Genomic DNA, 72,089 nt, shown 5'->3' on the forward strand with positions numbered 1-72,089 from the left:
AAAATAAATACGTTTTTAAAAAGAAAATCTTAAAAAAAAAAAGAAACTGATTTTAAAGAACGCTCTCTCCCATAGGACAGATAGGAGCGCTGCGTTAGTCTCCAGGGCTTCCGTAAGAAATCGCACAGATGGCATGGCTTAAACTACAGAAATCCACCCTCTTGTGGTTCTGCAGGCGGGCCTTCCTCCATCCTGAGTCGGCAGGCTTGGTTCCCCCGAGGCCTCTCTGCTGGGCTGCTCCCTCTCATCTGCCCTCTGTGCTTGTCTGTGCCCTGATCAGTCTTTTTCTGAAATTTATTTGTTTGGGGCTGTGCTGTGTTTTCGTTGCTGGGAGGGCATTTCTTTAGCTGTGCCTAGCGGGCGTTTCTCTCCAGTTGCGGTGACTTCTGTTGCGGAGCCAGGCTTCAGGGGCTTGGACTGCAGCAGTCTCTGCTTGGGCTCTAGAGCTCCAGCTCAGTAGCTGTGGCTCAGCTGCTCCTCAGCATGTGACCTCCTCCCAGAGCAGGGATCGAACTCACTTCTGCGTTGGCCGGGTGATTCTTCACACTGAGCCTCGACGGAAGCCTCCTCCTCTTATCCTTATAAGGAGGTGCACCCATTGAATCAGGGCCCACCCATCGTACCTTGTTCTAAGTGAATCACCTCGTTAAAAACCTGTCCCTGGGCTGACGCATTGGAAAACACCCTGATGCTGGGGAAGACTGAAGGCAGGAGAAGAGGGTGGCAGAGGATGAGATGGTTGGATGGCATCACCGACTTGATGGACAGGAGTTTAAGGAAACTCCGGGAGATGGTGATGGACAGGGAGGCCTGGCATGCTGCAGTCCCTGGGGTCGCGAAGAGTCGGACACGACTGAGCGACTGAACAAGTCCTAATACAGCTTCCTTCTGAAGCACCGGATGGGGTGTACGATTGTGACGTGTGGATGGGGGGGGCGGGGGCGGGGGAGGGCAGGGGCGCCCCTAACCAGTACAGAGTGGCCTTGCCTTCTGTGATCACTGCTGTTGACACCTCCGCCTCTTCCTGGCACAACCGCCCGGGACTCGAGGGGCCCGCGGAGCGAGCGGGTGAGCGATGAGAACAGGCAGCGCTGGTGTGGGGGCGCCGGCGGGTTGTGAGTTCTGAGCACGTGCAGGCGCCCGCGCAGGCCCGCCGATGCCCCCCCGAAGGTGTGGTTCCAGGGAGCGCTCCCGCGTGCCGCCCCCTCAGCGGCGGTGTCTGCTCTGTGCTCCCCCATCCCACCCAGCATCCCACCCAGCGGGGACCGCGGAGACGCTGGGGCTGTTGCCATGGAGCCCGCAGAAGGGGGAGGCGGGTCCCAGGGGAGCCCGGGCCTGGAACTTTCGGAAATCTGAGGTTCCCACTGTCAGCGCCCCCGGCACACACAGAGTCTCTGAGACACACTCTTTGGGAGGAGAAACGGGCTCCTCATGTCAAGCCAGGCAGCGCGCGGAGCGGGGATTAGCTGCGCTCAGATGCCAGGCCGGGCTGAGGAGCGGACACTGTTCTCATGTCTTCTCGTCTGTGGGAATGTGTTGGCCCAACTAGGACTTGAAAATCTCAGAGCGGAGCGCTCTGAGCCTTGACTGGGTGCCAGGCAGCTGTTGAAGCCCGCATGCCTGTGTCCCGCCCGTTCCCACAGCAGCAGGGCTGTGTCCTGCACAGCTGCGGTCGAAGCTTCCAAACACGCTAAGCAGGGCTCCCCGGACACATGGGCGAGCAGCCCCGGAGGTCCGCCGTCCCACACCGAGCCCGTACCGAGCCGTTCCGTGCCTGCTGCCCACAGCCCTGCTAGGCTCCTTCACACCTGCCCAGGCAGCAGCGTTCCCGCCAAGTGCTCTCCATACATAGATAACCAGACTGATGAAGGCAGGAGGAAGACTGGGGTGGTGGAGTGGCCGCGTTGATGACCTGGGTTTCATGACGGTGCTGGGTTCCGGCCGCTGTGCTGCCGCCGCCAAGTGCTTGGTCCTGTCTGACTCTCTGTGACTGCAGGGACAGCAGCCCGCCAGGCTCCTCTGTCCATGGGATGCTCCATGCAGAAATACTGCGGTGGGTTGCCATGCCCTCCTCCAGGGGATCTTCCCAGCCCAGGGATGGAACCCAGGTCTGTTGCATTGACAGGAGGACTGTTTGCCACTGAGTCACCCGGGAAGTCCCTGCATGGCCTTGTGAAAGTAAGTGGAAGTGCTAGTCACTCAGTTGTGTCTGACTTTTTGTGACTCCATGTGCTGTAGCCGGCCAGGCTCCTCTGACCAGGGGATTTTCCAGGCAGGAATACTGGAGTGGGTAGCCATGTCCCTGCTCTTCACATGTGGGAAGAAAGAGAATGCAGGTGACAGAGACAGGCCCGCCTCCTAGGTCAGGGCCCCACCTGCCCCCTCCTCCCCAGCACCCTCACCTCTCCCAGCATCGCCACCTTGGATGCAGACAACGACGCCGAGCGGCCCGGCTCACCCAGTTTGGGGAAAGAGGCAACGAATTCACACACGTTGGCGAAGACACTTAGGGTCGTGCGGACACCTCCATCTTATTGTGGCCCATCTTCACCCACATTCCCATGTGCTTTTTCAGAAGAGCCGCCCAAACCTGGAGACCATCCCCCTCCCCTCTGTCCCTCCCGGCCCTTCCTGCGAACTGCCCAGCCTCCCGCACTGAGAGTGATTCAGGCCAGACATTCCAAGGCACAAAGACCCCCGCTTCCTCCCGAGGCGGCCTCGTCAGCTGCCGCCACCTGGCCCAGAGCAGAGAGGCAGATCCAAGGCCCCACCCTGGGGCCCAGAGCAGAAGGGCGGTGAATTCCACCCTGTGCAGACTGAGTTTCTTGTGACCAAACAGCTTTCTCTAAGACCCGAGATCCTGGGATGGGGTCTGGACGGATGGCTTCCCACACTGGGCTTATCCGCAGGACTCTGCCTGGAGGTGCTGTGTGGAGTGTCAGCCGAGCGCTGGGCCCGCTCTCAGAGGATCAGGGGAGCAGGGGTCTGTCCGAGGCTCTTTGACATCCTCAGCAGCCTTGGTTCAAGCTCTGCCACGGAGTCAGTGTCACTGAACAGTGTCTGAAGGAGAGGATGGGTGAGGAAGATGTGTGGAAAGCTGACTCTGCGGACAGTCTCCCAGCCCCTGGGGGCAAAGGGGGGGCTCTTTTATCTTTTCTGTGGGTCATGATTTTATTCCCCACACGCGAGCACAGGCCAGTCCTGGTGGGGGGGATGGGGGGCTCGGTTGATGTTTCTGACCGATCGATATTTGGAAAGTGTGAACTGCTGGCGCACTGCAGAGAAGACACTCAGGGTTTCCAGCCACGTCCGCAGAGGCTCCTGACGTTGGTCCTCCCCTCAGCAGACGCGCTGCAGAGGGTGACTCACAGCTGTGCCCTCAAAATGAGCATTGACCCCCGGAGGCGAAGGCCTGGGCCCCCTCCCTCGGCCCTCCACACCGGGCTCATCTGGCGTTGGCCCCCTCCTCACTGGGGCGCCCACCTGCCCCTGAAGGATGCACAGCTCGGGCTGTTGCTATGGAAACCGCAGCTGGGTGTCAGGGAGGCGGGGGAGCCTGGGGACAGCACCCCGGGAGCTGCAGAGCGGAATTTTCCAGGCTCTGCGGCGAGTGTGGCTTCAGTCCTCCGGCCTCATCCGACCCAAAGCCTCGCCCTGGGCCCATCACAGCCTTCCCTTTTCCTTCGGCTGTCTGGTGTGCTGGATCCATCTGTGTTCGTCCCCTCACCCACCTTCCATCACACCTCTTTCCTACTCCGTAGGCAAAACACCAGGTCTGGACCACTCCACCTCCCAGCCTCCCAGCCCCCTCGGGTCTTCCCTGTCTGCAGAGTACTCTCGCCCTCCTAAGGACACGTCTTTGACTGGGATGTGATTGCCGTACGGTGCTGCGTGGTTTCTGCACTGCCCCCCGCATCCCACCCTCTCCTCATCAAGGAGCCGAGCGCAGGTGCCTGGGCTATGCAGCAGCTTCCCGCACCCTCTGTTTTACGCACTCTGGGGAACATGCTCAGTACCACTCTGTCAAGTCCCCCTCTTCCCTCACTCTCATGTCCATACGTCTGTGCTCTTATTTTTAATGCTTTATGGATTTAACGTGTGTGTGTGCTTAGTCGCTCAGTCGTGTCCGACTCTGCGACCCCCTGGACTGTAGCCCGCCAGGCTCCTCTGTCCATGGGATTGATTCTTCAGGCGAGAACACTGGAGTGGGTTGCCATGCTCTTCTCCAGGGGATCTTCCCAACCCAGGGATCAAACCCGCGTCTCTTAGATCTCTGCACTGGCAGGTGGGTTCTTTACCAGCAGCGCCAACAGAAGCCCCATATACTTATGGACAATCCCTTAAATATATTTTTGAAGATAAGTGTTATAAAACTGAACCCATAGCATTAGAGTTACCAACTCAGGGAAGTCCCCTTAACTAGTTTAAATCGTGGCTGTCATATACCTCAAAGAAACCTTACTCTTATTTAATTCTGCTGTTTGCACGGTAGCTGCGTGATTCACTCACCCGTTCTTTACGTCTGGTCTCCGTTCCTGCCCTGCAAATAGTTTCATCCGCACGGCTTTTCTAGATCCCACGTGCACGCGTTAATGTGCAATGTTTATTTCCCCCTTTCTGACTTCCTTCACTCTGTATGACAGACGCTAGGTCCATCCACGTCTCTGCAAATGTCCCAGCTTCGTTCCTTTCGCTCTTTGACATAAATCACAGCAGTATCTTTTTGGACTCACCTCCTAGACTAATGAAAATAAAAACAAAAATAAATGAGACCTGATTAAACTAAGGACATTTTTAGGGGTCCGGTCGAGTGGTGGTGAACACATTCACTCTGCTGTGCGAGCGTGCTATCCATGTTCAGAGCTCTTCATCTCGTAAACCTGAAACTCTGCCACTCAAACACTCACTCCGCACCAGGAGCGCCGCCCTGCTTTCTACCTCTCTGAGTGTGACATCTTAAGGACTTCATGGAAGTGGCATCAGATGGCAGTCATCAGTCTCTCAACGAAGTCATCTCACTTACCCTAATGCCCTCGAGGCTCAGCCATGTGGTCGCAGGTGCCAGAATTTCCTTCGTTTCTAAGATTGAGTCATATTCCATCGTGTGGATACACCACGTGTTTATCCACTCATTCATCAGCAGACACTAGAGTTGCTTCTGCCTTTCAGCTGCTGTGATTAGAGCTACTCTGAACGTGGGTGTACAGGTATTGTTTGGAGACCCTCCTTTTAATTCCTCTGGGTATATATTTTGAAGCTCCAATACTTTGGCCACCTGCTGTGAAGAGCCAACTCATTGGGAAAGACCCTGATGCTGGGAAAGACTGAGGGCAGGAGGAGAAAGGGACGACAGAGGATGAGATGGTTGGATGGCATCACTGACTCAATGGACGTGAGTTTGAGCAAGCTCTAGGAGTTAGTGATGACAGGGAAGCCTGGCGTGCTGCAATCCATGGGGTCGCAAAGAGCTGGACACAACTGAGCGACTGAACAACAGATATACCCAGAAGTGGAATTGCTAGATCAAATGGTGAGTCTGTTTTTAATCTTCTGAGGCATGACCATACTGTTTTCCCTGGTGGCTGTCCTCCCCAGCCCCTCATTTTTAACCACAATAACCAACTTGACTAAGATGAGTTTCTAGCTCGGCCATTTATTGTAGGAGGATTAATGCTTTTGGTGACTCTTGAGGGAAACTTTCCCGCCAGCCTGGCCCTGTTCCCAACATTTCCCAATGTAGAAACCACTCAATAATCATAGAAATTATGTGTTATGTTTGGTTTAATAAGCAACACAGTAGCACTCATGCTACGCTATTCAGTCCTCTGAATTCTTTTTAAAAAAATTTTATTTATTTTTGGCTGCTCTGGGTCTTTGAGCTGCATGTGGATGGTCTCTAGCTGTGGGGATCAGGGGCTCCTCTCCGGTTGGGGTGCCAGGCTTCTCACTGCGGTGGCCTCTCTCGTTGCGGAGCACAGGCTCTGGGTGTGGTCAGTAGTGGCACACGAGCTTAGTTGGCCTCTGGCGTGTGGAGTCTTCATGGACCAGGGATTGAAACCATGTCCCCTGCATTAGCAGGCAGATTCTTAACCACTGGGACACCAGGGAAGTCCTCTCTGCATTCTTTCTGGATCTTTGCTGTCTGAGCCACTGCAGAAGCCCACGGTCTTCACAGGCGAGTGATGTCGACTTCTAGAATTCAGAATTGGCCCTTGGAGAAGGGAAATGTTGTCTGTTTTACTTGTGGCATCCACCCAATCAACCATTCATTTATCTAAATATCCATCCATCTGTCTACCCATCCATCCTATTGAGTGTAGGACTCAATAGTCCCTACACTACCCACCCATTAATCCTTCCATCATTCTATATAGTCATTCATTTATGCATTATTCTAGTGATCATCCATCCATCCATTAGTCTAACCATCCATCTCTTCAATCATTCATTCATTTAAATATCCACTCAGCCATCCATCCACCTAACCATCATCCATCCATCCATCCGTCTAACCATCATACCAACCATCCGTCCATCCACCTTACCATCATCCATCCACCTAACCATCATACCAACTATCCACCCATCCATCTAACCATCATCCAACCATCCATCCACCTAACCATCATCCATCCATCCACCTAACCATCATACCATCCTTTCATCTAACCATCATCCAACAATCCATCCATCTAACCATCATCCATCATCCATCCATCTAACCGTCATCCATCCATCCATCTAACCATCATCCAACTATCCATCCAACCACCTAAACCATCATCCATCCATCCATCCATCTAAGCATCATACCAACCATCCATCCATCCATCTGACCATCATCCATCCATCCATCTAACCATCATCCATCCATCCACCTAACCATCATCCATCCATCCATCCAACCACCTAAACCATCATCCATCCATCCATCTAACCATCATCCATCCATCATCTATCCATCCACCTAACCATCATCCATCCATCCAACCATCCATCCATCCATCTAACCATCATCCATCCATCCATCCACCTAACCATCGTACCAACTATCCATCCATCCATCCAACCATTATCCAGCCAGCCAGCCATCCACCTAACCATCATCCATCCATCCACATAACCATCATCCATCCATCCATCCATCCACCTAACCATCATCCATCCATCTAACCATCATACCATCCATCTAACTATCATCTATCCATCCAACAATGGAAATATATCTCAAAGAAACAAAAATGTGAACACCTTAATGATATATTTGCCTATGTGTTTATTCATTAAATGTGAGCCAGATTGCACTGTGTGATTCTTCACAGCTCCCCATCTGAATCCACCTCCTTCCACCTTCTTTCTCACTCACTCTATCATACGCCTTGGCCTCCCTGCTCTTCTTCAAGCACGACAAACTTAACCCCCACCTCGGATGTTTCCAGGTGCCCTTCTCTATGCACAGAGGGGTTGTTTCCCTAACAACTTGAAGGCTTGTACCCTCCCTTCATTCACGTCTGCTCAAATACCTCCACCTCCAGGAAGACCTCCTTGATCAGCTCAAAGATCCCCCTCCTTCACTCTCCATCTCCTCACCCTTGTGTTTTACAGAACTTACCACCGTCTGGTATTTAGGTTAGATTTATGGGCTGATGCTCTCCCATAAAATGAAAGATTCAGGAGAGGGGAATCTGTCTACATTTCTACTTTATACACCACATTTAACTCGGTGCTGACCGATCTCAGGAAATATTTTCAGAGTAAACACGCAGTTTGGGGGAGGTGAAGAAAGGAATGAATGGGCATCCGGTGGTCACACACTGGGCCTTCTGTCTTGCCCTTTCATTTCCTAGATCTAGAATAAAGCATAGAAAACAGGCAGCAGCTCCATGAATACACACGGGTACGTGTATCTCATTATCTCGGTTCACATGCAGTGTGACTATATACTAAATAAATGCAGGGTGAAAGCATGAACTCATCAACTGCTGTGTAATTTCTTCAAGATTCGTAATTTCTCTCAGAGCTGGTGGAGGCTCTGGCAGCCGTTTTTTTTTCCCCCCCTCTCTTTCTGCAAAGATGGTACCACTGACGCATTCCAACGTGTGCAAAGTGTGCAGACTAGGGAGAGGCTGATGCGCGCCCCTCCCTCCACTCACAGCGCGGGGGTGGGGTGGGGGGGCGGGGCGGGGGGCCCACGTCGGCAGTGACGCAGGTGGGCTCAGGCTGTTGCCATGGAAACCAGAGCTGCAGTGAGGAGTGGGGGAAGAGGGCACAGGGACCCCGGATGCCTCAACCTCTGCAGGCAGTCTGTGTGCGTGGGATCCAGACCCCCACTGGGCACACAGTAGGCCCTCAAGGCAGGTCTCGAAGGCCGACGGCTGAGCCCCCAGAAACCCGAGGATTCCAGCCTCCGCCTTGACTCGTTTCTGACAAGTTTCTGTCTGCTGTGTGTGGACGTGAGGGTGGTGGGAATCGTCCGGTCCTTTCCCTCATGAGTTCTCCTCCAGGAATTGAGACAGGGTCCACCCCTGGACACCGGGGAAGAGCACTAACCGCCCTCCGCCGCCCCGCGCTGTGGGCGCATCACCTCCTCACAGGCCCTCCACCGCGCGGCAGGGACAAAGGGCTCTTACCCACCTCTCGGGGTGGCTGAGGACGGACCCCCGCCCAGGGAGTCGGGCCCAGGCGGCTGGGCTCCGCGACAGTGGGGGATCCAGTCAGCCTCCTTAGGACCCCCGGGTGAGGCTGATCCAGGCAGAGGGAACAGCCAGTGCGGAGCAGAGCAGCAGCCCCCCACCACCCGCCTCTGTAAGATCAGACAGAGGCCAGGGTGTCTGGGGACCGGTGGGCAGGGGGCTGAAGACCGCGCAACCGGGCCCGCCTTAGGGGTCCCTGTGCTGGAGGGTTAATGCTCTGAGGACACCATTCTGAAATTCTTTTTCTTTTTTAATTATGAAAGTATGATAACACATTTAGAGGAGACTTGGAAAAATACAGCACAAAGTTACATAGAGTGCTACTATATATTACAATTATCTTTCTACGTAGATAGATGAAGATTTTTAGTTGGAGTTTCAATATCAAATTCTCAAAAATTAACAGAATGAATATACACAGAAGTAGAAGGATATAGAGACCTGGAAAGCACTATGAACCAATTCAACTTAATTAAGCTTTACACAATCTTCACACAATAGCAGGGTCTGAATTCTGTTAAGTTCCCATAGATTGTAAACCAGGAGACACTGGGACATATCCAGGGGCGTTAAACAAGGGGCAAACATTTCACGCATCGTGCAGGCCTTAATATTAGCTCTGAAGTGGTGTTTTGGAAGCGAGGTCCAGCTGTGCACCCCCACCTAGTCCCACTTGGCGTCCTCACCAAGTCTCGTCTGACTCTGCGTGGCCCCGTGCACTGTAGCCTGCCAGGCTCATCTGTGCATGGGATTTCTCAGGCAAACGCACTGGAGTGGGTTGCCAGTTCCTTCTCCAGGGGACCTTACTGACCCAGGGATCAACCCCAGATCTCTGACTCCGCAGGCAGTTTCTGCAGAAGCCTTGGGGCAGGTTTGGGGCAGTTCAGAACCTCCCTCCCCCCGAGGAGCCGTGCTGCCCTCTGCCCCCCAGAGAGGGGGCGATGGGCACAGGCCTGGGGACGATTAATGTCCGATGGGCCCCGGCGCCTCTGAGGGTCCACACTCACCCACCGGTGACCCCCCACCTCCCTGCCACAAGCCCGAGGGAGCCTAACACTGAACAGTTAGGCTCGACCTGTGAGTGGTCGAGGGTGAGACTGTGGAAGAAAGCAGAGAGCCTCTTCCGGCTTTTTTGCACCAAGAGGCCTGCATTTTCCTTTTGTACTTCACCCTGTAAATTGTGCAGCCAGTCCTGGCCGGATGGGTCAGCCCCAAGGCCAGATGGCCGGGACCCATGGAGGCCGTGCACAGGGAGAGTGTTTAATTGCGGGAATCCTCATGGTCACAGGGGGCTGCTGCTGTTTAAAATATCTATTTGCTGCCAAGGGGACAGGAGGCACTGGGGGAGGGAGGAATAGACAGATAGGAGGAGGTGGAGGCTGGGGGAGGGGACGGGGGGCGGAGAGGAGGGTGAGCCATGGACTCCGAGACGAGTCAGGGAGGAAACAGGGACAGGGGGCTGGCCTGGCTGCATCTCCCGCTGCCTGAAGGAAAGCAGATGTGGAGCCTGACCTTGACCCTGTGACCTCCTGAGGCCCCCGCCCCCAGGCAGCAAGCAACCGCCACCCCCCCAGGTTGAACCCCTCTGACCAGGGAAGTGGTGGGTCTTGCTGCAACCACCGCTGTGGTCAGAGAGCTGGAGAGGCCCACCTCCTAACTGCGGTTGTGCTTGAAGCAGCCCCGGTCTGTGAGGCTGTGGGCTCACTCTTGAGAGTGTGCCGTCTGTGGGTTTGGACAAATGGATTAGTACAATGACATGTGTCCATCCTATGGGCTTCCCAGGTGGCTTAGTTGGTAAAGAATCTGCCTGCAATGCAGGAGACTTAGGTTAAATCCCTGGGTCTGGAAAATTCACTGAAGGAGGATATGGCAACCCCCTCCAGTGTTCTTGCCTGGAGAATCCCATGGACAGAGGAGCCTGGTGGGTATAGTCCAGGGGGTCGCAGAGAGTGGGGCACGCCCGAGTGACTCAGCACACAGTCAGGAACTCCCACCCTGCGTGGGTGGCCACCTTTGGCTCAGGTTTCTCGCCCTCCTCCCCACGCTCATCCCTGGTGATGGACAGTCACTCCTGGCTTCAGCGGGAACTGGGAGACTCCCGTCAGAGCGCGCAACCCTCCAGCTAGAAGATGAGCAGGTTCTGGGATCTAAGGTACAGCATGCTGGCTGGAACAGTATCGTCTTGTGTACTTGAAAGAGATTGCAGTTGTTGTCGTCCATTCGCTCCGTCGTGTGCAACTCTCTGTGCCCCATGGGCTGCAGCATGCCAGGCCTCCGTGTCCTCCACTCTCGCAGAGTTTGCTCAAACTTGTCTCCATTGAGTCTGTGATGCCATCCAACCGTCTTCTCCTCTGACCTTGAAAAATATTACATCTTTTTTCCCCAAAAATTTTAAATGCTTTATTAAAGGCTCTTAATATAAAATATTTAATATTATAACTAAGTTACAAGTTGTCAGAATTTTTCACTTTTGAAAACATTTATCAAAGAACGAAGGGCTGACACCTCCCAGGGTGTGGTGGGGTGCAGCTCCCTGCTGTTTCTGTTCCCAAGCCGGGAGGGGGCAGGAAAGGGATTGAAGGGGAGGGAACTGAGGCTGGTTTCTAACTCCTGCTGGAGATTTTCCAGTTGCAGTCACCCAAAGCGAGACCCTGAATCCTTGAGCTAAACCCCCTGAGGGGCAGAGAACAGGATGGGGGAGGGGAAGGGGTGCAAACCCTCCATCAGGCATCGGCTGCCAAGTGTGTATTTTTAAAATAATAAACGTGGACTTCTGGTTTCAGAAATGCCATCCGGTACACAGTGGTACTCAGTCCAGGGTTTAAAGTCACCTAGAGGCACGGCCTCCTGAGATGAATGTAAAGTCACGACTGGGGAAATCCTCGAGGGCTTTTGGAAATGATGTCGCTCTGTTTTCGGGAGTAATGAGGCGAGAAGGGGAGATGAGCGCCGTGCTCGAAGGTCTCCATGCTGCCGGACCTGCCCGGCTCCTCTCCCCCGGAGGGCCGGGAAGTGACTCCTTTCACAGCCCCCTGGGAACCTGTGTTTGCTGTGTCCCCGTGAGGGAAAAATGAACTCATGTTTGCCACCTTTTTGCCAGGTATCAAAACGGCCTTCCTGAGACCAGAAGAGACTGGATTGTAAATGTTCTTGCCACCAAAGAGAAACGATCAGAGTTCCTCATCCATAGTGTGTAGCAACCTAAATGGGCAAAGAATTTCAAAGAGAATAGATACATGCATACAAATATACGTACTTCCCAGACTGCTCAGGGGTAAAGAACTCGCCTGCCGATGCAAGAGATGCAGGAGACATGGGTTCGATCCCTGGGTGGGGAAAATCTCCTGGAGAAGGAAATGGCAACCCACTCCAGTATTCTTGCCTGGAGAATCCCATGGACAGAGGAGCCTGGCAGGCTACAGTCCATGGGGTCGCAGAGTCGGACACGACTGAAGCAAGGGAGCATCAGTGGGTGTACCTAACTTCGTGCGGGAGGGCATGAGCTTTCTGGTAGGAAAGCTGATGATTCTGGGAAGATACATGGACCCCTGCTTTGGGGAATGGGTGGGAGGCAGGGTGTGGGTGAGGTGTCTGGGCGTCTCTCTGGAATGGTTTCAACTCCACGTCTACCCGGACAGGGAGTTGCTCCCAGCAGGGGATTAATGACACTGGAGGCTCTGCTTTGGAGCAGATAAGGGATTCCAAGAACTCAGATGCCCTGAGCTTGGGACAATTCACGTGTCAAAGTGCCGTCTTTGCAGAGGCATTTCCTGGCCCTCGTAAACAAGCATGTGACTGAGCACCTTCCGTGCGCCACGCACGATGCTGGGCCCTGAGTTACTCCAGGAACAGGGTCTCTGCCTCTGGGGCCCCTGGGTTGTTGGAACAGACAGGCGGGCGTTCCTCAGGAGCTCACACAAGCACCTGTTGCAAGAAGGAAAATGTGTTTATCCAGCGCCCCCTCCCCACCTGCAGTGAGACGTGCCCTCCTGGGTGGGAGTCCGCAAAGTGACGTAGGCATGGGTGAGCCATGGACTGAGGGGTGAACGCAGAGACGGAGAGAGGAGGGCGTTCGTTTTGGTTGTGGCTGAGCCCAGCCTTGCAGGTCTCGGCCTCTGTGAGACCAGGGAGGGGTAGGGTTGCCGGGGCCCCTCAGTTCCCCTGCGGGCTGGGGAGCCGGGGGCAGCCATGCAGGGCTGTGCTGAGCACCAGGAGTCCGCACACACTGCAGAGGCGGGGGGCACGGCTGCCCTCTCTTTACACACTGGCCGAGTATTCTGGGGGTTCCCAGGCCGACCAACTGGGAATCCCAGGCTGACCCAGTGGCTGCAAATTCAGGACTCCTCAATTCCTATCATCAACCCCTCCAGTTCTGTTACTCACTAGACGGGCTCGCAGAATTCAGGAAAGCGCCGTGCTCACAGTGTGATGTTATATATATGGATATATACATTAATAGCTATTTTCATTCATTTTGCTGCGCCCAGTCTAAGTGGCAGCATGTGGGATCTAGTTCCCTGACCGGGGATGGAACCCAGGCCCCCTGCACTGGGAGCGGGGAGGCCCAGCCCTGGCACCACCAGGGAAGTCGCTGCGATGCTCAAATGCAGAGAGGCACTGGGCTTTGGGGTCCTCGGGGCGCCTCCCCTTCCTGCACATCCAGGAGTGTCCCCAGGGAGGCTCATTTGAGCACTGAGGGTCCCGGGTCTTTGTTAGTGTTCCATCATGGGGGTCCCGTGTCTTTGTTAGCGTTCCATCATGCAGGCTGGGTTGATTTCATCATTTGCCACATGATGGAATTCCATCTCCTGTGCCTCCTCCGCCCCGGAGGTCAGGGTGATGTTTATCGGCCGCTCAACATTCTCCATCACTCGGCTCACGGCCCTTCAGATGTGGTGCGTGTTTGCGTCTGTGCTCGGGCTCATAAATGTTCAAAGATATGCAGGAGATAGATCACACTGTACAAAAACACATTCTTCACATCGCTCTGGACACTGTTTCTCAGCTGGGAGTGGTTGTCTGTCCCCAGAGGGTGCCTGGCAGCATTTTATCACAGTTTGAGGACAGGGGATTAGTGGGTAGAAGCGGAAGACAGGCTGCTTCCAACAGCCTGTGATGCACAGGATGGCCCCCCAGTCATCCAGGCCCCAGTGAGCAACGCTCTGAGGTTAAGGAGCCCTGAACTAGGCTGAGTGGGATATGTTATAAAATTCACTTGAACATTCCGCTTTTCTATGGATTTGGGTATTTATTAGATCTTAGGGATACTAATTTTAAAGAGACAACATAGTAAATTATATAAAGTGTGAAATATCATATACAATAAAAGTTGGACACAGTACAGTGCAACATTAGGCATTGAAAAGAATGAAATAATGCTATTTTCAGCAACGTGGATGGATCTAGAGATTGTCAATACTGAGAGACGTTAACTCAGAAAGAGAAGGAGAGATAGTTATGACATCCCTCATATGTAGACTCCAAAAAGAAATGACACAAAGGACTTACAAAACAGAAAGAGACTCACAGATTTAAGAGAACGAACTTATGGTTGCCAGGGGGGAAGGGATCATCAGGGAGTCTGGGATGGACATGCAGACACGGCTGTATTTAAAATAGCAACCAACAAGGACCTACTGTAAGCGCAGGGAACTCTGCTCAGGGTTACGTGGCAGCCTGGATGGAGGGGAGTTTGCTTGTGTATGTATGACTGACTCCCTTCATTGTCCACCTGAAACTATTAACACCGTTGTTAATCAGCTATACCCCAATCCAAAATTTTTATTTAAAAAATCTTTTTAGTTAAAAAAAAGTTGTATAAAGATATGATGACTAAAATATTTGCACGAGAGCAAGAACCACGAGGGTAATATCATTTTCAGAGGATGTTTTTCCTTTTTGTTTTAATACTTTCTTTCAGCAAATAAAAATCAAGAGTAAAACATCTATAAGTTGTTTTTAGCTGATTACATATTGTGACATCTTCAATATGTATGAACATATAACCCCTTTATCTCCTCGTGCTGCTCTGATTTTAATATAAGGAGTTAGAAAAGCATTTAAGACAATGTAACCTCCTAGGTATCACCTCTCCTGAGGAGCTGCTGATAAATTGAATGTAAAGCTTTTTGTTAGGTTTTTCATTTTGCATGGGGATATAGCTGATTAATAATGTTGTGATGGTTTCAAGTGGACAGCAAAGGGACTCAGCCATAGTTATACATGTATCCGTTCTCCCCCAAACCCCCCTCCCATCCAGGCTGCCACATAGCACTACGCAGAGTTCCCTGTGCTCTACAGTGGGTCCTTGTTGGTTCTCCATTTTAAATACAGCAGTGTGCGCGTGTCCATCCTGCACTCCCTAACCACCCCTTCTCCCCATCTTTCCCCTCAACGAGCATAAGCGGAACATGCAGGTTTTTAACACTGACTCTGTGTCATGCCCTTGGCAGTTACCCCAGTCAAGACCCCCATACATAAGAAAATATACTTGAGTTACTTTCAGCCTAGAAAATAAGAAAAAGGGGGGGAAACAAGATCCAGAACAAGATATGAACTTCCAAGACGTTGACGTGCACTTGAGACGTGTGTGTGACTTAGCGGTGGGAGTCTCCTGACCTCTGGATGTTTCATGTGGATTCTGAGAAAAATGTCTGCTTCTTTAATTAGATGGAAATGTACACAACAGAGAGCTTTGCATCAAGTCTGGCATTTAGTGCATGACTCCCGGGGACATTCCAAGCTGGGTTGCTGACCCGTTTTCCTCTGGACCCCGAGCCTTGTGTTAACTCCTCAGTGACTTCTTGTCAGGAACCCGGCGATCCCTGTTGGAAATGCCCCCTTATCTCCCTTCCTCCCTCAACCACTCTTATTTCTCATGTTTGGGTTGTTGTTGTTGAGCCGATAAGTCGTGTCCGACTCCTTGAGACTCTGTGGACCGCAGCACACCAGGCTCCTCTGTCCTTCACCATGTCTCCAAGTTTGCACAAATTCATGTGCATCGAGTCGGTGATGCCATCCAGCCATCTCATCCTCTGTCGTCCCCTTCTCCTCCTGCCCTCAATCTTTCCCAACATCAGGGTCTTTTCCAATGAGTCAGCTCTTCACATCAGGTGGCCCAAGTATTGGAGCTTCAGCTTCAGCATCAGTCCTTCCAATGAACACTCAGGACTGATGTCCTTTAGGATGGACTGGTTGGATCTCCTTGCAGTCCAAGGGACTCTCAAGAGTCTTCTCCAACATCACAGTTCAAAAGCATCAATTCTTCCATGCTCAGCCTTCTTTAGAGTCCAACTCACGTTCGTATGTGACTAGGTGTTGACCCTAATGAAAAATTGGAAACAGGCATTAACCTGAAAAACGGAGCATGCAAATCAAACTGCTCTGAGATACCAGTTCGTGCCCACTGGGGAGGGCATGTTTTGTTTTTTTAGTTTTGAAAGAAAAATGTCAAATGTTGATAAGAATGAAGAGGAACTGGAACCCTCACTTACTGCTGCAAAGAATGTACCATGCTGCGGGCTCTGTGGAAAATGCTTCGGTGATTCCTCAGAACGTTAAACATAGATCCACCATTGTATCCAGCAGTCGCGCTCCTGCGTGTGTGTTCATCCACATTCAGAGCAGCATTTTCCACAGTACCTGAAGGTGGGAAAACCCAAGAGTCCAGCAGCACATGCAGGCATAAACAAAACAGGGCCCATCCATGCAGTGGGCTGCAGAGGCGGCTCCACCCCCGGGTGGGGAAGACCCCCTGGAGGAGGGCACGGCAGCCCGCTCCAGTGTTCCCGCCTGGAGAATCCCACGGACGGAGGAGCCTGGGGGCTGCAGTCCACAGGGTCACGGAGGGCCAGACACGACTGAGCGCCCAGCACTGGCTGACTGGCTGGAGCCGGGCACACAGGACTCTGCTCTCGTAGGGTCTCCAGAACTGGTGGACTTGTAGGGACGAAACGTGGAATGGTGGCTACCAGGAGGAGGGGTAGGGGAACGGGAGGCTCAGCTTCCGGGTGGGACGAAGGAGAATTGGACACTGGGTCACAGCGCAGGCCACTCAACGTGCTGAGTGTACTGATGCTCTGCCTGTGCACGCAGAAGTGGTTCAGATTGTCTGCTGTGTCATATTTTACAACAATAGGAAAATGTGTAACGTTAGAAAACAGCGTAGACTACGTCATTCGTAGTCTTAGACAGATATTGAATAGATACTGAAACAACAGCATTTTTAATATTTATATTATGAAATAATAATAGATATTTAAGATAAATGTTTACTCGTAACAACTTTTTTACGTTTAATTAACTTTTACTGGAGTAGAGTTGATTTACAGTGTGGCGTTAGTTTCTGCTGTACGGCAAAGTGAAACAGCTGTATGTGTGTGTGCTCAGTCGCTCAGTCGTGTCCGACTCTCTGCGGCCGCATGGACTGCAGCCAACCAGTCTCCTCTGTCCATGGGCTTCTCCAGGCAAGGATACTGGAGTGGGTTGTCAGGCCCTTCTCCAGGAGATCTTCCTGACCCAGGGACGGAACCCTGGTCTCCTGCATTGCAGGAGGATTCTTTACCATTTGAGCCACCAAGGAAGCCCACGAATTAGCTCTACATATACAAATAACTCCTGTTTTTTAGTTTCCTTCCCATCTGGGTCACCACAGAGGACTGATTAGAGTTCCCTGTGCTGTACAGTGGGTTCTCATCAGTTATTGATTTTATAAAAATGTTTAAACCTCTACGTGAATATTCACAGCAGCCCTATTTGTAATAGTTCCAAACTGGAAATAATACAAACGCCCTTTCAACAGTCCGAGGAGTCAATAAACTCTAGGGCATCGACACGGGGGAATACTACTTGGCGGTAGAAAGGAGCAGACTGTTGGGATAAGTCAACAATTGGAACCATTTCCAGGGCGTTATGGTGAGTGGAAGGAGCCAGACTCGGGGCTGCCCGCTGTCTGATCCTATTTACACAACATTCTTGAAAAAGCAAAACCACAGGGCTGGGGAAAAGACCCTAGGGGTGTAGGAGACCTGAAACTAAAAAGGGAGCCCTAAGGGGGTTCAAATGGACTTCCCAGGTGGCTAGTGGTCAAGAGCCGGCCTGCCAGCGCAGGAGACAGAAGAGACGCAGGTTCCACCCCTGGGCCGGGAAGAGCCCTGGAGGAGGGCACGGCAACCCACTCCAGGAGTCTTGCCTGGAGAAGCCCACGGACAGAGGGGCCTGCGGTCTACAGTGCATGGGGTCGAAGAGAGTTGGGCATGACCGAAGCAACTCAGCACACAAGGAGCTTCAGGGACGACAAAGGACAGTTAGGTCTGTTTCCCGTCTCTGCTGGGGGTCACACGAGCCCACCGCTGGGTTGAAGCTCGGAGAACCCAACACCAAAACACGTCTGTTGTCTTCTGTTTGACGGGAGCATAGCTGGTTTACTGTGGTGCGTTGGTTTCGGGGGTACAGCGCAGTGATTCAGTGGTACGTTCCCGTACATTCTTCTGAGCATTCTTTTCAGAGCGTTCCCTCCTGGACCAGCCCTCCCCACCCCGTGTCCCTGCCGACCGTTTCCCTGCGGCCCCCGCAGAGCTCAGCCTTGGCGCCCGAGCCCCTGAGGGCAGGGACCCTCCTCTCTTATCAGGATGAGATTAGAAGCCAGTAAAAGTGAAATGTGCGTCACTGCCCCTTTCATGTACAGTCACCCGGTTCCCAGCCGAGGGGTGGGGCGGGGGGATGTTTTTCCCCAGGGGCCCCGGGCAGAGTCTGGAGACTTCACTTGTCACAGCAGGAGGATGGCGTGCTATCGCCTCCAGGCGTCCGAGGCGTTGAGGGAGACTGGACCACATCCTGAGCGCCCTGGACACTTCCAGGCGTCCGTGTGCCCCACTTGAGCAAACCCATGCTCTGGCGAGGACTGTCCTTCCACAGGACACAGCTTTGCATCCCGGCCTCGAAATGTGAGATGTGACCGCAGGAGAGCTGGCTGTGCCTGGGGGTGCAGGGAGCGGGGGGAGGCGGCCCTTGGAGACCCACCTCGAGCCTGCATCTGCTGCGTTGACCACCATGAAGGGAGGAGAGAGGTGGCCCACCCCGGGAAGTCAGGACACACCAGCCATCGAGAGCATCTAGGGACAATCCAGTTCAGTTCAGTTGCTCATTCATGTCTGACTCTTTGCGACCCCATGGACCGCAGCATGCCAGGCCTCCCTGTCCATCACCAACTCTCAGAGCTTACTCAAACTCATGTCCATTGAGTCGGTGATACCATCCAACCATCTTGTCCTCTGTTGCCCCGTCTCCTCCCGCATCTAGGGACACACTCGGCAGATACCTGTGGCCTCAGTGTCTGCACGGCCTGAAGACAGACAGGCCTGGCCAAGTCGGGTGGGCCCCAGGAAGCCTCTTCCTCCCTGGGCCTTGCCCCTCAGGCTAGGGGAGATTCCATGCTGAGTGGTCAGGTTCAGCTTTTGCCTGGTGATGGGACTTTTTTTTTTTCCCCCTTTTCAATTGAAGTATTGTTGATTCTCAATGTTGGGTCAGTTTCAGGTGAATAGCAAAGTGATTCAGTTAGAGACACACACACACACACACATATATTTTTTTTTCACATTTTTTTCTATTACAGGTTAGGACAATATGTTGAATACAGTTTCCTATTCTATACAGCAGGTCCTGTTGGTTATCTATTTTATATATTGTTGTTCAGTTGTGTCTGACTCTTTTCGACCCCATGGACTATGGAATGCCAGGCTTCCCTGTTCTTCCCTGTCTCCCAGGGTTTGCTCAAACTCACGTCCATGGAGTCAGTGATGCCATCCAACCGTCTCATCCTCTGATGCCCCCTTGTCCTCCTGCCCTCAATCTAGTGGTGTGTATATATTAATCCCAAACTCCTAGTTTATTCCTCTCCCCGCAGTCCCTTTCCCCTTTGGTAACCACAGGTTTGTTTTCTGTGCCTGTGAGTCTGTTTCCACTTTGTAGATAAGTTTATTCGTGTCATTGTTTAGATTACATATGTAAGTGATATCGAATGGTATTTGTCTTTCTCTGTCTGACTTAACTGCACTTAAGTGTGATCATCTCCGGGCCCATCCACGTTGCTGCACGTGGCATTATTTTATTCTTTTTCATGGCTGAGTAATATTCCATTGTATACATGCACCACATCTTCTTTATCCATTCCTCTGCCAGTGGACACTTATGTGCTTCCTTGTCTTGACTGCGTGAATACTGCTGCTGTGCACACAGGGCCGCATGTGTACTCCCGATTTATAATTTTGTCCAGATGTATACCCGGGAGTGGGATTGCAGTGTCATACGGTAGCTCCAGTTTTAGCTTTTTAAGGAACATCCACACTGTTCTCCATACTGACTGCACCAATTTCCATTCCCACCAACAGTGTAAGAGGGTTCCCTTTTCTCTACACCCTCCCCAGCATTGTTTATTTGTAGACTTTTTGGTGATGGCCCTTCTGACTGGTGTGAGGTGATACCTCATTGTAGTTTTGATTTGCATTTCCCTAGCAACTAGCACAGAGAAGGCAATGGCACCCCAGTCCAGTACTCTTGCCTGGAAAATCCCATGGATGGAGGAGTCTGGTAGGCTGCAGTCCATGGGGTCACTAAGAGTTGGACATGACTGAGCAACTTCCCTTTCACTTTTCCCTTTCATGAATTGGAGAAGGAAATGGCAACCCACTCCAGTGTTCTTGCCTGGAGAATCCCAGGGACGGGGGAGCCTGGTGGGCCACCGTCTATGGGGTCGCACAGAGTCGGACACGACTGAATCGACTTAGCAGCAGCAGCAGCAACTAGCAGGGCTTCCCAGGGGGCACTAGTGGTGAAGAGCCTGCCTGCCAGTCAGGAGACGAAAGAGGTGAAGGTTCAATCCCTGGGTCGGGAAGATCCCCTGGAGGGGGCATGGCCACCCACTGCAGTGTTCTGGCCTAGAGAATCCCATGGACAGAAGACCCTCGTGGGCTACAGTCCATGGGGTCGCAGAGAGTCGGATACGACTGAATCATCTTTGCACACACATGCACACAGAGTAATTACTGGCACTGAGCATTTTTCACGTGCCTGTTGGTCATCTGCATGTCTTCTTTGGAGAGATGTCTGTTTAGGGCTTATTTTCCAGTTGTCTGTTTCAGTATTTAGCATGCATGGACTGTTGGGCAACGTGACATTCGAGCTTCATCCCCTTGGGCCCCGTGGGCTGGGGTCAGAATATTTCTTCCCTCTGAGTCTTCTTTCCCGTTCCGCACTGGATGAAGCCCCTGGTCCCTAGACCTAGGTGCTGTGTGTGTGGACAACAGTGTTTAGTGGGAGAGAGGGCCCTAGCTTCCTTTCCTAAACTGGTTATAGGAACCCGCAGGGTCCCCGCCTCCTGGTGTGCACACCCTCCCCAGTGAGTGTCACTGGGACTCGGGACTTGGCTCTGACTTCCATGATTGTGTCTCATCCCCTAAGCTTCTGTCCTGCCGGCAGACTGGCTCTGGTTTCTCTCCGTTTCTCATACACTGGCCATATCGGCAGAACTCAAATGGCCAAGGAGCCACGGGTGGCCCCCAGTCAACAGCCAGTGAGAAGCTGGCCCTCCGTCCTGTGGAAATGAAAGTGTTAGTCGCTCAGTCGTGTCTGACTCTCTGCGACCCCACGGACTGTAGCCCGCCAGGCTCCTCTGTCCATGGGATTCTCCAGGCAAAAATACTGCAGTGGGTTGCCATTCCCTTCTCCAGGGGATTTTCCCCACCCAGGGATCGAACCCGGGTCTCCCACACTGTGGGCAGACGCTTTGCTGTCTGAGCCACCAGGGAAACCATCCTCAGTCCTGTAGTCCCAAGGAGACAGGTTCTGCCGACCCCCTGAGTGAGCTTGGAATCACGTCCGCCCCCCGTCGGAGCCTCCAGTGGGAAACAGCCCTGCTGTCACCTGGATCACGTCCTGCTGAGACTGAGCAGAGGGCCCAGCTCAGCCACGCCTGCATTCCTGACCCACAGAAATGGTCATTTTTCAGCCACTAAGCTTGTGGTTATTGCAACACAACAATGGAACACTAATGCACTCACCGCCACCGCCACCCCAAGAGAAAACAAGCAGTGTTACTACTATATGTCGTGTTCAGTCACCAAGTCGAGACCCCCATGGACTGCTATACGTACGCATGTGTATTTCTACATGAAGTTGCAAAGTAAGAAAAATGAGATTCCTCCCATGTTTCCCCCCCAGGAACACAAGGTGTCTTTATAATCAGAGTGCAAGAGACCTTGTTAAACATGACCCCAAACCATCAGCATAAAGATGTCAATTCATGAATATGCCACAGTTAGTTTGAAAATGTGAGTACCCGGCAGGGCCAGGGCAGAGAGGAACCCGCCATAAACAAAGGGGGTGACGAGTCTCTCGAGGGCCACCCAGTGGTGACAGGACCCAGCCCACAGCCCTGGGTGATCTGAAGTTTGTGGGGCAAAGAGGACATGCTCTCTTGTGGGCAGTGAGGGCCACAGAATTTCCTCTTCAGGGGAACTTGGAGGAGGCAATGTTTTGTGAGAGGTAGGAGGTTAGGAATACATCTTGAAACTTCATTTGCTTTACCTTCTTGACTCGAATGCCTAGTTCTTGTGAGAGAAGAAAACAGAGACTTCCCTGGTGGTCTGATGGCCAAGGCTTCACCTTCCAATGCAGGGGGTGTGGGTTGGATCCCCGGCTGGGGACCTAAGATCCCACATGCCTCATGGCCAAAAAAACCAAAACATAAAACAGAAGCAATGTTGTAACAAACTCAATAAAGACTTTAAGAATGGGCCACATCAAGAAAAAAAAATTTTTTTCATAAAGATATTTTAAATAAAATATATTGTATTCGAATATTTAAAGATACTTTAAATAAAATATTTAAAAAGGAAGTGAAACAGAAGGACATCCCTGGTGGCCTAGTGGTTAAGACTCAGCACTTTCACTGCTGAGGCTCAGGTTCAATCCCTGGTCGGGGAACAAAGGTCCCAGAAGCCCTGCTGCATGGCCAAAAAAAAGGAGAAAGAAAACCTAATATTATTACTGTGTGTATATATATTTCTACATGAAATGTCAAGGTACGAAAAATTAGACTCTCCCCTCCCCCATTGTTTTATACTTTTCATTTAACTCGGGGATATTTTTTCCGGAAATGAGAGTGGAGGGCATTTATGGATCACTAATTATGTGCCAGGCATTGCCATCTCCATCGGGGACTCAAAGCCATTACATTAGAAAATGAAAGACCAGATTCTCAGCCTTTCAAAAATCCGGGAATAATTACAGCCGGTGGTCTCCGTGGAAACAATCAGCAAAACAATCTTAATGGACTCGAACACCTTTTTTTTCCGGCACCATTTTGAAAAGGGCATCTCTTGAATAATGAGCATATTGTGTTGTTTCTGAGAGACCCATCTCCTTTTGCTATTCATTAAATGGCAAGTTGCATACATACACACGGACTGGGCGCCCGACCGGCCTTCATCATGAATTTGGGGAGTTTTTAATGTCACAGCTTGGGCCCAGGTCCCTTGTATATACACCTGGTGTGGCCTCCACTCGGGAGGAATTTCAACCCCACTCCCGCCAAAGTCTCATCTTATTTGGGGCGTTTTATCAGCTCAGAGCATCCCTAACTTGTTGACAGTATGTCAGCAGCGGAGGCGCTCTGTCTCCATGGCAACCCCCATTAGCCTCAGGTGCCCGTCTGCCCTCGGCTTCCAGGTGCCCTCTCCCGTGAACCGAGCCGCCTTTACACCATGCCCGCCTGCTCGCCCTCCTGGAAACTCTGCCCTCGCCTGGCGTGTTCAGCTAAGGACAGCGGCGTCACTGGATGACTCAGAAACACACGGTTTTCTCTACCCGCAGTTTGCCTCTGATGGAATCGATCCCCTTAGGAGATAAACACCTTTGAGGGACAGTGGGAATCTTGCTTCAGCTGTGTCGTAACCTCAGCGTGATGTTTTTCTGTTAAAAATAACTTCCCTCCACCCTGACCCCCTGCCCCGAACTTTCCACAGTTTTTGCGCAAGTTTGAGCTTTAAATCAATCAGTGTACAACCTGCCAGGTTCTTGCCGCCTCTGGGTTCAGAAAGCTATTGATCTTCTTCCCTGGTTTGCGGAATTGATCTTACATCTTGGTTGTTCTATGGAGTATTTTGTCTCTCGAGGCCGTCCCTGTCCTGAAATTGGGGCTTTCCTTCCGTCTTTACCCTAATGATCCGTACCTGTAGATAGCCATCTCATCCCCTTTTAATTCTTGCCCTTAATTTTCATCGCAAAATGAACTCACACACGCTGTTTGCTTTTTGAGTCAAATAACATTGATCTGTGTGTCTGTGAAACAAACAAGGGGAAACGGAAAAATCTTTCATCATGGCAGAGGAGCAACCAAATATTTGAAAGACTGTTTTCAAACACAGATGGACCTAGAGATTGTCACACCGAGTGAAGGTAGTCAAACAGAGAAAGACAAATACGTGATATTGCTTATGTGTGAAATTTTTTAATGGTACAAGTGAATCTACTTAGAGAACATAAACAGAGTCACAGATGCAGAAAACAAACTTATGATTACCAAAGCGGAAAGTGGTGGTTATTTCGGGGTGGCGGGTGGGGGGGGGGGGGGACAGAATAAACTAGGAGTTTGGCATTGACATATACACACTCTATAAATAGAATAGATAACTAATAAGGAGCTACTGTACAGCACAGGAAACTCTCCTCTGTAATGACCTTTATGGGAAAAGAATCTTAAAAAGAGTGGATTTATGTTTATGTATAATTGATTCATTTTGCTGTACAGAAGACAGGAACACAGCATTGTAAATCAACTATACTCCCATAAAAATTTGAAGGGGGGGAAAAAAAGATTATTTTCAGTCGTTTTCCTGGAGACCACCCGCATCCAGGGCTGGTTCAAAATGCAGAACACCCTGGGAAGCAAGGTCTCCGTCTCAAGCAGCCTTCCGCGCCTCCCCGCTCCGGTTCCTTTTGCCGTATTCTGTTGTTTTTTTGTCGCAGTCATCAGTGACTGAACTCATCTGGTTTGTTCCTTTGCTCGCTGGTTTATTGTCAGTGACCTGGGGACAGAATCGGGCCCCCCAACCCCCGAGTCCTGAAACGCTTGCCTATCTGATTCACCTCTGAGTTCCCAGGACCCGAAAGACGCCAGATTTTTGCTGTGCTCGGCATACATGTTTTGAGTGAATATAGGATGTGTCAAAGGTTATCTCAAATATGCACGTGTCCTTTGGCCCAACAAACTGACTTATAGACTATATCCTGCAGGCGAACCTGAACCTCCGCCAAATACAATACAGACACGTTGCTTTTCTGTGGCTTTTCGGGAGCAGGGAAAAAGAACTGAAACAGCCCGCCGGGCCGTGGGTGGAGAAATCAATCCCGGGTGTCTGCACACCGGCCAGGATTCTACCGCACACCAAAGCAAGCAGAGAAGCGCTTAGTCCCGACAGGGAACCACGGGCTGTCGCACGGAGGACATGTGTAGAGAGAGTCTATACTGTCATGTTGTATGGTGTACAGATAAACGTACTCGTAGCCACACGTGAAGCTGTAATTGTGCACAGTTACGTATGCATAATGCCCTAAGAAATGTGGATGTGAAGCTCAGCGCTGGTAACACGGGAGAAGCTGGTGTTCTGGAAGCTGCCGCCACCCAGGGAAGGGAGAGGGGGAAGAAGCAGTGAGGGCGGGAGACAGATTTCTTTTTGTTCTGTCTGATGAGTGCTTTTGTGCTCTCTGCAAAATGAATCATTCAAGGAGCGAGCCTAACGGGAGACAGCTATTTGCATGTTAGCTGAAAGCTCCATCTTGCGAGGTGGGCGAGAGGCTAAGGTTTCTGTGATGTGTGCTGAGACTTTCCAAACTGTTGTCGCAGAGGCCAGAGAGAAAGAAAAAGATGAATGCACAGGATAAAAATTAAAGTTTTAAGCCATGAGGAAAAGGTAAATAGGATTTAGAAGGCGATCAAGGAACAGTTGGAAGATGAAAATTTTAAAGTAAGGAGCATGTTAAGATCCAAAAATATGCAATGGCTAGTGTAAGTCTCACAGAAGATAGAGAAGATGGTCTAAGAGATTACAAAACATTGCTGCTGCTGCTGCTAAGTCACTTCAGTCATGTCCGACCCTGAGGTTAAATAAGACCCAAATAAATGAAGAGATACATGAGGCTCAGATATTAGAACTCTTTTTGTAAATTTCAGAATATACATATTTTACTGAAGCATAGTTGACTTACAAAGTTTCAGGTGCACGGCAAGGTGATTCAGTTATGCATATACACGTATATCATTTTTCAGATTTTTTTCCATTATAGGGTATTACAAGATACTGACGATAGTTCCCTGTGCTATACAGTAAATCTTTGTTGCTTGTTGCATATCTGTTTTTTTTTTTTTAATTTGAAATCTATTACTCTGTTCATACTAAGTCAAACAAGTGGGGTCAAAATGTCATAAATTTTTTTAGTTAGGCAAAAATGTATAAGTTTTCTAAGATATATATATTATACATGCTACTTATGTAATATGTATACAAAAGCTTTTCTACTATGCTTGATAAAGGCTAGAGAAAGAGCATCAAAAAGAAAGAAAGATGAAGAAATTGGAAAACGAACTAAATGAAATGAGAGCACTGAGCATGCACTAGAAAAAATGAAACAAACTAAGCAAAAGATCTAGAACTCTCGGCAACGTTAGGATGACGTTTCCTCAAGGTTGGTCTAACAATCCCAGTGCCATTTTTTTTTTTTTTTTTTTTTTTTAGGATCAACACATTGATTCTAAAGTTTATCTGAAATTATGGGAGGGAGGAATAAAGTAAGAGCTTGAGATTAATAGATATACACTACCATATAGAAAATAGATTAAAAAAAAACACCAAAGTACCTACCATATAGCACAGGGAACTATTGACATATTCTGTATACTACAATAGCTATAATGGGAAAAGATCTGAAAATATATATACATTTATATATGCACACACAAAGGCATTTATATGTAAATCTGAATCACTTGGCTATACACCTGAAACTAACACAACATTGTAAAGCAACTATTTGTTGTTGTTGCTTAGTCACTAAGTTATGTCTGACTCTTTGGACCCCATGGACTGTAGCTCACCAGGCTCCTCTGTCCTTGGGATTTCCCAGGCAAGAATACTGGAGTGGGTTGCCATTTCCTTCTCCAGGAGATCTTCCCCACCCACGGCTCGAACCCAAGTCCCCTATACTTCAGCTACAAATAAATCAATAAATTTTGTATGGAATTACAAAGGATCTAGAATTGGAAAAAATAAAATCCTTAAGAAAAACAAAACAAAACGGGAATTTAAGTTATCTGAGTTCAAGTCTTCATTAAATACATTCGCAAAATGGATAGCGCAAATGATGTAGAAGGATAATTATTGCAAAATTCCCTCACATCCTCCATCCACCAACTACTGAATTCTCCTCTTGTGAGGCAACCAAGGTAATCAGATTTTTGCTGTATGCCCACAGATTCTGGGCTTCCCTACAGGCTCAGCTGGTAAAGAATCCGCCTGTAATGCAGGAGACTTGAGTTCGATCCCTGGGTCGGGAAGGTCTCCTGGAGAAAGAAATGGCAGCCCACTCTAGTATTCTGGCCTGGAGAATCCCATGGACAGAAGAGCCTGGCAGGCTACAGTCCACGGGGTCGCAGAGAGTTGGGCATGATTGAGCAACTAGCACTTTCACTTGCACAGAGATACCACGTATGCAGAACAAGTATGTTTTCTCTTTTCATTTTTCCCACATTGACACAAGGCTTGATGCTCAGTCAAGTTTTGTGTTTTACTTTTTTTTTTTTTGCAGTTATGTATCTTAATGATTGGGCCATAACAGTTGCACAGAGAGGTGCTTCGTCCTTTTTCATGGCTGTATAGTATTCCATAGCTAATATGCTGAAGTGTGAGTGGTCATTAGAGTGTGTCCATTCTCTTATTACAAATTCTGCTGACGTGAATAACTTGTTGGGGACGGTCTAGGGCTGTGAAGACAAATGCTAGCGTGAGGCATCCAGTCCCCATGTACCTGGACAGTGCAGACCCCACCCCCACCCCCACTCTCTGTGCATTTGACAGCCTCCGCCTGGGTGATCTCAGAAATTCCTGAATGTGTCTGGATCATTGCTTCCTGCTTAGAGCTCATCTCCATACAGTTAATAATAACAAAGATATGACCCATATCACCTTGATTCTGAACTGTTTTCAAAAATAAATTTTAAAAACTTTAAAAAATGAGATAGAAGCAACCTAAATGTCTATTTATGAATGGATAAAGAAGATATGGGGTGTGTGTGTATATATAGTGGAATATTACTCAGCCATGAAAAGGAACCAAATAATGCCATTTGAGCCACATGGATGGACTTGGAGACGATCATACTAAGTGAAGTCAGACAAAGACAAATACCATATGGTATCACTTATATGTGGAATCTAAAAAAATGATACAAATGAATTTATTTACAAAAGAGAAACAGACTCACAGACTTTGAAAACAAATTTACGGTTACCAGAGGCAGAAGGTTGAGGAGAGATAAATTAGGAGTTTCCAATGAACATAAACACACTATTATATATAAAATAGATAACCAACAAGGACCTACTGGGTGGCACACGGAACTTATTCAATAGTCTGTAATGACTTATATGGGAAAACAATCTGAAAAAGAATATATATATAGGCTGCCCAGGTGGTGCTGCTGGTAAAGAACCCACCTGCCAATGCAGGAGACATAAGAGACGAGGGCTCGATCCTTGAATCGGGAAGATCCCCTGGAGAAGGGAATGGCAACCCACTCCAGGATTCTTGCCTGGAGAATCTCCATGGTCAGAGGAGCCCCGTGGGCTACGGTCCATGGGGTTGCAAAGAGTGGGCCATGACTGAAGGGCCTTAGCACAGAACGCATGTATAACTGGATCACTTTGCTGTGCACCTGAAGCTAAGGCGCCTTTGTAAATTAACTACAATCCAATATAAGATAAAAATCAAATTAAAAAATAAATGAGAGCTTATTCGGTACACTGAGAAGAAAAATATAATATTTGACAAAGCAGACGTTGAAAACCCTGTGCACTCTTCCATCAGCCTCTTTCCTGGGCGGCAGAGGAGGCACGAATTTTCCATCCCGCTAATGGCTGTTTTAACTGCTCCATTCCGGGCTAAGAGGTTGACATTTAAGCGATAAATGTCACGTCTCGAAACCCAGCACAAAAAGACATTTCTACAGAACTGTTAAGAGCCCTTTTCACTTGCAAATTTCCAACCTGAGCCCATCTCCGCGGGCTTGCATTATTCATATAATTTGGAAAATGACTCACCGTTCCTGAGTCGTGATTGTCTGCAGGGCACAAGCCTTGAAAGGTGCCACGAAGCAGCCCTTTCCAGCTTTTAAACAAGACAAATATTCACCTTTTTTTTTTTTTTTTCCCCTCTTGAGTGTCATGGGATTATATTTTCTTACAGCAAAGGATTGCTCACACATATTTAAAAGTTTCCATAATGCTTCTCACTGGGAGATATAAAATACAAGGGGGGGAAAAAAAGGCGCCTCGAGCTCATTTGTACAGCTTAACACACTAGTTCCCAGGTAATAAAGGAACCAGGGCTCCCCAGGAAAAAACCACCACCGCCACCCCTCCTCCAGAGATAAACACCATGCCAGCTTTTAGGATGATAATTCCTGGCTGTTCCTCTTAGGTTCACCCGCCCTGGGTAAACCACTGTGGACTTTTGTTTGTAAAACAACAACCTTTTCTTTTGTGAAAATGTTGGTAACCCTTGTTTTGTTCTGTTTCTTTCTTTCTTTTCTCGACAGCTCCTCCACACCTCCCTCTTCTCTCCCATTTTAAAGCAAATGAAACTGTTTTGGTCTTTTCTCCATCATTGCTGGGATTCAAGTTGCCCCCTCTTTCTGAGAACCCTCATTGTGGTCCAGTACACAACAGGTAAAATTTGCCCCCCACTATTTTCAGCGTGTTTTCGGTGCACTCACGTTGCACGGCAACGTTTCACCGCCTTTCGCCTCCATGGCTCCTCCTCTTCCACAGCTGAGACTGTCCCCGTTTCCCCTCTGCCAGCCCCAGGGAGTCGTCATCCTATTTCTGTTTTTATGAATTTGACTCTTGTGTTGTTGTTCAGTTGCTCAGTCACGTCCAGCTCCTTGCAACCCCATGGACTGCAGCACGCCAGGCTTCCCTGTCTTTCACTATCTCCTGAGTTTGTTCAAACCCTTGTCCATTGAGTTGATGATGCCATCCAACCATCTCATCCTCTGTTGTCCCCTTCTCCTCCCACCTTCAATCTTTCCCAGCATCAGGGTCTTTTCAAATGAGACAGTTCTTCGCATCAGGTGGCCAAAGCACTGGAGTTTCAGCTTCAACATCAGTCCTTCCAATGAACACTCAGGACTGATTTCCTTTAGGATGGACTGGTTGGATCTCCTTGCAGTCCAAGGGACTCTCAAGAGTCTTCTCCAACACCATGATTCAAAAGCATCAGTTCTTCAGCGTTCAGCCTTCTTTATGGTCCAGCTCTCCCAACTGTACACAACCACTGGAAAAACCATAGCTTTGACTAGATGGACCTTTGTCAGCAAAGTGATGTCTCTGCTTTTTAATTCAATGTCTAAGTTGGTCATAGCTTTCCTTCCACGGAGCAGGTGTCTTTTAATTTCATGGCTGCAGTCACCATCTGCAGTGATTTTGGAGCCTAAGAAAAGAAAATCTGTCACTGCTTCCACTTTTTCCCCTTTTATTTGTATGAAGTGATGAGACCAGTTGCCATAATCTTAGTTTTTCTAATGTTGAATTTTAAGCCAGCTTTTTCTCCTCCTCCTTAAAGATACTAATCGATATTTGTATAACGAGTGAGAGAAGGAAGGAGTAAATTAGTGAACGGTGAGAAGAGCCGATCGTCACGCCCCAGACACTTGTCCAGCTGTTAGAAAGCTGTGCTTTCTGCCCTGCAGAGGCCAAACACACTGGTTTTGAGCCCGCCTTGGCCTGCAGTGGCTTGAAGCAGCGTTTTGATTCCCAGCCAGAAACTGAAGTCAGGCCCGGGCAGTGAGAGCTGAATCCTAACCAGTCGACTGGTGGTCAGTGACAAGGCCCTGGCCCCTATGGCTTTGCAGAAAATGAAAATTCCCGCAAAGAAACGGAAAGTAGTGAAACAACTCAGGTGTTTATTAGGAGGAAAAAGACCTCCGTATGCGTGGATAGACTCACGAGTGGACTCGGAGAAGGACTCACACCCTCCTGGTGGTTAGAATCCTTGTGGCCGAAATCTTGGCCTTCTCTGCCACCGAAGCCGAATTAAAAAAAAAGAGAGAGAGACAGAGTTTGGAGGAAACAGACAGGTGACTTTAATTCCTGGCCATGGAAGTGGGGAACACAGCAGGCTCACGCTGCAAGACCTGTGGCCCTGATTCCGTGAAGAGTCTAGGTGCTCATGTAAGACCAGGGCTCACAGGCAGGACTCAGGGACAGAGAACAAAGGAGTCAGGGTCTTGGCTTCTTCCTCTCTGCATTATTTCAAAACCAGTCTTAGGCTGGCATTGGTAACCCAGTAGTTGAGTCTGGTTATCCGTAGCCCTTCTTTCTGTAAAGCAGAAAGAGAAAAACTCCAAGAGGTGGCCTGCAAAGACAAGACTGTAAAGGTGAGCACCAGATGCAGGAGGTCATGAGCATAGAGTCAGAGGACTGTAGGTGCAAAACGGGGCTCCCACAGGATTAGGGGGCAGAAAGGCAAAGTTAGTTACAGACGACCGACTAGGAACAGTTCAAGTGAAAACCAGGAGTAATCAGGCCTGCTCACTGTTGTTGTTGTTCAGCCGCTCAGTCGTCTTGGACTCTTTGGGACCCCATGGACTGCAGCACGCCAGGCTTCCCTGTCCTTTGCTATCTCCCAGGGTTTACTCAAGCTTATGTCCATCGAGCCAGTGATGGCATCCAACCATGGCATCCTCTGTCGCCCCTTCCTCCTCCTGCCTTCAATCTTTCCCAGCATCAGGGGCTTTTCCCATCAGGTGGCCAAAGTATTGAAGCTTGAGCTTCAGCATCAGTCCTTCCAATGCGTATTCAGGACTGATCTCCTTTAGGATGGACTGGTTGGATCTCCTTGCAGTCCAAGGGACTCGCAAGAGTCTTCTCCAGCACCACGATTCAAAAGCATCAATTCCTCGGCACTCAGCCTTCTTTGTTCTCAGGAAAGAAAACCTCATTCCTCTTTTCCGTTTCCCTGCAAGAGAATCACGTTTATGGGGCATTTCTTCTGGGTTTCCTCTGGCCAGTCATCTTGCTTTGCCTGGTTCTGAGTCTGTATTTGGCTTAATCTTAGGTTCCCTCCCCATGTGTGTGGTCATCTCTCAGCCAAGATGGATTCCGGTGACGAGGCCTATGGGTAGGTTAACATTCCTTTTCTGACCTCCAAGGAGCTCTGTAGTCAGGAAGCTCTCCTTGACCTTGAGAAGGAGAAGTATGCAGTCTCTCTTCTGGGCAGGCTCCTCTTCATCGTGCAGTCTGTCCACAGGCGACAGACTCCAGCTGCTCAGCCTGGGGCTTGTCTGTCTCTTGCCTCAGTTTTCTCCTTCTATAAAGCTGTTCTCCAGAGACACAATTTTTAAATTTATTTCTCTTTTTTTTGGCTGCACTGCATGGTATATGAGGTCTTAGTTCCCCGACCAGGAATTGAACCCTCACCCCCTGCGCTGGAAGCCCAGAGTCCTAACCACCGGACTGCCAGTTGTTCAGTTGCTCTATTGAGTCTGACTCTTTGCCACCTCTTGGGCTGCAGCACGCCAGGCTCGCCTGTGCTTCACTATCTCCTGCAGTCCAAACTCATGTCCTGGGTCAGGAAGATCCGCTGGAGAAGGGAGAGGCTGCCCACGCCCGTGTTCTTGGGCTTCCCCTGTGGCTCAGCTGGTAAAGAATCCGCCCGCAATGCAGGAGACCCGGCTTCGCTCCCTGGGTTGGGAAGATCCCCTGGAGGAGGGAAAGGCTACCCACTCCAGTGGTCTGGCCTGGGTCACAAAGAATCAGACACGACTGAGCAAATTTCACTTTCACTTTTTCACTTTCATGTTCATTGAGTTGGTGATATCCTCCAACCATCTCATCGTCTGTCATCCCCTTCTCTTCCTGCTTTCAGTCTTTCCCAGAATCAGGGCCAGGGAAGTCCCCAAAGACACAATTTATGCGTGATACACAGGCCTCAGCCCCACTGACTGAAGCCTCAGGCCCATGCTTCCTCTCTGAACCCCCCAGTCGGGCCAGTTTCTGGGTCTCCTATTCCAGTGTCCACATTCCCTCCTCAAGCCCCTGGTGATGGAAGCAGGCTCAGGTAGTTGCCTTGGAAACCAGTGCTCTCGTGAGCTGGTAAATGATTTCTGAAATTAAGTGTAAAAGCCAGATCTGAATGACTCAGAGTGAAAGTGCTATTATTTGTTTAAAAAAAAAAAAAGAATTGAGGTTAGAAATAAATGCACATTTTCAGAGAATATAGAAAAACACACAAGAAAATTGTTCACTGGGAAGGGTGGAAGAGAGAGAAAGAGGAAAAAGTGAGCGGTGTGGGAGGCATATTTGTTTCTGCTTTATCGTTTTTCTCCTGTTCTCATGGAAACAATCACCTTTCCTAAAATTAAAATAAGCAAGAGCATCTAGAAAATCATAGCCACTAATATAAAGTTCTGAGTCCAGTCTTTCAGCTTGCACCAAAATTGCTTCAATGAAAGGTAGACGATATGATTACTAAAATAAAGTAACAAACAACAGCAAAGTGCTTCTCCTTGGGAAAAATAAACCCAGGAGCAACTTTAATAAACCTAATAGAAACATCCATATTTCTGCAGGCCCTGTTGGAACAAACGATAAACTGTCTCAATACATAAAGAACTGAGGGAAGGGTGGGCGGCCCCCGAGGGAGGCGACATACGTGTGGTTATGGCCGCCCCTGCTGTTGTACGGAAGAAACCAACCCAGTGGTGTAAAGCGATTTTCCTCCAGTTAAAAAATAAATAAGCAAAAAGCATCAAATTGTCGATAAAGGAAAAAGTATCTCAAGGGAGTAATACACTGCAATAATTAGCAAGTGAATCATAAAGGGAAATGCAAGAAGAAAAAAGGAGTATTACTCGGCCATAAAAAAGAAAGAAATAATGCCATTTACAGCACCATGGATGGACCTAGAGATGATCAAACTAAGTTAAATAAGTCAGACAGAGACAAGTGTTATATGATATTATTTATATGTGGGACCTAAAATTTTATGTAAATGAACTTATTTACAAAACAGAAATAAAAAAAAATAATAAAAATACAAAAAACAAAACAGAAATATAACCACAGATATAGAAAAAAAATTTACGGTGACCATAGCGTAAAAGTGGGGAAGGGTGAGGGGTAAATTAGGAGTTTGGGATTAACAGATCCACACTGCTGTATATAAAATAAATTCAATTTTTAACTCAGTTTTCTGTGTTTTAGGTATATGTTTACTAATATGGCCTGTTACTAATAGGTAACAGGCCAATACAGGCAGTATAATTAAGAGAACTGTTAATGAGATAAGCAGGTAATATATATGCAGATCTAGTAACTATTTTTTTTAAGCCTCATTACCTGCTAGGGGTGGGCTGGTGGAAGGCTCAGCAGTTGCCATGGGAACCGCAGCTCGAGGGGGAAGGAGGGGCTGGGAAGGGGGAGAGAGCCCCAGTGACTCCAGACTCTGGACTCCAGGGAGGGGAGGGGAGGGGTCACAGCTGGAACTGGGTGGCCCCAGGGGTGTTTACAGAGTGAAGAATGAAATGCAGGGTCCGCGTTGAGCAGTTCAGCTCGGGGGGAATAATCTTTTCTAGCTCACTGTGTCCTTGCAAATATCAGATGATGTTTATAAAGCATGTGGTGCATTTCTGGGGTTTCCATGGTGACAGGCAGACACACTGCAAGAGAATCACCTGTTCTGATGGGGGGACTTGAGGCTTACCTCAGTCCAAGAAAGTAACTCTCTTGGTTAGAGAACTGTACCTCTTCTCGAGGTGTAGCAGGAATCTCTCAGCCTTCTGTCTGTCCGTCTCTCTATCCATCTATCTACATGAATATACGTTATTTGTTTGCTGTTCAATACTGGCTGAATTATAATTATTCTCCATTGACTGTCATCTCCCACCCACTCCCGTGTGTCCCATGAAAGCAGAGGTCTTTCCATCTGCTTCCTTCAATTGTGGAAAACCACAGTTCTGGCTTGAATGGGGTCTCCCAAGACTAAGATTTTGAAGCCCTAGCCCTTAGTCCCTCAGAATGCGACTGTGTTTGGAGACAGAGTTTTTAAAGAGGTGATTAAGTTAGAACAGGGTCGTTAGGATGGCTGTTAATCCCATCTGTGGTTGTTCAGTCGCTCAGTCGTGTCCAACTCTTTGCGACCCATGGACTGCAGCACACCAGGCCTCCCTGTCCATCACCAACTCCCGGAGCTTGCTCAAACTCATGTCCATCAAGTCGGTGATGCCATCCAACCATCTCATCCTCTGTTGTCCCCTTCTCCTCCTGCCTTCAATCTTTCCCAGCATCAGGGTCTTTTCCAGTGAGTCAGTTCTTCGTATCAGGTGGCCAAAGGATTGGAGTTTCAGCTTCAGCATCAGTCCTGCCAATGAATATTCAGGACTGATTTCCTTTAGGATGGATTGCTTAGATCTCCTTGCTGTCAAAGGAACTCTCAAGAATCTTCTCCAACACCACAGTTTGAAAGCATCAATTCTTCAGCGGTCTCTGGTGTTCCTATAAAAAGAGGAGATTATCAAGAGGGAGGGGACATATGTATACCTATGGCTGATCCCTGTTGATGTATGGCAGAAAGCAATGCAATATTTTAATTATCCTTCAATTAAAAATGAATATTTTTTTAAAAAGAGGAGATTAGAACATAGACACACTGAGAAGACCATGGCCATTTATAAGTAGAGTCTTCAGAAGAAACCAAGGCTGCTGACACCTCGATCTTGAGCTGCCAGAATGAGGAGAAAATCAATTTCTGTTGGAAGGCCCACCCCCCGCCCCCAGTCTGTGGTACTTTGTTATAACAGCCCTAGAAACCTAACACAATCACCCCCTTTTTTTTTTAAAGTTTGTGTTTAAAAAGCAAGAAACAGTCTGAAAACATGTGCATGTAATTGATTGGAAAACAATTACTTAATATCTTAGAACCACCATAAAGTCTACAAATATTCATAATAAATGCTAGAGAGCATGTGGGGAGAAGGGAACCCTCCTACACTTTTGGTGGGAATGTAAATTGGTGCAGCCACTATGGAGAACAGTACAGAGGCTGCTTAAAAACCTGAAAATAGAGTTAACATGTGATCCTGCAATCCCACTCCTGGGCACAAGTCTGGAGAAAAACATGGCTTGAAAGGATACACGCACCCCAAAGTTGTCTGCAGCACTGCCTACAGTAGCCAGCCAAATGTCCATCCACGAAGGGGTGGATGAAGAGGATGTGGTGCCTCTGCACACTGGAATGCTACTCAGCCATGAAGGAGGAGGAGGTGCTGCCACGCGCCGCGATGGGGAAGGACCTATAGATTTTCACACTGTCACAAGCGAAACAACTCAGAGGAAGACGAGTGTCCTATGAGACCGTTTATACGTGAAATCATAAAAGATACAAATGAACTTACAAAGCAGAAATATGACTCACAGGCATAGAAAACAAACTTACGGTTACCAAACGATAAAAAGGGGAGGGATAAATGAGAAGTTTGAGATTAACAGGTACACCCTATTATATATAAATAGAGAATCAACAAGGCCCCACTGTATAGCACAGGGAACTCTACTCAATATCTTGTAATAATCTATAATGGAAAATATATATATATTATAGGAAATTATAAAATATATAGGATATATAAAAAATTCCTCCCAGGTGGCTCAGTGGTAAAGAATCCACCAGCAATGCAGGAGATGAGGGTTCCCTTCCTGGATTGGGAAGATCCCCTGGAGAAGGAAATAGCAACCCACTCCAGTATCCTTGCCTGGAAAATCCCATGGACAGAGGAGCCTCTCGGACTACAGTCCATGAAATTGAAGAGTCAGACTCGACTCAGTGACTAAGCAAAAACAACGTAGATATGTATGTATAACTGAATCCATTTGCCATCACCTAAAACATTGTAAACCAACAGTACTTCAATAGAAATAAATGAAAAATGAAAAAACTTACATCAGAAACTCTTTAAACAAAACCCTGCAGGACTCAAACAGTCTGGACTTTGGAGACCCATGTGTGGATTCCGGCAGAAATGTCGATCCACAGACTGGGTCTGTGGTTCCTAGTGTTTAGTAGGAATCCCATCCGGCTGTCCCGCGAGAGTGTGGGCAGTGGTCAGGAGGAAACGCGTGCCCTTGGGGTGAGTGGTGGGAAATGGCAGCATCATTCCCTCTTCACTGCTCCCCCCTCCGCAGCCCACGGGCATCCCACACTCCCCAAAGAGGCCGGAACGAGAGTCTGAAGCCCTCACACAGACCAGGTGGCCTCCCCTCTGCCACCCAAACGTGCATCTTTGCAGTGGACTTTCCGGGGGATATAGAATGAAATCCCACGTTCTCACCCGGACAACATCCTGGAGGAGGAATTTGCAAGCATCTACAAAATTCACAGGCACATTTTCCCTCTGGCCCGCAGGCCATTGATCAATACTTAATCTAAACCACAAGCACACGCAACCTTGAATCTGCAACGGCTCCCTGAGTTCATCCAAGAGTCAGAGCAGAATTCAGGTGAAATAACATCTGTGCAGTCGTAGATCGTTCACCGCACTGGGGCATTATCGTCGTTATTTTTGTAGCAGAAACACAACAGAAATGCGTCAGGAAGTCAGACTGTGAAATTGCAGCAAATCCACGCATGGAACGTTCCGTAGCCGCTAAGAATGCAGAACGTCTTTGTGCCTGCAAGGACATCAAACTCGTCCATCCTAAAGAGAACCCACCCTGAAGATTCAGTGGAAGGACTGATGCTGAAGCTGAGGCTCCAATACTTTGGCCACCTGATGGGAAGAGCCAACTCGTTGGAAAAGACCCTGATACTGGGAAAGACTGAAGACGGGAGGAGAAGAGGGTGACAGAGGATGAGATGGTTGGATGGCATCACTGACTCAATGGACATGAGTTTGAGTAAACTCCAGGAGATGGTGATGGACAGGGGGGCCTGGCGTGCTGCAGTCCATGGGGCCGCATAGAGTCGGACACGACTGAGCGACTGAACAGCAACAGCTTTGTGCCTTAACGCGGGATCGAGACGTGGTGTGAAGTGATAAGAGCAAAGTGTCAAACAGCGCAATGCCAGGTACGCTCTGTGTCTGTGAAAACAGACAGAAGGGCGTGAACATCAAGATATATGTTGCCGCCAATTTATGTATAGAACACTCTGCAGGGAGACCTAGGAACTGGCAACCCGGTTTGTCTCGAGAGCAAGTGTGGGTAAGCTTTTTCTCTAAAGGGTCAAGTACTCAACTCTGCCGCTGGGATGGCAAAAGCAGCCACAGACAGTTGTAAGGACTGGAGACGACTGTGTCCCGATAAAGCTTTATTTACAGACATAGGCGGAGCCAGGTGTGAGCAGATGGAGGGTGATTTTCCCTTTTAATTGATTTTGTTGAACTTTAGTTGAGGCACATGTGGTGTTAGTTTCTGGTGTACAGCACCGTGATTCAGTTATACACATAAATAATAGTTGGCTTTGGCTAGCCCACCCCAGACTACCCATCCTCCTCTTCCCCTTGGAGACCGCTAGTGTGTTCTCTGGGTCTGTGAGTCTCTCTGTGTGTTGTAAATAAGTTTGATTGTATCATGTCTTAGATTCCACATATAAGTGGGTATCATCTGACGACTTTCTTTTTCTAACTTACTTCCCCTGGTATGGTAACGTCTGGATCCATCGTGTTGCCGCAAATGCCATTATGGCATTCTTTTTCACAGTTGACTAATATTCCACTGCCTGTGCACCGCACCTCCCTGATCCGTTCATCTGTCAGTGGAGGCAGAGTTACTTCCCTGTCTTGGCTATTGTGAATAACGCTGCAGCGAACACCTGAGGGGCATCTGTCTTACCGAATGAGAGTTTTGTCTGGATATATGCCCAGGAGTGGGATCACTGGATCACACGGTGACTCTGTTTTCAGTTTTCCAGGCACTGTTCCCCGTGGTGGCTGCACCAACGTACGTTTACAGGGCGGTTCTGGGGGCTGGGTTTTCTGATCCCTGGGCTGGAGCGTGAAAACTAGGGCAGGAGCGTCGGGCCAGAAAGAGAAACACACCCTCCTGGTTCCCTTCCACGCAGTTCTTCGAATCCTCCAACGACGCCTACGGGAGAGGAACTGTTTTTATCCTCAACACACAGGGTTGGAAACCTCTATTTAGAAAATTGCACAAGAACACAGCTGGGAAGTGGAGGAGCCAACACACACACACCCACGCCGAGTTACTCCACAGTCTGATGGCGGCCACGTGTCACTACCCGGGCGCTCCCCTGCGAGGAACCAGTCCTCTGGCTCCAGCCTGGGAGGAGAGAAAAGACCGGCTGGCAAGGAGAGGGGAGTCAGGGCGCCCGTCTGTCTCCCTGATCCAGGTTTCGGGGCTAAATGTAAAGGGTCTGGGGAATTTTAAACTTGGGTTTGTCTCAAATCAGTCCATATAAGCTGCTCGAGTTGCTGGAAATCAAGTTTTCCCCACTGAGGGACTTCTTGCTCCACAAAAGGCTCTGATGGCAGCATTTCAAGTTCCCTAGATTGCAGATTTTCGGTCCTCCTGAGGACACAGCTTCCTGGGCTGTTTGTCAATTCACTCCCGGTTGATTGATCACTGCCTGTTTTTGGTTTTTGGTTTTGGTTTGTTGGTTTTTTGTTCTGTTTTGCTTTTGATTTGGCTGCCCTGGGTCTCAGCTGTGGCACTGGAATATCTGGTCTTTGTTGAGGCATGAGGGTCGGGTGTTTTTTGTTGGGGTATGCAAACTCTTAGTTGCAGCCAAGATGTAGTTCTTACTTATCTTACTACCTTAAGATAAGATGTATAGTAAGATATAGTTCCCTGACCAGGGATCAAACCTGGGCCCCCTACACTGGAAGTGCAGGGTCTTAGCCATTGCACCACCAGAGTGAAAGTGCTAGTTGTTTAGTTGTGTCCGACCCTTTACAACCCCATGGACTGTAGCCCGCCAGGCTGCTCTGTCCATGGGATTCTCCAGGCAAGAACACTGGAGTGGGAAGCCATGCCCTCCTCCAGGGGATCTACCCGCCCCAGGGATCGAACCCAGGTCTCCTGCACTGAAGGCAAATTCCCTATCACCTGGACCACCAGGGAAGTCCCGATCGACAGCGTGTTTTGAGGGAGCGGAAGCAGCCGGAGCTGGGCAGTGTTTCAGGGGCTGCCCCCTTACCTTGGCTTCCCGGGTGACCCAGCGGTAAAGAGTCCATCTGCAATGTAGGAGACGGAGCTTCAGTCCCTGGGTCGGGAAGGTCTCCCGGAGGAGGAAATGGCAACCCACCGCAGTGTTCTCGCCTGGAGAATCCCATGCACAGAGGCGCCTGGCGGGCCGCAGTCCGCGGGGTCGCAGAGTATGACACAACTGAGCACACACACACCATTACCTTGACAGAGGAACTGTGTTTCTCCCATCTTTGACGCAGGAAGGAACCGAAGCACAGAGAGATTGAATAAGCTTCTGCTGGACACACAGCCCATCGGGACCCACACTCAGGTCTCTTGAAACCCGCTTCTGTTGACGGACAAGGTCTACTGGTAGCCTCAGGTGCCCGAGTGTCTCCTGATCTCTGAGAGTCCCTGACGCTCCCCTCCTGTGTCCTTCCACGAATGGGGCTGGACTCCAGCCCTTCAGCACCATCCCAGAGTTACAGAAAGGCCCCCGGGACTACGTGCACCTCGAATCCATCTTTCTCGGTGGTGGGGCCACCACCTCTCCATCTGATGAGCATAGCTTCATCACTCTGCCTCCGTGACAACCCCAAACTATTTTCTCTCTTGTAAAAATTCTTCCAACCTTTGCATTTAACCCAAGGCATCCAAACATGACCCCCTCAACACGTAACCCACATCACAATGATAAAGAACATGTTCTACGATCTGTTCTGCATTTATCCCATGCGAGTTTCATGGTTACAGCCCTTCTCTGTTTGAAAGATAAATCTGATCAGATAAACTTGACGTGTATCAAGATTTCACACAGTCTGTGGTCGCAGGAGAGGCTTCATAGCAGCTGTGCTGTCCAAACACACCTTGAAACGTTCCCATAACGAAACCACATCTTGGTTTTCAGAATTTAAGTTACACTCGTTAAAATAAACCGAATGCAAAACTCCCATCCTGTTGGTTACCGAGCTGCATCTCGTGGTGTGGATGGGCCCTGTCCCGGTGGGATGGGCCACTTGTACATGAAGGACCCTGGAGTCCCACCCAGCTTTTGGCGACCGTGAGTGTAGGGCTGCTCTAAACCTTCGCATTCACGTTTTTCTCAATGTAAGTCCTTTTTTGCAGGTCAGATAACTCAGACTGAGAAAGCTGGGTGGAAGGGTGAATGTGTGTTTAACTGTAAAAGAGATGGACCAATTGCTTTCCCAGTGGATGTGCCATCCTGTGCCTCTCCCGGCCGCTGCCCCAGCGGTGGCGAGAGTCACAGAGGCCTTGGTGTGGTCAGCAGTGGACGTTCCTTCCGGTGGCTTCGGGGTGTTCCAGCGCGTCTAACTTCAGTCCTCCTGGGGGTTGTGATTTGAACCCATGCAAGTGTTTGCCTGCCTCTCCTTGGTGAACTATCTGTTCAAGTCTCTCTCTCTCGCTCTCATTTTTTTTTTATAAATACTAAGAATTTTATTGTATGCCTCTGCCAGTGAATATAAAATAATTACCCTTGTGAAACAGAAATGCACGGAAGTTCAGAGGTAATGTTAAGGACTGGCAGAAGTGGGCGTTTGTATTCTGTGGCAGGTGTTACAGAGGCAGGCTATGGCACAGGCTTCAAATTCAGGTCTCCTCTGAATAGTCACTGGTTTGTGAAAAGTGGTCTAGAAAACCTCGTAAAGATTCCTTTTTCTACAAAAGGGAACAGGCTTTCTGGGGTCTGACAAGTCTCCTTTGTAAAATTCTATTTTTTAAATAAAAATTATATATATTTAAGGCAAACAACATGATTTGCTACACACACATAGTGAAATGATTACTGCAAACTAAATAACATAGCTTCTCACATAGTTGCCATTGTTTGTATGATGAGAGCCCCTAAAATCTACTCTCTCAGTAAATGTCCAGTGTTCAGCATAGTATTTTTTGATTGTTTATTTGCTTCTTTTATTTTTACTGAAGTATAGTGGATTTACAATGTCATGTTAGTTTCAGGAGCACAGCAAAGTGACTCGGTTATATATATAACAGAATATATATCATTATATATACATGCTATAATACGTGTGTATATATATATATATATATGTGTGTGTGTTGTTTACTTCCTAAGTCGTTTCCAACTCTTTTGCGACCCCATGGGCTGTAGCCCACCAGGCTTCTCTGTCTACGGGACTCTCCAGGCAAGAATACTGGAGTGGGTTGCCACGTCCTCCTCCCAGGGATCTTCCCCAACCAGAGATCGAACCCAGGTCACCTGCATTGGCAGGCGGATTCCTTACCATTGAACCACCAGGGAAGCCATTTTTTTTTTTTTTTCAGATTCTTTTCCCATATAGTTTATTGCAAAATGTTGAATACAGTTCCCTATGCTATACAGGAGGTCCTTGTCGTATATTTTGTATGTAGCAGTTTATACCTGCTAATCCTAGACTCCTAATTTATCCCTCCCCCCCCTCTCCCCGCCATATTTCCTCTTTGGTGATCATAGCTTATTTTCTATGTCTATGGGTCTGTTTTATAAATAAGTTCATTTGTATAATGTTTTTAGCTTCCACATACAAGTGGTGTGATGTGAGACTGTCTTTCTCTGTCCGACCCACTTCACTTAGTATGACCGTCTCTAGGCCCATCCATGTTGTTGTAAGTGGCATGATTTCATTCTTTTCGACAGTTGGGTAATATTCCATTGTCTGTATTTACCACATCTCCTTTGCCCATCCCTCTGTCCATGGACACTTCGGTGCTGCACACTAGGCCTCCAGACTTCTTCATCCCTCACAACTTAACGTTGCCCCCTTTGCCCATCACCCGTTTCCCCATATCCCCTCTCTGCCCGCCTGCTAAGTCGCTTCAGTCCTGTCCGACTCTGTGTGACCTCATAGACGGCAACCCACTAGGCTCCCGCATCCCTGGGATTCTCCAGGCAAGAACACTGGAGTGGGTTGCCATTTCCTTCTCCAACGCGTGAAAGTGAAAAGTGAAAGTGAAGTCGCTCAGTCGTGTCCAACCCCCAGCGACCCCATGGACTGCAGCCTACCGTGTGGAATCTGAAAAAGTCAAATCGCAGAAGCAGAGAGGGGAATGATGGTTATCTAACCCTCTCTGGTAACCATCATTCCCCTCTCTGCTTCTGCGATTTGACTTTTTCAGATTCCACACGCGTGAGAGTGCGCATTTTTTCCCTTTGCCTGACTTGTGTCCCCTAGCATAACGTCCTCTGGGTTCACCCGTGCGGTTCCAGATGGAAGGATCTCTTTCCTTTTTCAAGGCTGAGTCATACTGCATCACATCTCTATCCCTCAATTTCTTTATCCATTCCTCTGTCTGGGAAGACAGGTCTTTTGCCTGTTTCCCGACGGGGTCATCTGTCCTTACCTGGAGATGTTTTAGTTCGTATCCCCTAACTGATTTTTATGAGGAAGGAAATAGAAGCACAGAAAGGTTAAGTGACTGGCCCGAGAATGCACAGCTGAGCCTTCAAGAACCGGAAAGCAGGAAGCCAGGCCTCCTCACTGGCAGAGAGGAAGCAGAAAGCCCTCAGCCCTCTGGACTGACCTTTATAGACAAGCGGTCATTCTGTCTTCTGAGAAGCAACTCCAGAGGGTGTCCTGGAATGGGATTGTCCGAGGACCTCTGAGGGACTGACTCCCACCCACCTGAGGGCCTTTACACCTGCTTCCCTGCCCTCGGCTGGGGAAGTCCTTACCCAGACACCCTGCGTCTCATCCTTCAGGTCTCAGCTGCCACATCGTCACCTTGGAGGGCCATTTCCAGAGTTACTCTCTGAAACCTCAGCATTGGTTTGTTAATTTTCTGACTGTCTCCTCCTTCCAGGAGAGTTTGAGTTCCACGAGGCGGGGTGGTTTGTCTGCGCTGGGTCACATTTCCACCCCATCTCTCACCAACGCTTTCTATGCCCCCAAACATTTTTACTTCTTCAAACGTCCCACATTCTTGAGACTTCCCTGGCGGTCCAGCCGTTAAGACTCCGAACTGCCACTGCAGGGGGCACGGGCTCAGTCCCTGCTCGGGGAACCAAGATCCCACATGCTGCGCAGTACGGCCAAAACTTTTTAAAAACAACAGAAATATAGTACCACATTCTGTCCAGATACAACCCAGCAGAAGCGACAAACGACACGTACTTGTTGAATGAAGTAACAAAAATAGCAAAAGTGAAATCTGGAAATGAACTGTTTTTAACAAGTTGGCAACCACCAGATTAGAATCATGGAAATTGTCTTCTCCCGAGAAAACACATGCTGTTTTTGTGCGAGTTCTGATGCGTCTCTGGTTCCAGGAGAAATTCCCTGCGCACCGTTAGGTTAGTGAGGAGGGTCCCTGCAGACCCTGCAACGAGACAAGGGGCAGGAGCCAGCCCCCAGGCCGGTCCCGTGTCCCTGGCCGGCTGCTGTTCACCGTCTCATGAAACGACGTTTTTTTTTTTTTTTTTGGCCTCATTGCAATCGGGATCTTAGTTCCCTGAACCAAGGATCGAACTTGTGCCCCCTGCAGTGGAAGCACACAGTCCTAACCGCCGGGCCACCAAGGAAGTCCCTTGTGAGGTGAAACTGACGATGTTGCAGCTGCTCCCACCTTCCGTGGAGTCCCCTGAGTGGAGGTGGTGGGCTCCGGTACCCTGATGGGGTTCTGTCCTATGGCAGAAGGGACAGGACCCTGGGTGGGCCTGGCCTGACGCCGTGCGCCCTTTCCAAGCTTGTCACAGAGGAGCCAGAGAGACACGCTCCCGCTGGGAAGAGGGGGAAGTGCCTGCCGTGGTGGGGTTCCCTGCAGGAGGCCCTGGACGGGGAGCTGAAGCCACCCCCACCGACAGCAGAGGAGAGGCAGGGGTCCCGGCCACGGGACTGCAGGGCTGGATCTGCCTACGGCCCGCCTCACTGCGTCTGCCTGCCTGTGTGTGTGTGCGCGTGTGTCGGTGTCTGTCTGGGCGTCTACATGTGTCTGTGCGTGTGTGTGTGTGTCTGTGTGTCTGTGTGTGTGTGTGTGTCAGTATGTGTGTGTAGGTGTCTATGCGTGTGTCTCTGTGTGTCTGTGCATGTCTGTGTGTCAGTGTGTGTGCCTGTATGTGTCTCTGTGTCTCTCTGTGTGTCTCTGTGTGTGCTTGTGTGCCTGTGTGTGTCTGTGTGTGTTGCTGCGTGCCTGTGTGTGTCTGTGTGTACCTGTCTATATGTGCGTGCTTGGAAGAGGGCCCTAAGCCCCAGAGAAGACCGCAGCCCGAGTGACACCTTGCTCTCCCCTTGGCGAGGCCCTCCGAGAAGACCTGGCTGGTCTTCACCCTGATCCCTGACCAGAGGGCGTGCTCGAGGCGGACTGTGACACGGCACAGGAGACCATGGCACGCTCCGCGGGGCATCCCACAAGCGCTCCCGAGGAGGAGGGAGGGAGACCACAGTGCCCCACGCCCAGACCCCAGGACAGAGGCCCTGGCTTGTGTCTTAGAATGAGCATTTGGGGGCCACTGAGCAGAGTAGCTAGTCCCAGGGACCCGCCCGGGGCCACACAGACCTGGTCCATGGCCTAGCTCTGCCCCGTCAGCCAGCGTCAGAACTCTCTGACCTCAAGCTGTCCCTTTGTAAAGCGAGGGGTAAATTCAGCGCTTTCCCTGTGAGCTCCTAGAATTAAATGACTTGACCCATTTCCACAGGCCGCCTGAAGTCATAGTGTCCAGACTCCGTTTTCACATTTCTTTTGTTGCTGTTGTTCAGTCGCTTAGTCGTGTCCAACTCTTTGCGACCCCGTGGACTGCAGCACACCAGGCTTCGCTGTTCTTCACCATCTCCCAGAGTTTGCTCCAACTCATGTCCGTCGAGTCGGTGATGCCATCCAACCATCTCATCCTCTGTTACCCCCTTCTCCTCTTGCCTTCAGTCTCTCCCAGCATCAGGGTCTTTTCCAATGAGTCCACACTTTGCATCAGGTGGCCAAAGTATTAGAGCTTCAGCTCCAGTCCTTCCAATGAGTATTCAGGGTTGATTCCCTTCAGAATGGGCTGGCCTGATCTCCTTGCAGTCCAAGGGACTCTCAGGAGTCTTCTCTAGCACCACGATTCAAAAGCTAAATGTGTACATAGGGTACACGCAACGTATTGTTAAATACGCACACACACAGCAAGACTCCCAAAGGGAATCCCCCCTCGTTTTAATTCACATCTCCGTGGAATTTGTCCAGTAAGCATTTAATGGACAACCAGTGGCTCCAAGACACCGGCGAGAAGGGTCCATGGGGCAGAAAACAACTTCCTTTGCAAAACAGAGTTGCGAAATGACCAATTCTCCAACTGCAGGGGGAAACCTGCTTAGGAACAGAATGTGGTGATAACGACTTGCCAAACAGATGGTTAGTGTTAAAGTTTTCCTCAGCGTTTTGGAAAGGACTGTCTCCAGCACGCCGGCTGCACCGGGCTGGGTCCCAGAGAGCGGTGCCCATCCTCTGTCCTGCCTGGCCTTGAGCTCAGTGCAGACTCCGTGGGATTCTGGAGAGCCGAGGGTCCATCCCGGCCACGTGGCCACGTGCAGGAATTCTAACCACCCCTCCCCATCCATCCACAGCCCCCGGGCCGTTCCAGGGTGAAGTGAGAGAGGCGCTCTGCTTGGGTGTAAAATTTAAGTGTGTGTGGGGCGGGGGGTGACGGGGTTGCAGACATCAAGGGAGATGATATTTGAATGCAACATTTCCTTAACGTTTCCAAATTCATGGGGAAAAAAATCCATGATGAAGAAAATATCTGCATTTTAACTAGAGACAGGATCTCACAGAGTTGGGTGTGTTGGGCTGGATAACGAATGGATAAATCCTGCAGCGTTCAGAGTCCGATCCTGTCCAGAGTATAAATGTTGGTGTTGCCTGCATGCTTGACTTCTGGCATTATTTTTTATTTTTCCAAATATTGCGCCAGGGCGGTCCAGCGGTTAAGACTTCGCCTTCCGATGCAGGGGGTGCGGGTTCAATCCCTGGTTGAGGAGCTAAACTCCCAAGTGCCTCGGGGCCAAAAAACCAAAACATAAAACAGAAGCAGCCGTGTAACAAGTTCAATAAAGGTTTTAAAAAATATATCCCATCAAAATTTTACCTCGAAAAAAAATATTACCTTGATCCTACCGTGTGTAGCAGAGGGAACTATATTCAATACCCTAGAATAAAGCATAATGGAAAATATGAAAAATAACATGTATATGCTGTATAACGGAGTCACTTTGCTATACAGCAGAAGTTAGCACTGTAAATCAACTGTACATCAATAAAATTTTAAAAAATAAAAATGAGGGATTTCCCCGGTGGCCCAGTGGCTCAGACTCTGCGCTCCCCATGCAGGGGTCCGGGGTTCAGTCAGGGGACCAGATCCCACGTGCCACACGAGGACCCGGCACAGCCAAATAAATAAATATGTAAAAAAGAAAACAAAAACAGATTAACTGGAAAAAATAAATTAAAAAAAAAATGAAAATAAAGGGCAGCTTCGCTGAGGTGCTTGGCAAACAGCTGTTGGCCGGGACTCACACCTGGCACCGCAGGCCTCTGGGGCTGGCGGGCAGTCTGTTGCAGGGCCGCCTCCGTGCGCAGTAGGATGCGCAGCATCCCAGGTCTCCACTCACCGGATGCCAGTCCTGTGTCCGCCTCACACGGTGACAACCACAGGCATCTCCAGCATTTCCAGGTGTTCCCTGGTGTTCCCGGCACGCCTGATTGAGAACCATTGGTTCAGCCGCACTGTTCACACTGTTTTGTTTTCAGTGTATTTCCTTTTTTAAAAAAATAATAAATTTTGTTTATTTTTAAATTATGAAAATATGATAACACATTCACAGGAAACTTGAAAAATACAGAACAAAGTTACGTATGTCATATGTGCTGTGCTTAGCCATGGCCGACTCTTTGGGATCCCCATGGACTGTACCCCGCCAGCCCCCTCTGTCCATGGGATTCCGCAGGCAAGAATACTGGAGTGGGGTGCCACGCCCTCCTCCAGGGGATCTTTCCGACCCAGGGATGGAACCCGCATTTCTTATGTCTCCTGCCTTGGCATACAGGTTGTTTACCAGTAGTGCCACCTGGGAAGCCATTGTTTATATGTGTGTGTGTACACTCTGAATATTCTTTTCCATTATGGTTCATCCCAGGATGTTGAATATAGTTCTGTGTGCTATGCAGTATACAGTAGGTCCTTGTTGCCTATCCGTCTTATATATACCAGCTGGCATCCTATACATACCATATATGTTGCTGTTGTTGAGTCGCTCAGTCGTGTCCGACTCTGTGCAACCCCATGAACTGTAGCCAGCCAGACTCCTCTGTGCATGGGATTCTCCAGGCAAGAAGACTGGAGTGGGGTGCCATTTCCTTCTCCCGAGGATCTTCCCCACCGAGGGGTGGAGCCTCCGTCTCCTGCACTGGCAGCTGGGTTCTTTGCTGCTACCGAGCCGTACAGGGAAGCCCTGTATACGGTTAATATGGTTGTTAATACTAATCCCAGACTTTCAGTCTGTGCCTCCCCTGCCCCTTCACCTCTGTAAAGCCCCATGGAAAGTCAAAGTGAAGTTGCTCAGTTGTGTCGGACTCTTTGTGACCCCACGGACTGTAGCCAGCCAGGCTCCTCTGTCCATGGGATGCTCCAGCAAGAATACTGGAGTTGCTGGCCATTTCTTTTTCCAGGGATCTTCCTGACCCAGGGATCGAACCTGGGTCTCCTGCATTGTAGGCAGACACTTTAATACCAGAGTCTTGTGGACTTTCAATTTTGGGGGTTTTTTGTTGTGTTTTGTTAAAACTCACTCTGTCCTTGTGCTCTGCCCTGTCTGTCCCACAAAAAAAGAACACCTGTAGACCGTAGCCCACCAGGCTCCCTGTCCGTAGAATTCTCCAGGCAAGGATACTGAGGGGCATGGCAGCCCACTCCAGTGTTCTTGCCTGGAGAATCCCATGAACAGAGGAGCCTGGCGGGCTACGGCCCATGGGGTCACAGAGAGGCATGCAGGACCGAGTGACTGACGCTGCTACTGCTAGCCGCCTCTTGCCAGGTCCTGGGTTTCTCCATTTCCAAAAAGCCAGCCGAACACGGCCTGGATTTCCGAAAACCCTGAGTTAATGTTGTAAAAGCATCGTGGTGGGTGGAAGGATTTGCTTCTACAAGCAGGGCAGGCTGCAGGGCCAGCCGGGTGTCGCAGACCCTCCCGCCTTTCCTCCGGAGAGCCGTTCCGAAGGCCGGGGGTGTCTGGCTCCCGCCTGCCGCTCTGACGGGTTCCTCGGAGCTCGCGCTGATGAACAGCAGCCCCCTTATCGACAGTCTGGCGGCAGCTGCCAGGCGATCAAGGCGGGGACGCGGGCCTCTGCGGCCTTCACGTGCGGCTCAGAATCAGCCTGTGAGCACCGGGGCCGTGCAGCTGTCGGGGGATTAGCTGTTAGGAAAGGCGATCCTGTGACGAATGGGTCAGGTATGTCCGCCCCTGGGAAGCCGAAGCTCCAAGATCTGCCTGATAGGAAACCGGTCGGCTTGCAACAACGGAAAACTCGTTTGTCTTCTGCGTCCTTGTTGGGGAGTCGTGCTGTGGACCGCTTTGAACGTGGCCGGAGAAACAGAACGGGCTTCCCGGGGGGAGGGGGGGCTCAGATGGTAAAGAACCCGCCTGCAATGCGGGAGATGTGGATTTGATCCCTGGGTCGGGAAGATCCGCTGGAGGAGGGAAAGGCTACCCACTCCAGTATTCTGGCCTGGAGAATTCCATGGAGAGAGGGGCCTCTCGGGCTACAGTCCACGGGGTGAGAGAGAGTCAGACACGACTGAACGAACAACAGCAGCAGCAAGAGAAGCAGGCCGCACAGTGCAGACGCCCGGCAGGCTGCCCACGGGCTGTAGGACTCCGGTTGGGGAACCCCTTGGGCACTCTGCTCAGAGTGTGTCACCCATGGCTTCCGAGATGTTATGTTTCTTACTCATGATCCCAAGGAGGGGTGCTTTGCAGTAAAATGAGTGTGAACTGTGCTTCCCCAGAAAGAAAGCCTGTACCCAGAGTGACCAGAGACGTAACCACGGGGCTATCCACGTTTCGTTTTCTTCTCCTGAAACTGAGAGGTGCCTGCCACCCTGGATGTGGTAGGAATCGAACGAGACTAAGACGAAAGATTATTATTTAAAATTAAAGATCACCTCTTTCTGAGTCTCCCCCCCACCCCTTCCCAGGGGGCAGTGGAGTTTGAAATAAAAGGAGGGGACTTCCCTGGCGGTACAGTGGATAAGAATCCACATGCCAATGTAAGGGACACGGGTCCCATCCCTGATCTGGAGAGATCCCGTGTGCTGCGGCAGTTCAGCCTGTGGGCCACCACTGCTGAGCCCTCGCTCTAAAGCCCACAGTCCAAACAAGAGAAGCCACCGCTCCCCACGACTAGGGAAAGTCCGCACCCAGCACAGCCGGAAATAAAATATTTAAGATATTTAAAATATTTTTTAAAAAGAGAGAAAGAAGGATGTGGTCAGATGCACAGTGTAGAAAGATGGCTTTGGCCTTCAGTGCATGAAGGGATGGGTGGAGGATAGTGTCCTTGGAAAGTTTAAAAATAGACAAAAGCAGACAAAATAGCAACATTTATTCCATTGCACTCATCATTTCAATACTTTTCTCTACAGCAGAAACTAACACGATCTTGTAAAGCAACTATATGCCAATAAAAATTAATGTTAAAATAAAAGTATTCCTTTTATTTCTTTTATTTTTTAAAGAAAGATTTTTTTAACTTGTTGGGAATTCTCTGGTTGTCTAGTGGTTAGGACTTGGCGTGTTCACTGCTGCAGCCCAGGCTCAATCCCTAGTCAGGGAACTAAGATTCTGCAAGCCTGACAGCAAGACAAAAAAAAAAAAAAGCCCAAAAAACAAACAAAAAGATTTTTACTCATCAAAGACTAGATATGACACAGACATGCACCCACATGAATAATAATAATTCATAATAGCATTATTTTTTCATTATTTTTGGCTTAATAAAATGGAATACTATACAGCTATTGAGCACAGGCCACATGCTGTGTAATTTATGTAAAGGGGCTACATTCATATGTGAGGATAACTATCATTCTAAGGTTTTTATAAATGAAGATCTACCCCAAAAATTAGCTTTAATCAAACTAAATATAAAAAATAAAGAATAATAATTGAAGGACATGGGGGAAAAAAAGGAACATGGAAGTGTTTTAAATTCCAATATGGCATGATCTCCAAAATATATTTTGGTGGGAAAAAAGAAGATACAGAACAATGGGTTTAGTACACTACATTTTCAGGAAAAATGGGAAATTTATACATGTATCTACTTGTGTGTCCATAACTCTTATGAATAAACAGAAAGTGTTGCCTGTATCACTGGTTGCTTCATAAGAAGGAAACTGGGTACCATAGGATGGAGAGAGATCCTTTTTATTTCACATTTTTAAAATTTGTATAAATTTTTAAGTTGAAGTATAGGTTAATTTACAATGTTGTGTTAGTTTCAAATGTACGGCAAAGTGATTCAGTTATCCACACATATTTTTCCAGATTCTTTTCCATTATAAGTCATTACAAGATATCAGTATCGTTTCCTGTGCTATTCAGTAGGACCTTGTTGTTCATCTATTTTATTAATATATATAGTAGTGTCTAGCTGTTAATCCCAAACTCACAATCTATCCCCCCCTCCCCACCATCCCTTTTGGAAATCATAAGTTTGTTTTCTATGTCTGTGGGTCTGTTTCTGTTTGCGAAAAGTTCATTTGCATATTTTTTAGACCACATATAAGCAATGTCATATGATGTTTGTCTTTGTCTGACTTCATTTAGTATGACAGTCTCTGGGTCCGTCCATGTTGCTGCAAATGGCATTGTTTCATTCTTTTTTGTGGCTGAGTAATATTCCATTGTATATATGCCGCACATTTCCTTCATCCATTCATCTGTCAGCGGGCACTCACGTTGCTTCCACGTCTTGGCTATGAACATAGGGGTGCACAGATCTTTTCGAATTATGGTTTTTGTCTTTTTCACATCGTTGCCAAGAAGTGGGGTTGCTGGATCATGTGGTAACTCTATACTTAGTGTTTCAAGGAGCCTCAGGCCTGTTTCCACAGTGATTACCCCAACCCATTTACATCCCCACCCACAGGATAGGAGGGTTCCTTTTTCTCCACGCCTTCCAGAGGGGAGTCTTTCCACTGCTTGTCTATTTGAATCTTTGAATGTGTTGCCTGTTCCAAAAAATGAGTAAAAGTAGATTTTAAGTGAAAATAAATAACCTTGAAGATGAACTAAAACAGGAGACCCCAGCCCTGTTCCCCTAGCAGCCCCTACCTTCTCCACCGTGCTGATGGAGCTCGCCACAGGAGCCCAGTGGCACTTACCGAACTTCCGCTTAGCCCAGCTTCCGCTTAGCCCCACTCTGACCCGGTCCGAGGAAGCAGAATCGCCCTCCCTTAATGATTGTTCCCTCTTCCCCTCCCAGGTGTGTCGTCAGCTCCAAGGAAGAGGCCGTCAGCCTGAGACCAAGAGGGTCCGGGGGCGAGTTCCCCCCGATAGGAGCGAAGGTAAGAGCGCAAGAACCATCACGGGCATCACCTCCCCGTCCTCCCAGGCCCCGCAGGTTGTGGGGAGGCCGGTGGGGGCCGGTGAGGGGCGCACGTGCAGTCACAGAGCGAGAGCGGGTGGGGAACCGGCAGGAAGGCTTAGGGGGCGGGCCTTCCCTGGTGGTCCAGTGGCTAAGACTCGGCGCTGCCAAAGCAGGGGACCCAGGTTCGACCCCTGGTCAGGGAGCTAGATCCCACACGGCGCAACTAAGACCCGGCGCAGCCAAATAAATACATATAAATCAATATTTTAAAAGAAGAAGGTTCCAGAGGGGACCTGGGGTCAGACTTGCATCGAACGTCAGCACTGTGCATAACCTATTCCTCCTCCCCGGAGGGCAGGATTCTAAACAGGAGCGGCTCCTTCTCAGATCTGCCTTTTAGGAAGATTATCAGTGCTGCTAGAATGATAGTCACCAAATTCCAGTCCTCTCAAAACTGCTTCTATATCCCCCCCCCATTAATGTTATTGTCTATGCGATTCCCTCCATAATAGTTTTAAAAAAAGTTTCATTGGACTCCCTGCTTAACTGAAGTAGTTTCATTAAAGGTAATTTTAAATTTATTTTTAATTGATATGTTAAAAGAAAACTTTAATTCATACCTTACAGAGTAAACCAGCATTAGCTCAAAATTTTAATTAGCCGTCCAAGGAATCTAAAATGTAAAATTACTAGAAGGAAGCTTAGCAGAAAGTCCTTCTGATTGTGAGTTAATACAAATATCTCTTTGATATTACTCCAAAGCCACAATTCAAAAATTAATAAAGAATGATAATTTGGACTTCATAAAAATTAAGAATTTCTGCTTTTTTTTTTTTTTAATTTTTCTTCTGGGCCACACCTCGAAGCTTGTGGGGATCTTGGTTCCTCAGTAAGGGATTGAACCTGGGCCCGCCTGCAGTGAAAGCCCTGAGTGCTAACCACCGACCACCAAGGAAGTCCCAAGAATTTCTGCCCTTTGAAAGACTCTAAAAATATGGCATGTTTCATGAATTTCCTTGCGTCTGGGCCATGTTACTCTTATCTGGACCGTTCCACTTTTAGTATATGTGCAGCTGACATGAGCACGGTAATTTTAAAATTGAAGTTTTGCTTCTGGTATATAGCAAAGTGATTCAGCTACACATATATTTGTATATATCTGTATTCTTTTTTATTTTTTCCCTTATGGTTTATGGCAAGATATTGAATGTAGTTCCCTGTGCTGTACAGTAAATCTTTGTTGTTTATTTCATACACACGGTGCGTGTATATATTAATCCCAAACTCCTCATTTATCTCTCCCCCTGTAATTTTTATACAATGACATATGCCCATTATTTCTCAGGACACCTGGAAAAATAATTTAAAACAGTAATAAAAAATAAAGATAGGTTTACTATTCAGCCATTTAAGAAATGAAATAATGCCATTTGCTCCAACATGGACGGACCTAGAGATGATCATACTAAGTGAAGTAAGTCAGAAAGAGAAAAACAAATACCCTGGGATATCAGTGATATGTGGAATCTAAAATATGACAGAAATGAACTTATCTATGAAACATAAACAGACTCAGACACAGAGAACAGACTCATGATGGCCAAGGGGTGGGGGTGGGAAGGACTGGGAGTTTTGGGGTCAGCAGATGTCAGCTATTATATATAGGATGGATAAACACCAAGGCCCTACTGTGGAGCACAGGAAACTCGGTTCAATATCCTGTGATAAACCATCATGGAAAAGAATCTGAAAAAGAATGTGCGTGCGTGTGTGTGTGCGTGTGTGTGTAACTGAATCACCGCTGTACACCTGAAACTAACTTACCACGAAATCAACCACACTCCAATAAAATAGTCTTACAAATGTAATTTTCCCTTCAACCTTGGAAGTGACCGGAGAGAGACTGTTCTAACCGGATCCGCTGTGCCCTGTAGATTGTGAGGGCTTCGCAGGCGGTGCTGGTGGTAAAGAGCTCACCTGCCAATGCAGGAGACATAAGAGATGCAGGTTCGATCCCTGGGTCAGCAAGACCCCCTGGAGGAGGGCACGGCAACCCACTCCAGTTCATTGCCTGGAGAATCTCATGGACAGAGGAGCCTGGCGGGCTGCAGTCCTTGGGGTCGCACAGAGTCGGACATGACTGAGTGACTTGGCACGCACGCACTCGACTGAGCAAAGGCCGTGGGGTAGGGCCGCGTGCGGCGGTTCTGGGAGCAGCAGGAAGGCCATCGGTGAGAGCGCGGTGGGCGGTGGTGGGGGCGACAGCGGCCTGTGCGCTAAGCGCCGGCGGGTCTCCATGTCTACGCAGGAGCCCTTAGCCCCCGCGGTGCAGAGGACAATGTGGGCAGAAGCCGGAGGCCTCGCGGGCTTGGCCCTCCTGCGCCGCCCGCGTTCCTCTCACGCGCGACCCCCCGCGGTCGGGGAGGAAGAGGCCGGCGTGAACCGAAGCCTCGGATGAAAGGCGTCCCAGGAAGCCACGCCGCGGCCCTCCACCGGGCGACTGCGCCCCCAGGAAACGTTGGGCAATACCTGAGACACTGCGGGTTGTCCCGAGGGGGCCGGAGGCGGGGTGGGGGTGGGAGTGGGGTGGGGGGTGGAGACCAGAGACAGCGCACAGCAGAGAACTATCGCCTGCAGAACAGCAGGAGCCCCCGGGCTGCGGGGCTCTGACCCACGCGTCATGGCCTTCCCCAGCCCCACGTTCCACCTGCTTTCCCTTTGTCTGAGGCCCGTGCATGCCCAGGCGTGCCTCCGTGTGTATGCAACGACGCTGCCCGCATACACATGACCTGACAAGCATGTGTGGATCTCAGCTCATCCCAGCCCCAACCAGCTGTGTGCCCTCGGGCCAGTTCCTTAACCTCTCTGAGCCCCAGTCGTCTTGAAATCGGGGATCATCAAAGTACGCCCTCACACGGTTGTTGGGGAACGTGGTTCATTTGGAAAGGGCCTGTGGATAGGGCCTGTCCAAAGAGAGGGTGTTCCACACGTGGTAGTCATCATCACCACTGCTTTTCTCAGTATTGGTCTGGTCAGGATATCGGTGCTACCAGGATATCGGGTTCTGAGGATGGCTGGGATGGCTCAGTTGGTAAAGAATCTGCCTGCAATGCCAGAGACCCAAGTTTGATCCCTGGGTAGGGAAGATCTCCTGGAGAAGGAAATGGCCACCCACTCCAGTGTCCTTGCCTGGAGAATCCCATGGACAGAGGAGCATGGCGGGCTACAGTCGGACATGATGGAGCGATTAACACGAGCTGGGTTCATAATGGCAGGGATCTTGCCGTGTCCTACCTGGTAGGCCACGGGGTGGCCATGCACCCTACTAGGGGAGGACCTGTGGTCACCCTCCACGGGGTGGAGGGGGTCCTGACCCCACTGGGAAGACGGATGGTCTGACATGTTGTCTGGGGAGGACACAGCACGGAACGGGATGAGACCCCGCCCATCAGCCCCCAGCCCTGCTGTCTCCTCCACGGAGAAGTGGCCCTCTGTGGCCACAAGCCTATTCCTTTCTCAGACTCTGCCTGCTGCATGCATTTCTTTCCAGCTGGATAGGTTTTAGAGTAACTCTGTGATGTTTTTCTTCTCTTTTTTTTTAATCTAAGAAAAAAATCATATTTGTTGTAGAAACTTGAGAAAATACAGATTAAAATAAAGAAAGAAAAACTGGTTACAGTCCCCGCCGGGCACCAAATCTGTTTTCAGGCCTTTTTTTTTTTTCTCTTTGTTTTTGTCTGATTTTGGCTTCCTAGGTGGCTCAGTAGTATTAAAAAAGAAAAGAAAATCTTCCTGCCAACGCAGGAGACCTGGGTTTGATCCCTGAGTCAGGAAGAACCCCAGAAAAAAGGGAATAGCAACCCACTCCAGTATTCCTGCCTGGAGAACTCCAGGGACAGAGGAACCTAGTGGACTACAGTCCATGGGGTCACAGAGTTGGATGTGACTAACACTTTCGGGCTTCCCCGGGTGGATCAGACAGTAAAGAACATGCCCTCCCTGTCACCACCACCTCTTCTCTGAATTCAGAGATAGTGGATTACAGCATTATATGAGTTTCAGGTGTAGAGCGGACTGACTCACAATTTTTAAAGGCTATACACCATTTGTAGTCCCTGTAAACTATTGACTACTTTCCGCATGCTTTATAGTTACAGTATATCCACATAGCTTATCTATTTTATGCATAGAAGTTTGTATCTTTTAATCCTCAGTGGTAAAGAACCAGCCTGCCAGTGCAGGAGACTTGGATTCAATCCCTGTGTCAGGAAGACCCCCTGGAGAAGGAAACGGCAACCCACTCCAGGATTCTTGCCTGGAGGATCTGATGGACAGAGGAGCCTGGCGGGCTACAGGTCACAAAGGGTCGGACACGACTGAGCACTCAGCATCTCCCCTGCACTGCCTCTCCCCACTTCCCTCTCCCCACTGGTAACCACGGGTCTGTTCTCCACTTCTGTGAGCCTGTTTCTCTTTTTTCGTTGTTGTTATGTTCACGCGTTTGTTTTCTATTTCAGATCCCACATACGAGTGATATCATGCCGTACTTTCCCTTCGTATTTCAGTAAATCCATGCTGTTCTCTGTCGCCCTCTGCTGGCGATTCTGTTCATTGTGACCAGCGTTTCTCCCGAGCCACGCGCCCCACCAGAAAGGCCGCAGGCTCGCAGGTCCCGAGCCCTTGAAATGGGGCTGGTGTGAACCGACGTGTGCTGTAAAGTGTGACACACACCGGGTTTCAGAGGCTGTGGGAGGAAAAGGAGACGAGGCAGCTCGTTGGCAGTGTTGGTTTTGTTTTGTTTGTTCTTAAGCACCTCACCTGGCTTTGGGGCTTTTACTTCCCAACCAGGGATGGAAGCCGGGGCCCTTGGCATGAGAGGGCAGGACCCTAACCACAGGAGCCCAGGGAGTTCCCAGCCGTGATACTGAGGACGTGTGAGGCAATCTTGAACATGTAGTTGACCCTTGAGCAGCACAGGCTGGGCGGCTGAGCCTCTGAAGATTTGAGTGTAACTTACAGTCAGCCCTCGTGCCCAGGCTTCCTCCCTGTCCCGGGCTCTGTATACTCAGGGCATGTCTACTCTCCCATTTCCTCGTGAAAAATAATCGGCGTACAAGTTGGCTGCATTGGGTTAAATGAGAGCTGGTCTTAAAATCAATTTCACTGGTTCTTTTTCTGTTTTTTTAATGAGGATACTAGGAAATGTTGTTAGCTATGTGGCTTGAGTTATATTTCTTTATATGCCATTGGTCTGGACTATTATAAATGTATGTGTGTGGACCAGGCTTGGGGGCCAGGTCCCTCGTTCCTGTGGGGGCCGTCCAGTGTGCTGTGGGATACTGACGGGGGTCTTCGGATATCAGCAGCATCAGCCCTCAGTTGTGACAACAAAAATGCCTCCAGATGTTGACAAATTGTCCCCTGAGATCACCCTCAATTAAGAACCACTGATTTATATGTGTGTGCGTTCAGTCTACGTATTTTTAATTTATAAAATATATTATGTATTTTATATATAAATCTATTTATTGATTTTATGTACATATATACAGATGTGAGAGTTGGACTATAAAAAAAGCTGAGCGCCGAAGAATTGATGCTTTTCAACTATGGTGTTGGAGAAGACTCTTGAGAGTCCCTTGGACTTCAAGGAGATGCAACCAGTCCATTCTGAAGGAGATCAGCCCTGGGATTTCTTTGGAAGGAATGATGCTAAAGCTGAAACTCCAGTACTTTGGCCACCTCATGTGAAGAACTGACTCACTGGAAGAGACCCTGATGCTGGGAAAGATTGAGGGCAGGAGGAGAAGGGGACAACAGAGGATGAGATGGTTGGATGGCATCACTGACTCAATGGACATGGGTTTGGGTGGACTCCGGGAGTTGCTGGACAGGGAGGCCTGGCGTGCTTCGGTCCGTGGGGTTGCAGAGTCGGACACGACTGAGTGACTGAACACGCAATGGGTAAAATACAGCTGGCCCTTGAACAATACAGGTTTGAACTTCACAGATCCATTTATCTGCAACTTTTTCTCACTAGTACTTCCCGCAGTACTACACGATGAGACCTACAGACACTAAGAAACCAAGCATACAGGGGACTGGCACCAAGTTACATGCAGATTTTTGACTGCACGGAGTCAGCACCTCTAACACCCCCATGCTGTTTAGGGGTCCACGCTGTTTAGGGGCCAACTGTGTATTGATTATTAATTATTTACTATATGTACTTCAAGGTATACATATATTTACGAAGTAAAAAAATATATACAAAAGACAACTACACATAACCCTTCCTGAGCCCCTGTCATGTGCAAGCTCCGTGTTCAGTGCTTAGGGGATTTTCCCTCCCAGTGCTCGCAGTGCCCCACGGATGGGCGTTATTATCGTCCTTTCATGCAGAGGAAGAACGGGAGGCACAGGGAGGTTAAGCCACTGGCCCCGGGTGCACAGCTCGCTGACCTGGATTCAAATCCAGAGGTACCACTGAGGAGCGCCTGCCCCACAGCCACGGGCGGACCTGTAAGCCCCGGGATCTCCGTGTGTCGTAGAGCAATGTGACGATAGTTATGGCAGTGTAGTGTAAACACGACGTTTGCTAAGAGGGTAAATCGCTGAGTATTCAGCACATACCTGAAGAGGAAGGAGAGGAGGAAGAGGAGGTGGAGGGAGGGGAGAAAGGAAGGAAGGAAGGAGAAAGGAAAGAAGGAAAAACTGGCGACTTGGAGATGATGGATATATTAACGTGATTGTGATGGTTACTTCACAGTGTATACTTGCATCAAATCGCCATTCTGTCCAACTTAAATGTATACAATTTTAACGTGTCGGTTATACGTCAATAAAGCTGAGACAATAAAGCCCAGGCCCTCCATCCGTGGGGGGGTCCGTGTGCCGCGCGCCCTTCTTGGAACAGGCGCCCTCCCGGGGGACGGGGTGTGGAGGAGGGGGGTCAGGGTCACAACATCTACCTCCCGTGGAGGCGGGAAGAATCCAGATACTCCATCCCTTCCAGTCTGCTCCTGCGAGACTGCAGTAGAAGGGAAAACACTGATTTGCTCACCCATTCGTTCACCCGAGTCAGACTGTCTGTCCTCTGGACCTACTATGTGCCGGGCACGGCCCAACGCTCTCAGGGCCCCAGGTAACTAGGGCAGCACAACTCTCAGAGACCCCTGACCCCAGCAGAAGACAGGACCCCGCTGCAGACACACGCAGCTCATTTGGAGGAAGTCAAACGGGCGGGAACCTGCCTGATGGCTCAGACGGTAAAGAATCTGCCTGCCAATGCGGGAGACCCGGGTTCCGCCCGGGTGGGGACGGTCCCAAGGACGAGGGCATGGCCACGCACTCCAGTATTCTCGCCTGGAGAATCCCATGGACAGAGGAGCCTGGCGGGCCACATACAATCCATGGGGTACCAAAGAGTCGGACACTACTCAGCACACACTACAGGAAAATGATGGGGATGGGGTTCTAGAAGATTCTAGAATCTTTACTTTTATCTAAAAATCTCTACCTTTCTCCAGAGCAGAGAACCCCATGAAGTCTCTTCTATATTGTGGAAGGGAGGTTCAGAATGGGGGTGGGCGAGAGGCCAGAGCCCCCCTTCTCAGCATCACCCCCCAAGAACTCTCCCCCTCCCCAGAGTCCAGGCAAGGGTTCGAACACGCACGCACACAGTCTAAGTCCTGCGCCTGGAAAATTCCAGGCTCCGGGGTCCTCCCCGACTCCCCCGCCCCTCGCCCGCTCCTGCCGCAGCCCCCACCACCTCCCCGGCCGGCTGCGGTTTCCATAGCAACGGATGTCGCCCGCCGACAGCTCTCCAGGCTGATAAACAACCGCGCGGCCTGATGAGGGGGAGAGGGGGGAGGCCGGAGCAAGGGCTCCCCATTAGTAGGCCACTCACGACTTTGATCCAGTTAAAGTGCATCTTTAGACTGGGGTCTGTGCGGGGGCGGGCGGGGCGAAATCCAGGCGGGTTCTCTGCAGACATCCCAAGTGGCCCGAAAGAGCCGCAGATACCATCTACCCCACCTATTCGCCAGCGTGTTCCTTCATTCCTTAAACCACTTATTTATTCCAAACATATTGACTGGATTAAATAGATGATGAACACAGATAATTCAATTGCTACATTAATTCTGTGCCTATTTTAAGCTCCAGGCTTCTGTCTGGAGAGACCCAGGAGGACGAAGAAAAAGCCGCAGAGCCTCCTTCGAGGAGGCTCTGGGACTGCGGCTCAGCTGCCAGGGCGCGGATGCAGAGACTGTTTTGTTACGGTGGCAGGCGCGCAGTTCTAGGAAGACAGACCAAGCAGTGTCATTTTCAATTCGTGGTTTTCCTTTTTAACAGTAGTACATTTTATTATTTTTTTGTATACCTATGGCTGATTCACATTGAGGTTTGGCAGAAAAAAACAAAAATCTGTAAACCAATTATCCTTCAACAAAAAAATTAATTTAAAAAATCTACATTGAAGCATGGCTGGTTTACGATGTTGTGTTAGTTTCTGGGGTCCAGTGCAGTGATTCAGACATAGATATAAAGATACATATATATATACATATATATATGTATATATATAGAATAAATAATTTATTCTTTCTATTTATTCTATATATAAAGAATTTTTCAGATTCTTTTACATTCCAGGTTATTACAAGATATTGAATATCGTTCCCTGTGCTATACACTAGATCTGTATTGGTTATTATTTTATATATAAAAGTATATATCTGATAATTCCAAACTCCTAATTTATTCCTCCTCCCCGCACCCCCACATACGCCCTTGGTCACCATAAATTTATTTTCTATGTCTGTGAATCTGTTTCTGTTTTATAAGTAAGTTTGTTTTATCATGTTTTTAGATTCCACATATAAAGCAATATCATGAGCTTTCCTGGTGGCTCAGTGGTAAAGAATCCGCCTGCCAATGCAGGAGACACAGGGGACACAGGTTTGATTCCTGGGTCGGGAATATCCCCCGGTGAAAGGAACGGCAACTCACTCCAGTATTCTTGCCTGGAAAATCTGATGGACAGAGGAGCCTGGCGGGCTACAGTCCATCAAGTCAAAAAAGAGCTGGACACGACTAAGCGACTAAACAACAACATAAATGGTATCCTATGATGTTTGTCTTTCTCTGACTTACTTAACACAGTATGATAATTTCTAGGTCCATCCATGTGGCTGCAAACAGCATTATCGTATTCTTTTTTATGGCTGAGTAATATTCCACTGTGTATATATACCACATCTTCTTTATCCATTCACCTGTCGATGGAAACTTAGGTTGCTTTAGTGATAGGACATTTTAAATGGTGGTTTTGTCTCAACTGTGGACATAATAATCTTATGGGAAATATTGTCTAGTGAAAATTCAACGTTCCTGCCAGTGCCAAGTCAGCCTGTACCCTCTGAGGAATGTGGAACATCATCCTTGATGAGTCATTATAAGCACATCACTTTGGCAGCTCCCTCCTTTTAAAAACAGAATAGTCATTTTCGCATCCACTTTTCTGCAGCTTGCTGTTCCCTAATGTGAAGACAGCATAGTTTGGTGGTTAAAAGCCTGCATTAAACGCACTGTCGAAATTTGACTCCCAGCTTGTCCACCTGTTACCCTGGGACTCTGGGCTTCCTCTCTCGGTGCCTCCATTCCCCCAGCTCTAAAATATCACCGACTCAGTGAACATGAGTCTGAGCAAACTCCAGGAGATAGTGAAGGACGGGGGAGCCTGGCGTGCTGCAGTCCATGGGGTCGCAAAGAGTCAGACACGACTGAGCAACTGAACACCAGCAAATCGGGGGTTGGGCTGAGAGTTGAAAGAAAGGCAGCGGGGAGGCGGGTGCCTGTGGGGTCTGTATACACAGCAAGTGAAATAAATAAATCCTGGCGATCAGTCTATACCGGGACTTCGGCGGATGACCCGTTCCTCATGCAGATTCAGAACATCCCGCTGTATGGTTGTCACGCGATATCTCACCTTGCGCGCTGAGGTTGCGCCACTCCTCTGGTAACCAACAAGGCTTCAGGCAACTCCGGCACGCCCCTGCGTGTGCATCTGTGCAGTTTATTCTTGGAAGGGGAACTGCCGGGTCAAAGGAAAAAAAGCCTTCTAATTTTGCATCTTTAATGCGAATCGCCCACCATAAAAATCATGCCTGGGGGATTCCCTGGTGGCCCAGTGGTTAAGACTCTTCACTTCCAGTGCTTCCAATGCAAGGGGCACAGGTTCAAAGCCTAGTCAGGAAACCAGGATCCCACGTGCCGTTCAGTGCAGCCAAAGAAAAAAAATTTTTTAATTGATAACTATTTAAGTGTTCAAAGAAAAAGCCCACCAGTGCATAACTGTATCTCCCAAACCATCCCTTCCCTCCCACCCTCACCGCCCCCCAAACAACCATGTTCGTTCCCCAAGTCTGTGGGTGTTTCTGTTTTGTAAATATGTCCATTTGTATCATTTGTTTAGAGTCCACATATAAGCAGTATCACAGGATATTTGCTTCTCTCTGACTGTACTTCACTTAGTATGATCATCTCCAGGGCCGTCCAGTTGCTGCAAATGGCATCATTTCAGATACTCATTTTAAAATAAAGGAGAGGGAGAGGATATATTAGTGTCCTTATGGAAATGAAAAATACTCTGAACTGTACACTGGGCACGAGCCCCAGCCCACCTTCTTCCTTTCCTGTGTCACCCTTGTGAGACTCTGAGCTGGGACCTTTGGGTTTCAGGGGTGTCTGGGACCTTGGGAGCAGGCTCCTCTCCCTGGGAAGAGATGCCCCTGAGGCTTCTCTCCCCCTTCACCTCTCCTGCTCTCAGTCCCAGGGTCAGACAGCGAGGTCTGCTCCTGTCTGAATATCAAGGCCCCCCAAGCCCGCCTCCCTTAACGGTTTATCCCTCCACAAACGCGTCCTCCATGTCTTGCTCTTCATTTCCTAAGTTGTTCTGCCTTTCAGACGCCTCTTCTCCCACCAAACATTGCATTGATGCCTCCACACATCTACGTGCCTGATAGCTGAGGCACCTACTGTGTGCAGGCACTGGGGTGGGCCAGGGTGCAGGAGGACACCGAGACAGGCGGTCTCCACCTCACAGAAGGGAACTCACTCTAGTGGGCAGTGGGGGGAGATAATAAAACAGGAAAAGGGTTAGGGCAAAAAAAAAAAAAGACCCTGATGCTGGGAAAGATTGAGGGGGTGGGGGGAGATAATAAAACAGGAAAAGGGTTAGGGCAAAAAAAAAAAAAGACCCTGATGCTGGGAAAGATTGAGGGGGTGGGGGGAGATAATAAAATAGGACAAGGGTTCAGTTCAGTTCAGTCAGTCACGTCCAACTCTTGCGATCCCATGGACTGCAGCATGCCAGGAAAAGGGTTAATTAGGGCAAATTAAAAAAAGGATTAGGGAAGGAAAAAAAAGGCTCTGATGCTGGGAAAGATTGAAGGTGGGAGAAGGGGGTGACAGAGGATGAGATGGTTGGATGGCATCATGACTCAATGGACATGAGTTTGAGCAAGCTCTGGGAGTTGGTGATGGACAGGGAGGCCTGGCGTGCTGCAGTCCATGGGGTGGCAAAGAGTTGGACACGACTGAGCGACTGAACTGACTAGGGGAAATACGGAGATGGGGGTCAAAGGGTTGGAAGTTTCAATTATGCAGTGAGTAAGTTCTGCAGATTTAATGTACAACCTGGTGACTGGTTAATACTACTATGCATGTGTTAGTCACTCAGCCATGTCCAACTCTTCGTGACCCCATGGACTGTGGCCTGCCAGGCTCCTCTGTCCATGGGGTTCTCCCAAGAAGAATACTGCCGTGGATAACCATTCCCTTCTGCAGACAGTCCCTTCTCCATCTGCAATCTTCCCAACCCAGGAACTGAACCCAGGTCTCCTGCATCGCAGGCAGATTCTTTACCATCTGAGTCATTATAACAGTATACAAATTGTGTACCTGACCTGTGCTAAGAGAGTTGATCCTAAATTCACTCACCGTAGACACACACAAAGTTGTAACTGTGGGGTAAGGAGTGTGTCCATAACTCGATTGTGGTCATTTTCCAACATATACATATATCAAAACATCTCATAATTATACCTCAATAAAACTAGGGAAAGAAAAGAAATGAAGAAGGTAATCTCAGGTGAAGGTAACCTCAGATGATATGTATAAAATAAAGTAGGATTCTGAGTAGGGGAGGGTAGGGAGCAGGGGGCTGAGTTCTTCTTTCGCTAAGGGTCTAAGGGCAGCCCAGGACTCTGGGTGTTTAGTTATTTCTCTCTCCCTCGCTTCCCCATTCTGACGCAGGTGAAAACTGGAACATAGTTTTTTTGTGTTTTTCCTTAAAATCCTGGCTACACTACGACAGGCATGGCGCCGAGTGATTTACAAACAGCATTTATTATAATCTGCACCACACTCCAAGGATCCGGAAAATATACATATCTCCCCACTTCTAGATGAGAACAGTGCCTCAGAACGGTGACGTCACTTTCCCATGATCCCCTATTTTTGTTCAAACTCTCCCCCCTCGCTCCCCCGGCCAACTATTTATTGGGAATCGGTTCGTATGGCAGGCTGGAACTGTAACCCCCATGCAGTCTGGAAAGTTCCACCCGCTAAGTGGCTCTCAGCCTCGTCCCCATCCCTCGGCTGCAGTTTCCATGGCAACAGAGCCTGCCTGCCTCCCTGAGACCCCGCCAATGCTCTTAAGGACCAGGGCCGAGTAATGGATACCAGAGCTGTCGAGCAGAAGGGCGAGGTCTGGGGGAAGGGCACACGGGCTTCCTGAATCCCTGCCTGGGATTGGGGATTCTGTCTTTTGATAAGGTCACAATTTTAAATGGGCACCTCTTAAATGGTGTCTTTGCAAGACCCGAGTGGAAGTCACAGGTGTCTGTTGCAGCCTCTGGCACCAGTGACGCAAACAACCTTTGTTCTCGCCCATAATCAGTTATTTGACTGATTCATTCGTTCAACAAAGGTTTATAGAGTCACTGCTGTTTGCCAGACTCTGTTCTAGGTGGTGGTCGCCTAAAACAGTTTTCGTTTTCAGGCGAGTTGGCTTCCTATTTGAAGATGCAGTAAATACAAATATATATATATGTAAATACAAGCATACTTTTATTTATATATAAATAATATATGTAATATACAAATAATACATAACAGCAATATGTGTGTTTTATGATTACTACATATATTATCATAAATAATATTTGTTTATTTGGTACACATAATATTTATATATAAATAATATATGCACATATAAACAATATCGGGATTGCCACGTGGTGCAGTGGTAAAGAATCCGCCTGCCATTGCAAGAGACACAAGAGATGTGGGTTCAATCCCTGAGTTGGGAAATCTCCTGGAATAGGAAATGGCAACCCACTCCAGTATTATTGCCTGGAAGATTCCATGGACAGAAGAGCCTCGTGGGTTACAGCCCACGCGGTCGCAGAGTCGGATACACCTGAGCAGGAGCATACATGCATATGCTAATATATGTAAAACGTGTACATAAGTAATATGTAAGTATGTACACATCTATGACACACATATGTTCATATATATTGTCAACTAAAAAAGTATAGTCAGAACCTGAAAGCAGAGAGTCATTTTATTGGGTGGGAGTGTTTAGGACTCCAAGCCCGGGAGACAGAACCTCAGTAGCTCTGAGAAAACTGCTGCAAGGAATCAGGAGGGGAAGTCAGGATATATGCAAGTTTGCAACAAAGGGAGCAGGCAGCTGAACATCGAAGATCAGGTATCAAGTTAAGGAATCGAGCATTCGACGGACGGGAAGATGCAAGGCTCTGGGCTCGCTGTGTTAGCGCCTTTCTCACACACCTCAGCTGTCCGGGGCCAGCCCTGTGTCCTGTTCACCTGGCTTCTGGCATTTCCCCAGCTCCTCAGCGATCACCGTGGGGGTGGCAGGATCCTCTGGGTCACAGTTTGGGGAGCGCTCATTCACATGTGGAGGCCAGAAGTCACTGATGACTGTAACAGTTCTTGTTTATTAATATGGCAGAGGCACTTTTATTTCACAATATGTTAAAATCTATGATAGCATTACCTTCTCTGGAGAATAAAATATTGGGGTAAGGCACAGAGCAACAGGTCAGGGGTGACTTTGGTGGGGGGAGTGATTGGGGAATTTACAAGGGAGGCTAGGCCAGTTATCTCTGTCGATGAGTGGACATGCACTTTCCTCTAAACCCCAAGTCCGGACTATTCTCCTGGGACAATTTTGGACACCCGCCCCCCACAGCCCTCCTAATATTAAAAATTCCTAGTTTCTCCAGGACCCGAAGTTAACACATCAGATGAGGCCCAGCTTTAGCCGAAAAGATTAATGACAGAATTTTCCTCTGTGGCTTTCTGACATTCAAGGATCTTCCCTCTTCTGAAATTTCTCCTTGAGATTTCAAGTCATTAAAAATATACCTCCTAAGGGCCAGATGTGTGTATTTAATACAGGATCAACAAGACAGACAAGATCTTTCACTGAATGTGCACTGTCAAGCGAGGATGCAGAAAGCAAATGAGTAAGAAATAAATCACGTTATTTCAGACAATAAAACTGCACAGTGGAAACACAAAAGAAGCCACAAGTGTCCAATTTTTCAATAGTCACCATTTAAAAAAAGATAAAGAGACATAGGCGGAAGTAATCTTAACAGTAGGTTTTATTAAACCCAATACAAAATATTGCCATTTGAACCAATAACACCGATGTAAAAAATAAAAAAGATCGATGAAATGTTTTAATTTTTTTGTTTCTAGGATTTTTTAAATCCGATGTGTAGTTCACAATTACGGCCTGTCTCGGGGGGACTAGACACATTCCAGGCACTGAATTAGCCACAGTGGCTTGCAGCTGCCATTGTACAGACTGTTGGAAAACAATCTGTAAAAACTGTTGGGAAGGAAATTATCAGGGTGAGAGGAAATGAAAGACAGGCGCGAAGGTGGGTGAGTGCTTGGACAAGGTGTTTTGCTTCAGAAAGTCTAGAGAGTAGCCCTGGGTTTGCCTTTCACCTGCACAGGTGATCCTCAAGGTACACCTGACTAGTAAGGCCTGGGAAAAGCAGACTGATTGAATCCTCCAGCAGCCTGGACTGATGATTATTCCCTTTTGAGCGAAGTAACCTGAGGTTTCAGAGAGGCCAAGCCAAGCACGAAAGACCCTGTGTTTTCCCAAATAACAGATACCAATATTTTTCTGTATCTCATGTCTTATCTCTCTTTGTGATTCAGTCGTGTCCAACTCTTTTCCACCCCATGGGCTGTAGCCCTCCAGGCTCCTGTGTCCATGGGATTTTTCAGGCAAGAAGAATACTGGAGTGGGTTGCCATTTCCTCCTCCAGGGGATCTTTCCCACCCAGGGATCCAACCCCTGTCTCCTGTGACTCATGCACTGGCAGGCGGATTCTTTACCACTAGCAGCACCGATGTTTATCTGTGTCTCACACAAATTCTCAAATAATCGATACGGATATTTATTGACTCATTCGCAGATAATCAATAGAGATATTTATTGACAGGCCGCCCTCTGTCTAGACTCGGCTCGGCATCCACACGTCACGTGATGTGAAGGACTGGAAAATTCCAGTCTGCCGGCCTCCCGCCGCTTCTTCTCACCCCAGCGCATCTCCCACTCCAGCGGTGGTCCCCATGGCAACCGTCTCCGCCGCTCCTGTCAGTCGAGTACCCTTGAGGGGCCGGAGGAGTAGTCTAGTCGGCCTCCGAACAGCCTGGACTCGGGGATGGTGTGATGGGGGTGTGGGGAGGGCTCGGTCCCGGGATCCCTCCCCTGCCCACCTTACTTTTAGCGCTCGTTAGCAGTGTCTCCTTGAGTGGGGTTTGTGCAGAAGGGCAGGGATGAAATGGGCCGTGCAAGCTGCTGCTGACTTCAAGAAATAACAGCTTCCTCCATTAAGCAGCTGCCGGAGGCGCCGGCGACAGACGTCTTATCTCTGCCGACCATTCAGCCGTGTCCCATTCTTCCTCGGACACACGGTGATTGAGTGCCCGGGACATTGTGCGCACTTGAATGTAATAATTGTGAGACAAGGCCTGACTATGCCGAACGCAGACTAGGTTTCAAAAGCTTCAAGTGTCTCTCTCCCCCTGACAAACCTCAGCACGAGGATTCCACTCGGCCTTCTTTCAGGAGATGCTCTGCACCTGCTTTCTGGTACCCATTAGCACCCAAGTACCCCCACGAAGCTGCAAGGGTTTGAAAGACGCCAAAGACTCCACCGCGACTCATGAGCCAAACGACGGGGCTTCTAGGGTCCGCGGGGGAGGGCGGGGTGGCGGGGGAGGTGGGCTTTGTCCGCGCATTCAGAAATGGACTTTTGTGGATTTTGAGAAATGGACTTTTGTGGATTTTGAGAGGCGGCCGTGGTTCATCAGAGTTCAGGATCTGGGGACAGGTGCCTCCCCGTGGGACTCTGGAGGGCTGGGGAAACTCAGAAACTCAGTGCTTCAGGAGGGGAAGCAGATGGTGTGAGGGACAAAGGGCTGAACATCTGCTCGAGCAAATGTTTGCTTGGTTTGTTTTTTTTTTCCTGTGAAACTGTATAAAGTGTCAGTGTTTTCCTCTAATGATTATGGGCCTTTTCACAGAATGGGTTTTTAAAAAAAAAGCACGGTCATGGTGGCTCTAAAGTTTGATCCTAAGAAGATGATGGCAGTTTCGAGAGAAGAGTTTGTGTAGAGGTTTTGTTGTTGTTCAGTCGCTCAGTCATGTCCGACTCTTTGAGACCCCATGGACTTCAGCCCACCAGGCTTCCCTGTCCCTCACCAACTCCTGGAGCTTCCTCAAACTCACGTCCACTGAGTCAGTGATGCCATCCAACCATCTCATCCTCTGTCACCCCCTTCTCCTGCCCTCAGTCTTTCCCAGCATCAGGGTCTTTTCCAGTGAGTCAGTTCTTCAAATTAGGTGGTCACGGTATTGGAGCTTCAGCTTCAGCATCAGTCCTTCCAGTGAATATTCAGAGTTGATGTCCTTTAGGATTGACTGGCTTGATCTCCTTGCAGTCCAGGGGACTCTCAAGAGTCTCCAGCAACACAGTTCAACAGCATCAATTATGCTGTGCTCAGCCTTCCTTATGGTCCAATTCTCACACCTGTACATGACTACTCAGAAAACCACAGCTTTGACTCTATGGACCTTTGTCGGCAAAGTGACGTCTCTGCTTCTCAACATGCTGTCTAGGTTTTCATGCGCAGGCTTTTTCCAAGGAGCAAGCGTCTTTTAATTTCATGGCTCTAGTCACCGTCCACAATGATTTTGGAGCCGAGTAGAGGTTTTGGTGGGGAATACACTTGAGATGTTTATTCTCAGTCAGAATTTATGTCAGAATCCTAAACAGAACAGACAACAAAGAATTCAGAGATGAAGACAAACACCCACGCAGGTAACCTGAAGTACCCAGAGTGTGGGCGAGTCTAATCAGCCAGGGAAATCGAACTGTATGAATTATTCCTGCTTCACCCCTCGGCTGTGTTTTTACAAACTCTAGCTCTTATCGTACCATAACCCGAAGCAAGCTCAATATTCTTCAAGAGAGGGGCTGGCTACATAAATTCTGAGGACTGCATTCAATGGAATTCAATGATGCTGGGCAAAACCATAAAGATGTCCTTTAGGAATTGAAAAAGCAAAATACACAGTGAAATGAAAGCTGGGTGTGTAATGGGATGGAGGGCTGCTACAATTTGTGTAAAAAGGGGAGAAAGGAGCATATATATAAATATATATAGTTTAATACAATATGTTGACTTGGCTAAAAAGTTCCTTCAGATTTTTCCATACAATCTTAGGGAAAAACTCAAACATTGTGGCCAACTCAATATTACATTAGATAGTAATTATAAAACAGACAATATATAAAGAATATAAATAACATCTACGCACATGGGCTCCCTCTCTCCATCACTGGGTGACTGGTGGATGAGCTGATATCTTAGGTCGATGCTGCAGATTGAACATTGGTGTCTCCCCAGAATTCATATATTAAGCCCTAATCCCCCTGGAGAAGGAAATGGCAACCCACCCCAGTCTTCCTGCCTGGGAAACCACGTGGACAGAGGAGCCTGGTGGACTACAGTCTGTGGGGTCACAAGAGTCGGACACGACTTGGTGACCAAACAACCACAAGTGAAAAATGGCAGAAAGAAGTGGAACAAAGCGGTGAGACGTTGTTCAGTAAGGTTCTTGGCGAAAATGAAAAAAAGAAAGAGAGAGACCTAATCCTCAGTGGGCCAGTATTAGGAGTTGGGCCTCTTGGAAATGCATAGGTCTTGGGAGTAGAGACTTCATGATGGGTTTAGGGTCCTCATAAAAGAGGCCCCAGGAGCTCGCCCACCCCTCCCACCACAGGGTTTATAGCAGGAGGCCGGACATCAGGGAACCAGGAAGTGGCCTCACCGCCCACCAGCTCTGTGCGTTCCTTTTTCCATGTTTATTGACTCAGTCTTGATTTATGAATTCTGTCTTTAGTTTGTGGGGTATCATTTGTTACCATCAGAGTTTATTGTTTTCCTGGAACTGTTCCAGCTTTGATAGTGAAACTCCTTTCAAGTTTGCATCTGTGTCCTTTTGACTTTTTTTTTTTTTTTTCCAGTCCTCCTGTAACTTTTAGGCACAAGATATTCTGGGCTTATCTTCTGTTTTTCTTGCCCAGCTCCAGAGTCAGCCATTTCTCCAGGTGGCGCTGGGTCCCTTGAGTGGAGAACGGCATTTGGAAACCAGAATCTGAGTGATTGGTTTACTCTTTTATAAGTCATGTTTAGGTAAAGAGGGTTTTTTTTTAATTTTATTTTATTAAAGTATAGTTCATTTTCAATGTTGTATTAATTTCTGCTGTACAGCAACGTGTATATATATGTGTGTGAAGTCGCTCAGCCGTGTCCAACTCTTTGCGACCCCGTGGACTGTAGCCTGCCAGGCTCCTCTGTCCATGGGATTCTCCAGGCAAGAATACTGGAATGGGTTGCCATTTCCTTCTCCAGGGGATCTTCCCAACCCAGGGATCAAAGCAGATGCTTTATCCTCTGAGCCGCCAGGGAAGCCGTATATATATATGGGAGGCATATATACATACAGGGACTTTCCTAGTGGCTCAGAGGTAAAGAATCTGTCTGCAATGCAGGAGACCCAGGTTTGATTCCTGGGTCAGGAAAATTCCATGGCTACCCACTCCAGTATTTTTGCCTGGGAAATGCCATGGACAGAGGAGCCCACGGACAGACTGAGTGACTAATGTGTGTGTGTGTGTGTTTTATATTCATTTGTTTTATGCTCAGTCACGTCCAACTC

At 48.8% G+C, this 72,089-nt stretch overlaps 1 long non-coding RNA gene and 1 other non-coding gene across 2 annotated transcripts; both read left to right on the forward strand.

Moving 5' to 3' along the window:
• The first annotated feature begins 949 nt into the window (after positions 1 to 949).
• Positions 950 to 59,604, forward strand: LOC133229799 (uncharacterized). The gene is made up of 3 exons (XR_009730646.1): positions 950 to 1,068; positions 52,637 to 52,718; positions 58,294 to 59,604. It is a non-coding gene; the product is annotated as an uncharacterized LOC133229799 (long non-coding RNA).
• TRNAE-UUC (transfer RNA glutamic acid (anticodon UUC)) lies at positions 22,602 to 22,673 on the forward strand. Its single transcript has one exon. It is a non-coding gene; the product is annotated as a tRNA-Glu (tRNA).
• Positions 59,605 to 72,089: the final 12,485 nt, after the last annotated feature.

Source organism: Bos javanicus, chromosome 18 (genome assembly GCF_032452875.1).
Source record: "Bos javanicus breed banteng chromosome 18, ARS-OSU_banteng_1.0, whole genome shotgun sequence".
In the NCBI taxonomy this organism is placed as follows: Eukaryota; Metazoa; Chordata; class Mammalia; order Artiodactyla; family Bovidae; genus Bos; species Bos javanicus.